The sequence below is a fragment of the Lathyrus oleraceus genome, chromosome 1 (assembly GCF_024323335.1).
Source record: "Lathyrus oleraceus cultivar Zhongwan6 chromosome 1, CAAS_Psat_ZW6_1.0, whole genome shotgun sequence".
Lineage (NCBI taxonomy): Eukaryota > Viridiplantae > Streptophyta > Magnoliopsida > Fabales > Fabaceae > Lathyrus > Lathyrus oleraceus.
The window spans coordinates 175,625,417-175,697,505 of NC_066579.1; the positions used below are offsets into that span (position 1 = coordinate 175,625,417).

A 72,089-nucleotide genomic window follows, 5' to 3' on the forward strand; every position below is an offset into this window, starting at 1 on the left:
TCCGGTAGCATTTCTCTCATAAGGGCCAACAACTCTGTGAAACTTTTATCCGACCATCCATTGCCCGCCTTTAAGTTGTACAACTTTAATACCGCAGAAAGTCTTGAGAATTTAGTGCAACCTTTGTACAACGGTTTCTCTGCATCGCTTACCATCCTCTCAAACATTTCAGGACAATCATGAAGATCTTCTTCTAGTGCTTCTACAATCTCTTCAACTCGATCACAATCGTATGTTTCCGTGTCTTTGTCGTATGAAGCATAGGTCGTATTACCTTTTCCACTCGATTCAACATTCTCGTTAATTTTCTCACCATGAAATATCCAACACTGATAACTTTGATCAATTCCATGCCTCAGCAAATGCGATTTCAATCCATGTGCGTCAACCTTACCAATATAACAACAACGCAAGCAAGGACAATGCATTCGTCTGGGGTTTTCAGCATGTTGAACAGCATACTTAACGAATTCCAAAACCCCACTCTCGTACTCTTTGGTCATTCGATCGGCACAGATCCATGTTTTATCCATGGTTTTCCTACTTATTAAAGTAAACAATTAATCCAGACGAAAATACATAACTAAGGTAGTATCTTTGAATATCCTAACAATTATAAGCTTTAATTCATTTTAAACTTCAAAAACCTATACATAACCAATGTTAATATAAACTTCAATAACGTATCCGATACGCCAATATACCAACTTTAATTACCTCATCACTTTCATTTTTTATATTACAAGAATCAAACGTTTTCTATTACAATACCTATAACTATACCTATAACTATATTAGAGTTCGTTCAATCATTTTATGGGAGAAATCTTGTTCCTTTAGAATGAAAGTGAGATGAACAACACTTTCACAGTTAAAAAGAAAAAAAACTACCTATTCAATCTTCAAGTATAATCACTAAGGAAACATGAAGTTTGAACAATATTGAACATCTAAATCCAAGCCTAGTCATGACAGCCCCAACATGCAATGCATTTCAAAATTCATCATGCATACCAAGCAAGTATAAAGAAAATCAAATTGCATACACATATACATACACAACTCAATATACATACATACACAAACTAACAACTCCCAAATCACCAACTATCATTAAACATTGCATTTGTAACACCAACAACTAACCGATTAGCATAGCATTTTCAACAAACAGTTAACCATAATAAAATTAGAATTAATTCAATTAACATCAACATTCAAAATCAATAAACCAACCATATTCCATAGTAGTTTCAATGAACATTCAAATTGATTTCAAAGCATCATTAACTTTAGCATATCATTGCAACGTCCATCAACACAATAATGATTTCTAACTTCCATACTAACCTCAACTAACATGATCAATGGACTTCTAACTCATGTCACCTCTAATTACTAACAGCTTATTAACTAACATTTTTCATAACACATTTTCCTAACTGTTTTGACTACTAATCTAACTCTCCTAACACAATTAGTCTTCAAAGGGCATATGACTCTCAAGTTTTGAGAGTATCAATGAAGATAGGATGTAGTTCATTGAATATGCCAAACCTAAAGAACTTAAGTCCACAAGTCAAACACACCAGTTCTGTTCATTGAATATGCGCTTTAAAATTTACATGGTACTCATAGAATCACCCTAGCTCAGAAAAAACACACAAACACAAGAAAAACAATAAAAAAGAAAAAGAAGTATCTTGAAACATACCAGTTCTGTTCGCTTGGAATCGATGCCCGGTTTTATATGTGCTTCAACAGTTTCGTCAAACTTTGCCTTGGCGTTGGCCTGAACAATATATAATGATATTAAATGATACAGTAAGCAATGGAACATTACAGTAAGCAATGATACAAAAAATCAAGAAATCAAGAATACAGTACACACCAAAAATTTTGGGAATAGCGGCACGGTTGAGATTGTTGAGATGAGGAGTGCGGTGGCGGAAACGGTGGAGGTTCGGAGGTGAGAGGCGAGTGCGGCGGTCGCTTGTTTGGGTGACGGCGGAGGGACCCTCGAAGGCGGAAAATAGGGTTTTCGAAAGTTGAAGGAAAACGGGTATGTTCGTGTTTTGGGTGTCTGAGAGGTGAGTGAAGAAGAGGGAAAACAAAAAGACTGAGAACGAAAACAGAATCCTGAAATTTTATTTTAATAAGACCTTAGACAGCGCTTTTGTGGAAAGCGCTTTCTAAGGTATGCCTAAGACAGCGCTTTCTAAAAGCGCTTTCTAAACCCCCCCCTTAGACAGCGCTTTTGGTTTTAATTTTTTTTTTTAATTTAAAGACTTTAGACAGCGCTTTACCAAAAGCGCTGTCTAAAGTCTATATTTATAAGCGCTTTCTAAAAGCGCTGTCTAAGGGGGGGTCTTAGACAGCGCTTTTAGAAAGCGCTGTCTAAGACCCCCCCTTAGACAGCGCTTTTATTATTTTCTTGGAACATTTTCCGTGTTTGTTTTTAATTTTAACCTTAGACAGCGCTTTCTTTTAAAAGCGCTGTCTAAGATGCGCTGTTAAAAGCGCTTTTTGGCGTAGTGGTTGGTGTAAGCCCTAGAGGCCAATACTTTTGGTACTTGTATCGAATTATTTATTAATAATAAAAGGCTTTTTCTTTATTATGTTTGTCTAATAAAGTCCCTAGAATAGATAGTCTGTTTAATGTATCAAGTATGACTTAATCATGAGATCACATTAAACATAAGGACATTATTCTTAAAGTATCCATAGTCGAGCTTTATTGTGAAGTGGGATAACATTAAAGCATTAAGACTATTATGTATATAGACTGATGATCACATCTCATGGATCATGGATTAGGAGTTATCGAGTCTTAAACATAGGTATGAATATTAAGAGTAATATTTATACTAGATTCATGTAGAACTTAAGTGATTTTGGCATATTATAAGATATGGGCCACATACACTGAGTGGACTTTTTAGCTTGCAGCCCACACAAGTGGTTCTATAAATAGAACCCTTGTGTAGAAGCATTCATGTAGTTGCAATTTCGTTTCTCTCTCTCTCTCTCTCTCTCTCTCTCTCTCTCTCTCTCTCTCTCACTCAAAGCCTTCATTCGTAGCAGCTAGCACTGAGATTGAAGGAATTCGTTCGTGTGGACTGAGTAGAGGCGTTGTCATCGTTCAACGTTCGTGATCGCTCCGTAGATCTGCATCAAAGGTTACAATCGCCACAAGAGGTAACGATTCTATCACTGATCATGCTCATTCGTAAGGATCTGTAAAGGAGAAATTTTAAATTCCGCTGCGTTATGGATCGCTCTTCTCCGTCAGTGGTATCAGAGCCACTTACGAAACCATGCATCTGATAGCTGTTTATTTTCTGTATTTTCTATATTAATACGATTAAAAGACAGAATGAATCAAAGAATAAACGAGTAATTAAAATTGGCATCATGTGTGTACGATTTGGATGATTGATGTTGACTATGCTTCGGAATTCGACATTAGTATTGTGAAGCAGTGATACATTGATCGTCCATAGGTTATGCAATTGAGATCGATCAAGTTATATATATGATATAAGTAATACTGATGCAAAATACGGTATATATGATATATTGTTTCTGTTTCATTCATTCAAACACTTAATGGTTATTTTTCTTTGAGCGATCAATGGTCGTTTGCTTCTTGATCCGATATTAGTATGGTGAAGCAATGACATGTTGATCAATCATACTGAATTAACAATCAAGGTGTGTTTGACGGTCAGAAATTGGTGCATTAGGGTTAATGACGGCACAAGGGTTGTGTTGTCAAAGAGTTGTGCGATTAGGGTTGTGACTACGCAAGAGTTGTGTTTTAAAGTATCAAGTGTTGATGCGAAAAACGACGTCGATTTCAAATGAATTGTTCATTAAAAATTTCATCCAGGGGCGCTGCTCCCTTAACCCCCGTCCGCTGATCGGTCAGCGGACCCCCGGCTAACTCTGCGTAGTGTGATCGGTCGCCGAAATTTAATTTGATTTTAATTATTAAAAGAATTAAAATTAATAATAATAATAATGTGTTTATTATTATTGTCTTGTGGTGATCGGTTATGGCCTTAGTTTTCCTTTATTTTGTTTTGGGTTTTTAAAATAGGACTTGCGTGTCGTGCCTTTCTTTTAATCTCTTAATGTAATTTATTTTCTCATCCCACTCCCTCGTATGTAAAACGAGTTTCTTTTATGTAATGTAATGTTATGAAAAAAGAGAAGAATTCAATATCAAAGGAGGACAACCTTGAAGATCTTGCTTGGAGAAGCTTAGATCGTTATTAGGTTAGCTTAGGTTCTCTCATTGACTTGGGAGAACAATTGCGCTAGGTGCCATAACTGTTTTGTTATGTATGTTGATGCATGTTAATGTATGTTGATGCATGTGAGAGACGATTTATATGATAAATAAGCCGGTGAGATCAGAATAATTGCAAATTCCCTCAAATTAAATATTAAGTTTATGATTTCCAAGTTTTAGCACTCATCAAGATTAGTATCGGATAATGTAGGTTTCGCCTACGCGAGGTGCATGTTCTATATTAGTAAGGTGCGATGGGATAATTGTAATATCCAATTACTAAAACAATGGGTCAAACTTAACTAAACAAATTATAATAAGATTATATATGTTTAGAAGTAAGAGTTGGAAATGATCCATGTGATGGATTGGAATAAGGAGTTATTCACCCAACTAAAATATTCGAGAGTTGTATTAGATATAATTGGAAGGAGTTCCTACCTAAATAACCTAGTTTTGTGTAATCCACCTACGCGGACTTAAAACAAAGTGAAATGTGGATCTCGACCCACTATAAAATCTTCCAACGTGATTTTCCAAATCAAATGGTGAGGGTCATTTGTTTTGAGTAAAATAGTGGGAGCATATTTAATTAAAGGCGTAATTAAATATGTTATTGATACTTATATTTTCATTATTTTCATATAGATTACCATGACAACAAACACCTCTAACAATATTTTGCGATCAATCCTTAACAAGGAAAAATTGTCTAGGACAAATTTTCTGGATTGACACCGAAATCTGAGGATTGTCCTCAAACATGATAGAAAGTTGTATGTCTTGGAGAAACCTGTTCCTGAAGAGGAACCTCCTAGTTCTGCACCTAAGACAGAAAGAGATGCTTATAAAAAGCATGTTGATGATGCCAATGAAACTGCTTGTCTCATGCTAGCTACCATGAACTCAGAGTTGCAAAAGTAACATGAGAACATGGCAGCGTTCGATATGATCGAACACCTGAAGAGGCTCTATCAAGAGAAAGCAAGGCATGAAAGGTTTGAAAATTCAAAAGCCCTTTTTCAAGGCAAGTTAGCTGAGAGAGCCCTTGTAGGTCCCCATATGCTCAAGATGATTGGGTATGTGGAAAACCTTGAAAGGTTGGGTTTTCCCCTCGGAAAGGAACTTGGGACTGATTTGATCTTGCAATCGTTGCCAGATAGATTCAGTAAATTTGTCCTAAATTTCAATATGAATGATATGGACAAATCTCTTCCTGAACTGCTAGCCATGTTAAGAACTGCTGAGCAGAATCTGAAGTCAAAAGGGAAGTCCATTCTAATGATCGGAAATGGAAAGAGACAAAACAAAAGACCCACCAAACAGGGTGGTAAAGGGAAAGGCAAGGAAGTTTCCAAACCCAAACCCATTATTGTTGCTTTGAAGCCTAGTGGAGGCATAGCAAAGGAAGGCACCTGCTTCCATTGCGGTAAGACCGGACACTGGAAGAGAAACTGCCCAAAGTACCTGGAAGATAAGAAGAATGGAGTAGAGACTTCAACTTCAGGTATTTTTGTTATTGAAATTAATTTATCTACTTCTGCATCATGGGTATTAGATACTGGATGCGGTTCTCACATTTGTACCAATGTGCAGGGGCTAAAAAGGAGTAGAGATTTGGAAAAAGGTGAAGTTGACCTACGAGTTGGCAATGGAGCAAAGGTTGCTGCTTTAGCCGTAGGAACTTATGTATTGACTTTACCTAGTGGTTTAATATTTCAATTAGAGAACTGTTATTATGTACCTAAATTAGCAGGAATATTATTTCCGTTTCTTGTTTGGACAAGTTTGGTTTTTCATTTATAATAAAGAACAATTGTTGCTCAATTTATTTGAATGATATATTCTATGCTACTGCACAGATGAACAATAGACTATATGTCATTGATCTTGAAATGCCTATTTATAACATTAATACTAAAAGGATGAATCCTAATGAGTTAAATTCAACTTACCTTTGGCATTGTCGATTATGCCACATAAATGAGAAACGCATTTCCAAACTCCATAAAGATGGACTCTTGGACTCTTTTGATTATGAATCATATGAGACATGCATATCTTATTTAATTGGAAAGATGACAAAGTCTCCATTCACAGGAAAAGGTGAAAGAGCTAATGATCTTTTGGCCCTCATACATACTGATGTATGTGGACCACTGAACATACCAGCCAGAGGAGGTTTTCAGTACTTCATCACATTTATTGATGATTTCAGTAGATATGGTTATGTGTATTTAATGAAACACAAATCAGAGTCCTTTGAAAAGTTCAAGGAATTCAAGAATGAAGTACAAAACCAACTAGGTAAGAATATTAAAACTCTTTGATCAGATCGAGGTGGTGAGTATTTAAGCCTAGAGTTTGATGACCATCTGAAAGAGTGTGGGATCCTATCCCAACTTACTCCTCCTGGAACACCCCAATGGAATGGTGTATCTGAGAGAAGAAATCAAACCCTGTTAGACATGGTCTGATCCATGATGAGTCACGCCGATCTTCCAAACTCCTTTTGGAGACATGCACTATTGACAGCAGCTTACACACTTAACAGTGTTCCATCCAAAAAGGTTGAGAAGACACCATATGAGATATGGAGTGGTAAGAAACCACATATGTCTTACATGAAGATTTGGGGTTGCTAAGTTTATGTGAAACGGCAAATTTCAACTAAGCTTGAGCCCAAATCTGACAAATGTTTATTTGTGGGGTATCCTAAAGAAACAATAGGGTATTACTTCTACAATCCTTCTGAGGGCAAAGTGTTTGTCGCTCGAACTGGAGTTTTCCTAGAAAAGGATTTTATTTCCAAAGGAATCAGTGGGAGGAAAGTAGAGCTTGAAGAAATTCAAGAATCACAAAGCATTGATACACCTATGGAGGAATTAGAGTAGGAAACACAAGTAGTTGTGGAAGAGCAACCTGCTCAAGTAGAACAAGACCAACGTAGGTCAAGCAGGATACGTCACCTACCTGAGAGATATGGATATCTCATAACTGATCAAGGTGATGTATTACTCATGGATCAAGATGAGCCTGTGACCTACCAAGAGGCCATAACTGGTCCTGAGTCTGAGAAGTGGCTAGAAGCCATGAAATCTGAAATGGATTCCATGGACACAGACCAAGTTTGGACCTTGGTAGAGCCTCCTGTAGGAGTTAACCCTATAGGATGCAAGTGGGTCTTCAAAAAGAAGACTGACATGGATGGTAAGGTACATACCTATAAGGCAAGACTGGTTGCAAAAGGATATAAACAAATTCATGGGGTTGACTATGATGAAACCTTTTCACCAGTTGCAATGCTTAAATCTGTTCGGATTTTACTTGCTATCGCTGCATATCATTATTATGAAATATGGTAGATGGATGTCAAAACTGCTTTCCTTAATGGGAATCTTCTTGAGGATGTGTACATGACACAACCTGAAGGATTTGACATACCAGAAGAAGCCCAAAAGATATGTGAGTTACAAAGATCAATCTATAGATTGAAGCAAGCTTCTAGAAGCTGGAATCTTCGTTTTGATGAAACAGTAAAACAATATGGATTCATCAAGAACGAAGACGAGCCTTGTGTCTACAAGAAGGTTAGTGGGAGCATGATCGTTTTCCTGGTATTATATATAGATGACATATTACTCATTGGAAATGATGTCCCTACCCTGCAACAAGTAAAGTCTTGGTTGGGGAAATGCTTTTCTATGAAGGACCTAGGTGAAACAGCCTATATATTAGGAATCAGAATCTATAGAGATAGATCACAAAAATTGGTTGGCCTAAGTCAGAGTACGTACATAGACAAAGTGTTGAGACGCTTTAATATGCATGATTCCAAGAAAGGATTCATACCTATGCAACATGGCCTGTGTCTATCAAAAACACAATCCCCTTCAACTAAGGAAGAAAGGGATCGCATGAATAAGATTCCATATGCATCTGCAATAGGATCTATCATGTATGCCATGTTATGTACTCGACTAGATGTCTCGTATGCTTTGAGTGCAACGAGTAGGTACCAATCTGATCCTGGTCATGCTCATTGGGTAGCTGTCAAGAATATCCTTAAGTATTTGAGAAGGACTAAGGACTCATTCTTGATATATGGAGGTCAGGAAGAGCTGGATGTAATTGGATACACCGATGCTAGCTTCCAGACAGATAAGGATGACTTTAGATCGCAATCTGGTTATGTGTTTTGCTTAAACGGTGGCGCTGTGAGTTGGAAAAGTTCAAAACAAGATACAGTTGCTGATTCTACAATCGAGGTCGAGCATATTGCTGCCTCAAGTGCAGCAAAGGAAGTTGTTTGGATCAAAAAGTTCATTAGTGAACTTGGCATAGTTCCTAGCATTGTGGATCCCATTGGTCTCTATTGTGATAACAATGGTGCTATCGCACAAGCTAAGGAACCTAGATCTCACCAACGATCCAAACACATATTTAGGCGTTATCACCTCATTCGAGAGATAATAGATAGAGGAGATGTGAAAATATGCAGAGTACCTACACTTGACAATATTGTTGACCCATTGACAAAGCCTCTTGCGCAGCAGAAGCATGATGGCCATACTAGATCTATGGGCATTAAGGGCATGCCTGATTGGCTCTAGTGCTAGTGGGATATTGTTGGTGTAAGCCCTAGAGGCCAATACTTTTGGTACTTGTATCAAATTATTTATTAATAATAAAAGGTTTTTTCTTTACTATGTTTGTCTAATAAAGTCCCTAGAATAGATAGTCCGTTTAATGGATCAAGTATGACTTAATCATGAGATCACATTAAACATAAGGACACTATTCTTAAAGTATCCATAGTCGAGCTTTATTGTGAAATGGGATAACATTAAAGCATTAAGATTATTATGAATATAGACTGATGATCACATCTCATGGATCATGGATAAGGAGTTATCAAGTCTTAAACATAGGTATGAATATTAAGAGTGATATTTATACTGGATTGACCCGCTATGAGAATACTATATAGAATGTTATGCAAAGTGTCATAAGTTATTCTCATGGTGATAATGGTGTATACCACCCTTTGACCGGAAACCACTATGGACCCTAGATGTAGAGTCGAATGCCTTATTGTTGATCAAACATTATCCGTAACTGGATGACCATAAAGACAGTTGATGGGTACTCCACGAAGCATGCTAAGCGACATGAGTGACCTAGATGGAATTTGTCCATCCTGCGTAACAGGATAAATGTCTATGGGCCCAATATTGAACTGGACAAGGATGACACGGTCTATGCCTTGTGTTCAATATAGACATAAGGGAAAAAAGGTAATTGTACACATAAGTATTATCACAAAAGGATTTGTCAGATCACATGACATTTTCGTGTCTTGGATAGCAGTGATATGTTGCTAGATACCGCTCACTGTTTCTTATGTTAAATACGTGATTTAATATAATTGCCAATGCCGCGAAAACGTACAAGGTCACACACAAAAGGACAGATTGATGAGAGATAGAGTAACTAAGGAACACCGTAAGATACGATGCAATTAAGTGAATTGTAGAACATCGTAAGGTACGGTGTACTTAAGTAGAATACGAAATATGGTAACGTACCACACGCTTAAGTGATTTTGGCATATTATAAGATATGGGCCACATACACTTGAGTGAACTTTTTAGCTTGCAGCCCACACAAGTGGTTCTATAAATAGAACCCTTGTGCAGAAGCATTCATGTAGTTGCAGTTTCGTTTCTCTCTCTCTCTCACTCAAAGCCTTCATTCGTAGCAGCTAGCACTGAGATTGAAGGAATCCGTTCGTGTGGACTGAGTAGAGGCGTTGTCATCGTTCAACGTTAGTGATCGCTCCGTAGATCTGCATCAAAGGTTACAATCGCCACAAGAGGTAACGATTTTATCACTGATCATGCTCATTCATAAGGATCACTAAAGGAGAAAATTTAAATTCCTCTACGTTATGGATCGCTCTTCTCCGTCAAACTCATCATTAGAGGCAACTATATTGAGGATTGTGGTAATTAATTGACTAATTTAGATAGTGGTTGATTTTTTCTATCTTAGTTAATCCATTTGGTTTCACGCATATCCGATATTTCCATTAACGGATCGTTTAAACGATTGTGATCTAGGGAGTTTTCGCAACCGTTGAAAACATTTTTAAAAAGCGCTAAATTTTAAATACTTATCTATTCAACCCCCCTTCTAGATCGGTACTATCGTCTAACACTATTATCATGCATCCTCGATTGACAATGAAAGGAAAATATAATTTAACAAGTTTAAGCTGAAGAAAAAATGAAGATTTAACTATTTTATGAAGTACATTTTATTGTTATAAAACAATGATTGATGAAATGTAATGTTAGATTTACGTTAATGATTGTCTATGTGTTACAGATTTTATGCATGTCATAGGAATAATCGATATTAATTTATATTGTTGTTCCCATTTCTACAATTGTTTCTCGTTTGAGAAAATAGAGAATATTTTAGAGATATGCTTTCGTAACAACTACGGAACTAAAGATCCAGATTTGTTCAACTTTGTTTTGGTATGGGTTTGAGTTTTGTCTGAGATATGGACATTTTGGATGTGTTAGGAAGTGCACTTCTGAATTTTAGAGAAATTATTGATTTTTTATTATGGTGTGTGAGCATCTCTATGGGTGAATTAAGCAACCCCTAAAAATCAAAGTCAAAACCTAATATGTAGACTTACTTTTAGGTTTGACCGTTTCAAAAGCTTGATTAATCTATTAGCTTATTTAAAAGCATATTTTATCTAAACATATGTAACTAAACATTTCATTAAGCTAATAAATTCAAAAATCAATGCTACTATATCTTTTACATTGATATATTTGAGATTACCTAACAACATTAATTTTGGGAGACTATTTATATAAAAAAAATATGACATTGTTCATAAGGTATTTTCAACTATTTTTAGTAATTAATTAAGATTTCAAAATAATTAATTTTTTATATTTTAATTCAAAATAATAATAATAATTAAATTATTTATATTTATTTAAATAAGTAGATCTCATAAGTTTAAAAAAAAATTATAGCCTTTGCATATAGTTTTATAAAAAAAATCAGATTTTTTCTATTTAAAAGAAATTTAATCTAGCATGAACTTCAATAAGCTAGCCATAATCCCCTTTGATCTGATTTATTCTCATCCATACTACCAATTTAAACATTTAGAAGATATATAATAAAGAAAATTGAATAAAAATATTTCTTGATTTAATATAACCATCTAAAAAGTTAATTTAAGAAAAAAAACTTACTACCAATCTAAACATCTAGAAGACATATAATAAAGAAATTTGAATAAAATATTTCATGATATAAGTCAAATTAATTGAAATGCCTTTTTGTAGTTTTCTTATTACCTTTCTTAGTCAAATGACAAAGAAGACAATGACAATGTCCCATGTATCACAAACATGGATTGGTTGAAGATGGAGGATAAAGTGGTGTTGTCGGTGACGTGAGAAAAAGGTTGCAATTTACAACAAACACAGTCTACACGACATGATCATATGTATTAAAATATCATAAATTAATGAAAAATGACTTTGTCCAAAATAAGTGCCAAACATGAAAACATTTGAAGTCTTACTATTTGGATGCATCTCAAAATCAATTTTGAACCTCCATGTGGAGACCATTCATGCTACATCACTACTATATTTTCAATAGAGGACAAACACTAACTTCTTTGGTTTTTCTAGTATTGTTTTTAATCAAACCTTAACTTAAGGTTTATGTATATTTTTAAGTTAAGAAATTTATTAAATTCTACATGTTTATTTGTGTGGTGGTTACATAATTATTTTAAAAATTTATGTGAAACTATGGCTTATCTTTTTATTTTTATTTTATTTAAAAAGTATTAGAGGTACAACTAAAATTAAATCAAATTGATTCTTTTTTGTTTCAACATCCAAATTGAAACTTGACTATGTCAAAGTCATGTAGTGCCAACAAACGAGACAGGTATATCGGTCATTTTGAATATGAAAATGTGAAGTTGTCTTCATCATTCATAATTTAAAATATTTAATAAAAACAATGATTAAATATTATAATAAATATTCTTGTAGTTTGTTATATTAATCCCACTTGACACCTTTTTCTTATTCATATATATGATTCACAAATTTATAGCAACAACATGAAAGTTGAGTAAGAAACTTTGCATTATACTCGATGGAGATTCAATTTGAGGAACAAAAGAAGAGTTTGAGACCAAAAAGGAGCAACAAATTGTTCAAAGGTGGAAACAAAAAGAGTGAAACAAAAAACAAGTTTGTTGGGGTGAGACAAAGACCATCAGGGAGATATGTTGCTGAGATTAAGGACACCACACAAAACATAAGAATGTGGCTTGGAACATTTGAGACAGCCGAGGAAGCCGCGAAAGCTTACGACGAAGCCGCGACACTTCTTCGTGGCTCCAACACTCGCACCAACTTCGTCACACATGTTTCCTATGATTCTCCTCTCGCTTCTCGAATTCAAAATCTTCTTAACAATCGAGAAAATCGAGAAAAGGGTTCTAGAAAACAAGTAGAAGAAAATATGGAGGTCAGAAGCAACACCACGGTTAACAATCGAGAAAATCGAGAAATGGATTCTAGAAAACAAGAAGAAGAAAATATGGAGGTCAGAAGCAACACCACGAACACCACGAACCGTGATACCACAACTAATGATAATACCAATAATTTCAATGTTAATAGCACCACTAACGTTACTACTAATATTACTAGTGACACGACTAGCAATAGTAATACTATTAGTAGCATCATTGACACTATTCACATGATTAGTGGTACTACTGATAGTACTAGTGCTAGCAGCGTGACTACTAACACTAGTACTACTTCGAGCAAAAACAACATTGGTGAAAATATTGAAAACTCGATTTCTAGTGTAGCAACAATGCAAAACACAAGATTATTCGATGATGCATATAGGCCGGATATGAGAAATTTCTACGAGTATGAGTCAAGTTACAATAAGTCCAATGTTTCATGGGATTTTGGACCTATTTTTGATAACTTTCCTTTTGGTCAAGGGTTGGACATGGTTGATGAATTAGGGGTTTCAGAATTTGAAAGGATGAAAGTTGAAAGACAAATATCAGCTTCACTTTATGCAATTAATGGTGTGCATGAGTACATGGAAAACTTTCAAGATTGCAATGAAGCTCTATGGAATCTTTCACCCTTTTGCTCATTTTTATGTTCAAACAATATGCATCAAGTCTAAATCTCTCTCTTTGTTATACATCTATTTGTGTGTAAAGACTAATTTTTCAAATTAGACAGAATCATTGTTTTAACATTTTTATATTTTAAGACTCAGTTACTATACATGAATTAAACGCACTTCATTCTCATTTGAATTTTTGTGTGCTACTAATCATCTGATTCCTAACGGAAGTTCGACTCAAAAGTAAGTAAAATCTGACCAATGATCGATCCAGATTCATAGCCAAACATATCATACAACATAGAAATATAGATACATACATTAAATCAAATTCAATAATCTTCTACTCCTTCATCTACACCATCTTCACCAACTTCATCATAATCCTTTTCAAGAGCAGCAAGATCTTCTCTAGCTTCCGAAAATTCTCCTTCTTCCATTCCTTCACTAACATACCAATGAACAAAAGCTCTTTTTGCATACATTAGATCAAATTTGTGATCAATCCTGTTGAATACCTCAGACACAGCTGTATTGTTGCTTATCATACAAACCGCACGTCTCACCTCGGCTAGATCGCCTCCCGGGACAACGGTCGGTGGTTGGAAGTTTATGCCACACTTGAATCCAGTTGGACACCTAAAAAAAGTTAATTTGTCATCAGTATGATGTTTTGTCATTTAATTATAAGCGCTTATCTTATCGCATAAGTTAGTGATATAGTTATAGTTACCAATCAACAAATTGAACTGTTCTCTTTGTCTTGATATTCGAAACTGCGACATTAACATCTTTCGGGACAATATCGCCGCGATACATCAAGCAACATGCCATGTATTTTCCATGTCTTGGATCACACTTAACCATCATACTCGACGGCTCGAAAACAGCCCTAGTGATCTCGGGAACGGACAACGTTTCGTGATAGGCCTTCGCGGATGATATCACGGGCGCGTAAGACGAAAGCATGAAATGGATTCGAGGATAAGGTACGAGGTTAGTTTGGAATTCGGAAATGTCTACGTTGATTGCACCGTCGAATCTCAACGAAGTTGTTAAAGACGAGATACTTTGCGATATTAATCGGTTCAAGTTTCTGTATGTTGGTCTTTCTATGTCTAAAGATCTTCTGCAAATGTCATAGATTGCCTCATTGTCTAAAAGCACAACTACATCACTATGCTCAATGTGAGAATGGTTCGATAGAACAGTGTTGTAAGGTTCGACAACCGCGGTCGACACCTGCATGTTCATAATCACATTATCATTATCGTATAAGTTATAAGTTGTTTTTATAAGTTATTTTGAAAGTAAATGAAAATACGTTGAAAACAACTTATCAGATGTCAAATAGTCTTACAAGTACTTATGTCAATCTAAATAAGTTGTTTTCCGATTTTCCTTAGCCTAACCTGAGGAGAAGGATAAATGATGAAGCCGAGTTTCGACTTTTTTCCATAATCCACAGACAATCTCTCTAGAAGTAATGATCCTAAACCCGAACCAGTTCCACCACCAACCGCATTGAAAACCAAGAAACCTTGCAAGCCAGTGCAATTGTCTGCTAATTTTCGGATTCGATCTAGACACAGTTCTTCAACTTGTTTTCCAACTGCATCATAAGTATTCAATCAAATCAAAATTTAGATAAACAACTTCAATACACTTAAGTTTACGAAGCACGGACACAGATATAGAATCCGATCACAATATTGATTCATCAACACCAATGATAACTAAGAAAAACGAATTATTCAAATATATTACATGTGTCAGGATCAGACTGATCTGTGTCAGACACCAGGAGACTCAGACACCAGAGACACCTTCGATTTGTGACTAACCTGTATAATGTCCCCTTGCGAAATTATTAGCAGCATCTTCCTTACCAGAAATTAACTGTTCTGGATGAAAGAGTTGTCTGTAAGAACCAGTTCTAATTTCATCAATTACAGTTGGTTCTAGATCAACAAATAGAGCCCTTGGAACATATTGGCCAGTTCCAATTTCACTGAAGAATGTGTTAAATGCATCATCATGTTTTGGCTCATTTGATACATCACTGCAAAAATATATGAATTATTAACACAGATACCAAACACGAAACTGAAATTTAAATGCCGACGCTTACAAAAAAAAGAAAAAGTGAAATATTTATAAATAACTTTATATATCGGTGTCACAATACATCTTCTATATGATTTATCTCATGATTTAAGATCAATATTTTGAACAAGATCGATCACTTTTCTTCTGCCAATCATTCAAAGATTTCTTATACACAATTCATCATATGTCTATGAATAATATGTTATAATTTATAGCTTTGGGATATCTATATTTGTAAATTTTTATTAAATCTATGAAAAACTCAGAGCTACATAATAAAAAATAATATATAGAAATAGAATTAAAAAATAATTTATAATAAAAACCTGGGCATTGTTCCATCTGGTTGAATGCCATGTTCAAGGCAATATAACTCCCAACATGAATTGCCGACCTGAATTCCAGCTTGTCCAATATGAATGCTAATTATCTCTCTCATTTTTTTTAATTTTTATTTCTAAATTCTTTTATTATGCATAACAATGGAAAACAATGATCATAAAAATTAATCACAAGGATGAGAGAAAACCAAGAAACAAGAATTTTGTATTCTCTCCTTTCTTCTCTTAATTGGTTATAATTAACAGAAAACTTGAATATGAGAGTGCATGCATGATGTTCAAATGTCAAAAATATTATTGAGTTTTAATCCATTGATTAAATACTTAAATTAAAGAGTGGTTTTGGATTAGTATTAATCTAGTACCTGTCATTTGGAAACAACTGTTTGGTGGATTTGTAAAGAATTCAAGACAAATAGTGTATTTTGCATATATATATATATATATATATATATATATATATATATATATATATATATATATATATATATATATATATATATATATAGAGAGAGAGAGAGAGAGAGAGAGAGAGAGAGAGAGAGAGAGAGAGAGAGAGAGGAGAGAGAGAGAGAGAGAGAGAGAGAGAGAGAGGAGAGAGAGAGAGAGAGAGAGAGAGAGAGAGAGAGAGAGAGAGAGAGAGAGAGAGAGAGAGAGAGGAGAGAGAGAGAGAGAGAGAGAGAGAGAGAGAGAGAGAGAGAGAGAGAGAGAGAGAGAGAGAGAGAGAGAGAGAGAGAGAGAGAGAGAGAGAGAGAGAGAGAGAGAGAGAGAGAGAGAGAGAATTGTTTAATTATGATACAAGATAATTATAGAGACAAAATATTATAGTTACAGTAATTTAATTATGACTAATTATAACAATAATAATCTATTATATCACATATAACAGTCGAATCAAGAGGTTCACAGACGCTTAGACTAGTCTGAAAATCATCAAAGAGAATGCGAGGAATTCCTTTGTTGAAGATGCCTGCAATTTGATGTTGGGATGGAACATGAAGAACACGTGCTGACAACGAGCTACTTTTTCTCGGAAAAAAATGAATGTTCATCTCAATATGTTTGGTATGTTGATGTTGCACATGATTACCAGAGATAAATGACACTAACATTGTCACAATACACCAAAATGGTCCGAGGAATAAGAAAATGGATGAGGAGGATCGTGGAAATCCAATGGATGATGCATGTAAATAGTCTCATAGAGATCACCATGTAAAAATGCATTATGTACATCCAGTTGATGAATGGGTCAGGATTTTGATAGAGCAATGGTGAACACTTTATGAATGGTAGTTGGTTTCACCATGAGGCTAAAAGTCTCATCATAATCCACACCTGCAAGTTGTGACTTGTGATCACCTACAAGCAGGGTCGGCCTTGTGCAAGTGCAGCATGTGCTGCAGCACAGGGTCCCAAATTTTAGAGGGCCCCAAATTTTGAAATTTTCAATTTTTTCCATAAATATTAATAAAAATAAATAAAATGTTATTAGAAAAATTCAATAATTGAAAGAAATATTAGTATAAAAACTCAATAAATACAAAAACCAAAATTGATCAAAACTCAAAATAGTTATAATTAAATTTATTTTTAATTAATATATAATTGTATTTTTAATAAAAAAATTTAATTATTATAATTGTATTTTTTAAAAAATTAGGGCCAATTTTTTAAATTAGAACGGGGCCTCCGATATGATTGGGTCGGTCCTGCCTACAAGACGAGCCTTATAATGCTCAAAGGAGCCGTCATAATTTTTCTTATGCATAAAAATTCAGATAGAGTGAATAAGATTAACATCACAATGACGAGGAACTAAATCTCGCGTCTTATTTCTAATAAGAGCATCAAATTCATATTGCATTGCGGATTTTAAATTCGGGTCGGATAATGCTAGTTTGGGGTTTTTAGGTATGTAAGAGATGTTTAAGTCAGGTTGACAGACTGATAGGGTAAATATCTTCGGGGATTTAACAATGCTTTTCATGCTACGAATGGTGATGGTTTGTGCAGGTGGAGGTAGACGTGGTTGAGTTGGTGGTGGTGATGAAGATGAGGTTGTAGTGGGCGAGTCGATCAGGGAGTTATGAGATAGTGATTGTTGGTTTCTGGGTGAGGGTGGTTGGTCAGTTGTGGTTGCTGGTGTTAGTTACGTATGTGCAACGGGTTGTGATATTTGATTTTTCCACTGATGTACCATGTAAGACGGTATGCCATCATATAGGAAGTTATAAGAGTGAGGCGAAGAAGAATATATCTTGGTGAAGGGAAATTGGGTTTCATCAAAGATAACATGCCTCAAAATTATTAATTTTATGTTTGACAAATCATAACATTTGTAGCATCTATGATTCAGCAGATAACCTAAGAAGACAGACGGAGTAGAGCGGGGTTGTAACTTATGAATGTTAGAGGACGAGAATAAAGGATAGCATAGATAACCAAAAACCCATAAATGTGTGTAGGTGGAATTCCGATGATATAAGAGTTGTATTGGTGACTGATTTTGAAGTGTTTTACAGGAAAGAATGCTTAAAAAATAAGTTGTCACGATGTGAATATAATAATGAGCTATTTCAAAAATATTGCATTGATGATGCCAAATAGATGTGAATATAATAATGATTAAAAAATATAATAAATAAAACATATATATTGATATAAATGTAAATAAAAAATTAATCATTTAAAAATATTACATGATGTATTTCATGTATCTCAACTCTAGAAATTTGTACTAGATCTTTTTCAACTTATCCTTCCGGATATCATTGAAGTTGCAACAAACTTCGCTTTCCAACTGCAACCTAGCTTTATAGTAGATTATGTAGTGAAATCTATAAGGAATTAGGAGATATCATTAGTTAAGGTGATGTGGAAGAATGCAATCCCGGAGAATCTACGTCAGAATTTGCACCTCTTCAGGTAATTCTTTAAATTTCGAGGACATAATTTATTTAAGGGTGAGAATGTAATATCACATTTCATTTTTGTTACATTTCATTATCATATTATGGTATAAGCATTACTATCCACTTAATGTATTCCCTCTAAATTAGAAATGAGGAAGGGAAATTTTGGCATTGTACATAAGGGCAGGTTGGTCATTCTACCTTGTCATATAAAGATCCAAAGTAGAGTCTTCCTTATATTTTACACTTAGGATTTTGAAAAATTAGAGAGAAGAGTGAGTAAGGGGTGGAATACATGAAGAGAGAAAGAGGAGGGTGAAAGAGTGCCCAAGGTTCATCTTTCATCTTGCATGTGAGAAATTTTTTATCACTTCAGAAGAAGAGGAAAGTAAATGAATCAAAGATCATCTAATCAACTTGATCATCTTTTTTCTCCTTCAAAATTTAGTATTTCATCAATTGGAAGGTGGGGCTTTCTAGGTTTGTAATTTGGGTAAGCAAGTAAGGAATTTCATGTGGGAGTTAGGTTTCTAGGTTCAAACCCTTATGTTATTGCATGAATAATTGTGGTTCCATGTGTGTAAATTGTTGTTGATGTGTTTTCCATGTTTCCTTGTTTTTTGAGTAATTATGTTGAGATGTATGTTGGAAGTTCATGGTTGTTGCAGGTGAAAAATGAAGAAATATACCGAAGGAGCATTACAAATTGTAATGCCCATTATGGGTTGGTCGTAATCTCCTTAGGTCCTTGTGTGTGTGTGTGCGTGTGTGTTAGATTAAGAGGCATTACGGGATGTGATACGCATTACGGGTTGGCCATAATCGTCTAAGATTTTTGTATGGGGGAGGCTTAGCCTATTACGGCCTGGCTGTAATCACCCCAAACTTCCTCCTCCCCTCACTCCTTTTGACCAATCATGATTTTAGGTCTATTTTATTTCCTTTTATAATTTATATGCTAAGAAACTTTCAATTAATGAATAGACAAAAAAATGTTTCATCTAGTGAATGTAGTAGGAGTATGATAAATAAATACTTGGTGACTATGTGATGTTGTTTAATAAGTAAGTTAAAACAAAGTGAGAACAAAGAACAGTCCTAAGGAACTATAATAGGAATGTGAGAATGAACCTTGGATTGTTATATGTATCGTTAGGATGTGAATATACGTGGACATTGGTTTCGAAAAGTGTCATACGGTGAACTGACCTTAATGGATTTTTAATCGCAATGTCGCGGTTAGCAAGAGTCGCCACCGACTTTTCTTTTATCCTATAAGGAAAGGTGGAAAAGAACAGGAAAGACCTTAATTTTAAATTCTTAGGTTCGGGAGGTACGTTATACAAAGGGAAGGGGTTAGCACCCTTTGTATCCATGGTTATCCATGGGCTCTTAATTGCTCAATCATTTATGTTTTCTAGTTTGAAAAAGGTGGTTGAAAAATGTATGAAAAATGTTTTGAAAATGAGAATTTAACTTTGTAATGATTCTTGCATGAATGTATACAAAGTGATTATCTCGTTTAATTTTGAAAATAGTTTAGAAAAATATAACTTGGCAATGATCCTAGTACGGATGTATGCTAAGTGGTGATTTTCTAAAAAGGATGTTTGAAATGTGTGAGGTGTGAATAGTATATTTTTTTTGTTATGAATGAGCAATTAAGGGTTGTACCTGTCCGAGGTCTTTCCGGGCATTTCCTATCCTTATGAGGGTAAAACTGTCCTTACTATTGAGAAGTAAGTAGTTTTATCCTGGGGATGTAGAAGGGTCATCGTAGGGTCATCGATAGGTCATTGAAGGCAACAGTTGTGAGGATACCTTAGCATTCGAAGGGACTATCATCATTTAACCGTAGGCTACACCGAAGGGTCATCGAGGGACGAAATCGTATTTTTGAAGGCAACATCCGAGGGACCATGATGATTTAACCGAAGGGTCTTTGCTAAGGGTATCCCCACATTCGCGGGACATGACCGTAATACCGTAATCGTGGGGTAAAAAAGAGAGGTCCGATATCATTTATTTAAAGTCCATATTTTAACATTCATTAGGTAATTATGATGAGTTTCCATCTTAAAATCAACACATTAAAATCAATACATTAAAAATTAATACATTAAAATTAATTAGGCAATCAATATGAATCTTCACATTAAAGTGAAGTAATTTGGAATTCATCTCCACGAAGGTCTCCCACACGTAAAGTGGAGTACCTAGCCGGCCACTTCCTCGAGAATATGCAAGCTTTACACAATTCAAACACACAGGTGAGAATACCAAGATACAGTGCAATAGGAAATTGCACTACTAAATGGACACAACAGTCATAAAGCCAAGTGATGCATGATTATGATAAGACAAACATAAGACAACCACAAAAAACAGCTACTGGTACGTTCGCCCCGGCCTCGCCTAGCGAAGGCTTAGCGAGGACTCGCTACAGGCTCGCTTAGCGAGGTGCTAGCGAGCGGCGACAGATTTTGAGTTTGACAATAACATGGCTTCTGTAACCCTGGACTTCATAGCATTTCATTATATGAACAGCAAGGCAGTATTATTCAAGTACATTTAAATTTGCATGTGAAACCAAATTGCATTCGAAACTTCAATCATGATGCCTTATGTATATAGAGATTATAATTTAAAAGCGTAGAGCAATAGTGATGCGCAAACCTGTGGCAGCTGAACGGTAACACTGGATTGGCAGATGGCTTTTGGTATCGGGCGGAGTTGGGCGGCGGTAGCTTCAGAGCGAATGAGCGGCCTTCAGGGTTTCTATGCCAGGGTTTCCGTCTTTTCAGTCCGTCTTCGTCTGTCTGTGTGTGTCTTTCGTGGCAGAGGAGCTGGTATTTATAGTAGTAGTGGTGGTGACCTAATGGGCTTAAAATGAGGTCCAAAATTTCAGAATTTCGCAAGCTTCGCTAGGCGAAGGAATTGCTCGCCTAGCGAGCAAGCCATTCTGGGCCTTTTTCTGGATCTGATGCTTCGCTGGGCGAGTGTCATGATGAAATGTTCGCTAGGCGAAGGAATGGCTCGCCTAGCGAGCAAGCTATTTTGGGCCGCCTTTGGATTGGGCCCGTTGTGAGCTGGGCTTTTGTCCATTTGATGTCAGTGCCTTGCAGAACAAGTCGGAGGGTCTTGGAAAATGCTTTGTAATATCAACGGGCAAATTTTGGGGTATGACAAAAAGGAAACAGTTAAAATACATATGATGAATGTTGAGACTCCTTGCACATACCAAGGGTGTAGCTTGTAATCATAAGGGTAAATCAGGCAAAGGTAGTAGGTCACACCATAAAACTAGCCTTAGTGGAAAGGATTAGTAGGAAGTCACATATTTCGTAAAACTAGGCTTGATAAGAGACGTGTTATTAGGTAGTTGACGTTCTGTGAGGCTAACCATATGTTGAAGTTTACATGGTACGTTTAAGCGAGTGCATTGACATTCATACATTATATGAGGCTGATTATGCCTTGATTCTCCTTATCTTATTTGTTTGATACGTGAGTGATATAACCTAGTAGAAACTTGAGTAGCTCTAGATGACCTTATTACCGAGAGGACTAGTGATTTTAATAGGACCCTACTGAGATAGTATTAACTCAACTCGTGTTGTTGATTATATTTTCAGATGAGAAGGTTTCTAGAAAAGGAAAAGGCAAGATGACTTGAGGAGTACTTGAAGACTTACTTATGCTTTGTTTCTATTGTGTCTTCTTAGAATTGTTATATTTAGACATGTTGTATATATGTATGCACATTGTTGTAGCCTATGTGTTTTTCATGTAATTATGCAATTTATGTAATATTTGATGTTTCAGTACCAGCAATTCTCTTAACGTGATGATTCTTGACACTATCATATTTTGGGGTATTACATTTATAATAAAAAATTTAAATAATATTCACATCAAATAAAATTTACTTTTAAATTTAATAATATTGAACCCATGAAATGTGAATTATTTAAATGTGATTTTTTAATTGTTGATAAGTTCCAGATTTATGTTAAATATTCTGACACTTATCTTCTTATTTTACAAGTAATCATCATAAAAACCCATGATTTATCTATAAAAAGTATTTAAAAAAATAATTGTTTGGACTTTTCCTATATGCATTTATCAAAAACAGGTGAAAATAACTAAAAAACCACGAATAAGAACGAAGAAAACAATCAAAAGTAAACCATGGCAGATCAAGGCACGCTAAGCCCCATTCACAAACGTGTTGGGTGCCATATAGGGCTAGGAGGCAGCCCCTGGTGCAAATACTTCATGGTGAAGTAAGGGTTAGCACATTAGTCAAGAGGGTGGTACAAAGGCGACTATGGACACGTGGAATACATGCAAGCATTGCTTGCTATAGAAGAAAAGCTGGCTAGTTAGGGTGTTATAGAAGGGGAGGCGCGGTGGGCGAGAGGATGGTGCGACCAACGCGAGGCTCAAAATTTTACCTATAAATAGAAGTTCTCAATTCAGTACAATGGGAGTTTAGGCGGATTGGAGGAGTATAGGATTGGAGTAGGTTCACTCTGATCTACAATAGAAGGATAAGAAAGGAAGTTTTAAGGTGGAAGCGTTGTTCAGGTGATAGGGCAGATCTCGTTTTCGAAGTTAATGTCACTGGAAAGACCAGTTATTACGCTAACCATGTGTATACGTAGCTGCAATTTCTATTGTTGGAGTTATATGTAGTCATTATATTCATGTATTAAATAGGTAATGGTGTTTTATGTGAATCTATTCATGTTGTAATATTAATGACTCTTAAATCTTAATGTTTGTTTTAGCTTTGCAATCTAAAACTTATTTTTATGGTGTGACATGACATCGAAAGGTGTTTGTCATTACTTGATCCAAGATAATCACCTATTGAGTACTAAGCCTAGACAAATGTATAGGCTAAATATGAACACGCGTTGTAGCAGGATCGATGTGGAGTCTCGCTCATTTGCGATTGTTGGAACTTAATGCTCTGTGTTGGTTAATAGTAACATATATCATTCTATTGGGTAACACTAATGTCACATTGTGGAGACTGAAAGGGATACAAATGAGGGTGACAGGTGGTAGTATTATACGTTGCGTAGAGGAGCATATTACTGACCTATGAATGTGCATGATGGATACGTAATGATGAAATCTATCCATAATAAGCATTCTTACTATTAACACTAACATCTCCAACTTTACTTTCTATCATTTATTTTCTGTTATTTACATTTACCGCGTCACAACAATTGATCTGATTGAAGTTGAACCAATTGATCTTTCCTTCTTCCATTTCTTGCTCCCACGAGTTCCCTCTCTCTTTCTAGCATGATTTTATCCCCCATTTAAAATGAAGGACTCTATCGTTTTTTAAATATGTCAAGGGAAAAAGACTTAATTGTTCCTCCATAACAATCACTCTTCAAAGATTGCCCTTCTTCCTGTCATAGTTTATTTTACTCTTAATTACATGAATTTTAATTAATGGGATTTTGTCAAATTGCTAAGACCCACATTACTGAAGTTTAATCGAGAGCATCAAATATCTGGACCACGTTTCAGTGACTTTGTGGTGGCAAAATTACCATAACTTTACCTCTATCTCTCTTGTTTTCCCGTCTCCCTCGTCTAATTTTCATTTCTTTTTTATTTCGTTTTTCAAAAACTATCCTAAATAATACTAAAGTTACCGTGACCTTGCTACCACAAAGTCACTGAATCTTGAATCTTAAATCTGTTTTCCAAATATATGTATGTATTTATCTTTAGGCACTCATCTTAATTCAATTAGATTTTTCAGTTTAAATCTATTATGTATTATCGAAAATTGTATAGAAAATTCTTAGATGAGAATAACTACTATAACACATAGTTATACACATAGGCAATTACAATTTTTTATTAATAAAAAATAAAAATAAAACCTTCTCTCTCCTTCATATCACAACCATTTTTATGAATTTAATTAAATAAATAAATATTAAAAATTTTCTCTCTTTCATTTATAAAAATATGGATTTAAGTGTGTTTCCATACGAGTATTTCTCAAATTGTATTCAATATTTTGAAGAAAAAAAATATCAAAATGGAAATAAGTGTACAAATATGATATCATATTTAATGTTCTTTTTTTAAAAATAAATAATGTGTTTATTGAAAATTATATTCCCTTTAGTAGTTTGATTATTTTTAGGAAGGAGAATAATGGGGGGTTTATGGGTCTTGACACATTTAAAAAATATATATTGATGACAAATTTAAAAATTAATTTAAAAATATTTAAAATTTGTTAAATTAATTAAGATATCTTTTTAGAGACAGTATTGTATGATATGGAAGCAGCAAAGGGAACAGTGAAAGCTGTGGCTCTCCTCGTCGGAGATAACAACGTTAGAGGTTCTATTCAGTTTCTTCAATACCTCAATGGTTCTTTCTCTCTCTCTCTCTCTATTCTTAGCTTCTTATTTATTTTTTATTTATTTTTAAATTGTTAATTCATCTATTGATTCATGAATATATGTTTCGTTTTTTAATCAGAATCGCTGTTTCAACGCCAAAATTTGATAACATAACTTTCCCTGAGTGGTTAATAGGTATATCAAGAATAGATAACTCGTGTATGTAAGATTTGAAATTCTGTAAATTATGGTTATTTTGATTCTTAAATGTGCTAAGAGTTGTCATTATAGTCCTTGAATGTATGGAAATTACAAAAACATTCGTTTTTGTATCTTTTCTTAGTTAATTTGGTCTTCGAATGTGTCTTTCATTAGTTAGTTTGGTCCTTGTTCTGTTCGGGAACCAGAATTGTTGATATAGGTTCTTGATGTGGTGGAGCAAGCTACTCTGGTGCGGTTGCGCGGGGTGAACCCCCCAAGTTAGTCCGTGAATAAAAGGGGAAGAGTGAATTGTGAATAGAATCATACCTTTTTTGATGTTCACGGTTTATATGTTGGGTATGTAGCCGGCCCAAAACAGTCCTTAATTGTGTGTTTTGTTAGTCAGTTTAATCGGTATAAATACAAACCATAAACACATTTAGGGATGTTTTTGCAATTTTAATACATTCTGAGACTATAATTTCGATATGAAACCAACGATTTACTTTTTTAAAGGGTTTGAATCTCGGAGCTCTTACTTACGATAAACTGAGCTGGCTAAACGGGACATTTATGTTTCATTGCGAGTAATTATGGTTGTGATTGTGCAGGGAATTATACGCATGTGACTGGAAAGATAACAGGGTTATCGCCAGGTCTTCATGGCTTTCATATTCATGCCCTTGGTGATACCACCAATGGCTGCATCTCTACCGGTCCTCACTTCAATCCACTGAAGAAGGATCACGGAGCTTCTACGGATGATGAGCGACACGCCGGTGATTTGGGTAACATTGTTGCAGGACCTGATGGAGTTGCTTTGATTTCTATCAAAGATCGACAGATTCCACTAAGCGGAGTTCATTCGATACTCGGGAGGGCCGTCGTTGTTCATGCTGATCCGGATGATCTTGGAAGAGGTAAGAATTTGTTGTGTGCTTCAAATGATTCATCTCTCTCAGTCCTTGATATCTTTTGTTTAGTTCCCGGATGGATAATTCTACGAGTCAATACCCATGTATGTGCGTGTTTTCTTATGTAATCCTATTCAATGAACCACGCTCGTTTGTTTGTCGATGTTTCTGCTTCGACACAATGTTTGTGATAAGTTAATAGGCTACCTAATCTCTAGAATTATGCTTCACTCATAGTTTAATCTTTGAATTTGTTTGTGAGAATGTTAGCTGTGCAGCATTGACACTTTACATTGAATGCGTGTTTGGTGTCGGACATCGACAAATGTGATTACATTACTTATTCAGATTTTTATAATGGAATAGGTGGACATGAACTCAGCAAGACTACTGGAAATGCAGGCGCAAGAGTAGCATGCGGTAACATTTCCCTTATTCAGATTGTTTATGAATCATAATCTACTTACTCTAGGAGTTAGGTCCATTTCATACATGATTAGTTGGTAGATTTAGCAATCTCTATGGTACAACATTTCAAAAATTCAAGAAATAAATAATCAAATGAAGTAGGTTGAGATGGACCCTATGCAGCCTCTCCGGACAAATTTCAGCTGTTAGATTAATCCTCATGCTGAGGTGTGGCTAGAGGCTGCAGAGGATCTATGGAAATTGGTTAAGCTCGGCGTCACGGAAATGGCAGCATGAAATGATCAAGTTGAGTTTAGTTTAACCAAAACAGATCCTCTACAGACGACGGTATGATGCAGATGTAGATGACTGTAGACCGTACAGCCGACTATAGAGGATCGAGATTATAGTCTAACACGGCCTAATGTTTCTTGATTTATATGTTTAAGATTTAACAATTGCTAATTTTTTACCAGGTATCATTGGACTCCAGTCATCTGTTTAGGATATTTGGACTACAAATAATTGATAATCTTCATAAATGGTGTATACAATGTAATGTTGATTTCTCTATAAAACTGCAATTATGTTGTAACTACATTTATAGCAGTTCCAGTAATTACAAGTTCATAAGTTTTCTTTATGCTGAGTTGTAACTGTTGTCAAAGATTTCATCCAATAATATAGATCAAATGGTTGTGATTATGAGTTTTTAATTTGTTTAACCAAGACGAATTGTAGTGTTTATCTTTAGATTAATAATTTGTTGTAGCCCCCTATTTCAAAAAGAAGGTAAAAAAAACTGTATTAAATTTAATAAGGTCTTCGAGGCTTTGTTCACGCGACACATGTTTACAAAGTATGTTATAAACGTCTTATATACAACTATAAGCCCCTATTGTTCTCATGTAAAGATTTGTTTTTGGATAAATTTCTTTGTTTTAACATTTGATCTTATACAATTTTCAGGTCATTTCTAACTAGCTCTTGGTTATAATACTTTGATTACTTGTCTTCATTTCACTCAATTTAAATTTGAATTGATTCAAATTCAATTTTATATTTTTACCATTAAAAAATAATGTTTAATTAATCTCCCTCAAAATTTTATGCTGTTGATGGCAGATGATAGCCGCCTATATATTTACCATGGCGGATGACGGTCCATAGCCACTGACATATTTACCTGCAGAGAGTCTAACAATCTCTATGTACCTCCAAGATGATATTTGATAACACTGCTCAACGCCCTTCTTTACATCTCTTGTTGCAACATTCTATCATGTTATTGACAAGATATTGTTCAGCTTAGCAAACCCAGCCATCAAACACAACACTTCTATAAATCCATGATCTTTTATGAAGCATCTGAATTCAAAATTGTCAGTGGTGCAACTCTCTGACATTCAATCAAACATTAGACCCAAATCAACCAGTCCGAGTTTTTTCAATGCATCTTATTAGGGTTTCAGGACTGGAGCCATGCCTCTTTCCTTCGGCAAGTTGAAAAGCAAACCGGGTAAAGTTATTTACAACAACAAAGCAAGACAAAAACACAATTTAAAGAGTGAATCCTCAAGTAACCAAATGAAACTTTCAATAAAGCATTCAAAATGTTGCTTCGTACATTTAATTCAAAAGTCAGAACCAGTCCTGAAACACCCAACATCATCATTAGACTGTGGCCAATGACCACAAGTATACAAAAGCGTCAGTCAAGGGGACTTGGACAAGCACAGTTGTATCTCTAGCCTCTCAACCAAGTATTCCTGTAAGATGAATTGTCTCGCAGAGAAGCGTCGTGGGGCTTGTACTCCATAACATAGCTGTGAGGAAGCTTTAAGTGACGCTTAATCGAATCTCTCAAAGCCATTACAGCCTGCACGAGAAACCAGGAATATTATTAGGCAGACATAAATGAGTATACATTTTGAGCACATGAGCATGTGCGTGCAAATGCACAAATAGGTTAAAGAATGATGCCAACCTGATTATCAGAAGCATTGCGGTTCCACACACTCACTATATCCTCGTTGAATCGAATGCTTAGTACTGCACCGCATATGTTATCACCATAATCCAACTGGTCACCCACTAAAGCAAGCACCTGCATTTTGCATGTAATACTATTACAATTTTTAAGTCTCCAACAATAAACAGCAGATATAATTTAATCCAGGGCATAGATCATGAGATCAAACAAATTCACCAATCAAGAGAGACTCCAAAGATAATTTTGCTGATCTGTAACTAACATAAATAAATAATTAAACTTAAAACAGGGCAAGAAGGGTGTCTAATCAATAAAATCAAGTGGAAACCAAATAAGAATCATAACCATATCCTTTGTTTGCTACAACATTTTTCCTTTTTTATGTTAACATCCAAAGAACCAGCATTATTCACTGAGGTAAAATTAACACAATTTTGCACATATGATCGTGTAATAGCTGTATGCCAAAAGGCAGTAAGAGTTTTTATCATTGCAAGGTTCATGATAAATGGATAGAGTACCTGCAATATGCAAAATAGTGTTCTAAACAAACGCAAAAGCTATAAGGACAAGAAGCAAGTCGAAGGATTCAAGATGCCAGTCGTGTATAATAATAATAACAAAGGAAATCATAAACTCTTTACCAAGTGCTCAAATGAGAGGGCTCTAAGACATGTTTTAAAATAACTAAGTGCTTATGCAGAAACTCTCTATCAAACAAAAGAAATCATAAACCCTTGCAAATAAAAATCCTAATCCCATTTGCATCGTGCTTTTCATATTCGGAGAATACAGTTTCTATGAAAACGAACTTGTGGAAATTGATGAATACAGTTACTTTCCAAATTCATTTTTGACAATGCTTCCTTCTGAGTTATCAGGAACACCAACTTTATTATTAGATAGAAAATATTCATTAACCAGTTTACATCTTGAAACCTCAATCTTATCAAACTTAAGATTCTTCCTAAAGATCGGGAGAGGGTGAAGAGCCATATGGACTTAGAAATTAAGTAACATATATGAAGCATGCCAGAGACAAAAATTCTATATTTTAAAATTGGAATGGAATTTAACACTAGGTTATTGCCTTCAGTTCAGTTAGGGCAAAATGTAACAACAAAAACATTTCAGACCCGTAGAGGATTTCAAATACTCAACTTGTATGGCAAATTTGGGTATCAAACTACCAATAACAACAGAGACTCATCCTAATAGATGGGATTGGATCAGCTACAGGTATAAATCTACGTGACTGGGATCTATACGAACCAAATTTTCAGTAAAAGTATTTAGAGCAACAAATTTGAAGAATTATTCAATAAAATTAGTGTTAAGATTTTCCATAATCATGACAGGAGTTTATTAACAGATGAAACAGGACAAAGAAACATATGTTCACTAACCAGGTCCTCCCAAAAACGACCTGAGACGGCCTTTTTGAATCGTATAATCCATTTTCCACCATTGCAGTTAGCAGAGTCCTTCAAAAAAGTCACACAGTGAGTCAAAGCAAAATAAACAACATTCAGACAAACTTCTAGCTTTCCCTCCAGAACAGAACAGCTCATAAATTTCAATACCAATAAAATGAAACATAAACCAAGGCTACTACGTATATACCTCCCATAACGGACGAATTCCTTCTTTAAAAAGGTGCAAATCTGTTGGACTAGGCAAAGAAGCAGGACGAGAAATATGGCAATAACAGACCCAAAATCCTTCAACCTATTAACACAAACAATTGCCACATTAATGAAATTTAAAGTCAAGAATGAACCTAAATCCCACACAAGACCCCCCAATATAGCAAACATCTTACCGTACTGAACTCAACAATCTTCTTTATGTTGTCCTCATATGACTGATTCCGAATCCCAGGTACCCGACGAGTGTACCAAAATACAAACTTGCTCTGTTCAAAGAAATCACCAACACGAATCAAATCAACCAAAATGCCAAATCGCACTAAGATCTCATCCCAGCAAAATAAAAAAGAGAGAAATAAACATAAACCACCACGTACAATCAACAAGACCGTCAAAGCATTAAAAGCCTATCAATCTTAACATATCTGCTTCAAAAAAATAACAACCCTATACATTTAACACGTCATCCAATCAACTCTTCAACAATTAGAATAATTTCTAAGGTCAAATTGAAATGTTCTCGAAGGCATAGTGATATATCAAAGCAAGCTAATCTTACTCAAAACCTCAAGAAAAGTTTTAAAAAACAACCCTAAATCTTATTTTCTTCACTATCTTCAAAGAGCACTAAGTTTGTCATAATAACAAATTAACAATACTCACAACCCAAAATGTTTTTATCACAATTATAAATAAAAAACTGAAACTAAATAGATTGCGCTATGCATCAAAATTGACCTAACAAACAACGAATTATAGACATAAGAAACACTAATTAGGTTTTTGAAGTGTTTGCGAAGAACCTTTAGAGGGTGAAGACCAGCTTTGAGTTCACGTGATTGTCGCTCTTCGGTTTCTTTGATATTGTGGGAATCAGAAGCTAATTGAGGAGAAGAATCAGCGATTTGGTGAGAGTTTTCTGAGTTGTTGTTGTTGTTGTTGTTCTCTGATGCGTTCTTCGCTGATGTGAAATCCATTGCGGTTTCTTAAACCCTAATTCCCTTTTGCTTTTCGTTTTCGCGTTCAGTGTTGAGTTTTTCGGACCAAAGAGGGAGACGGAAATGGTGTTAGGCTTTATATGTAGCACATGCTTAGAATTTCTCATTTTATTTTTTATTAATAATTAATTATATTTTTAAATAAAAATAAGTCAATTTAAAATAATAATAATAATAATAATAATAATAATAATAATAGTACTAGAAGGAGATAAATAACATTGTATACGTGATAATATAACTTAAAATTCGTTGTGGGACATAAAAAATTAAAGAGCTAATATAATGCAATTAAACAACTTGATTTTTTTAAGTAAACAACTTGATAAAATTTAGTTTATCTATTAACTTATTTCAAAAAGTACTTTTTTTTATACTAAAATCAACTTTTATTAATCAAACATTAATACACTTGAGGGTTGAAAGTTTATTATCCTTATATGTCCAATTGAAATGACCTGACATCAATGATACCCTAGTTAGGTGGTGCGCTGTTTCGTTGATGTCTTTGTTGAATGAGCGAACTTCATTGTCTATCCTGTCTCTCTAATTCTCTAATCTAAAATTCATCAACACATTATTTTCTCGTCGTTATATGAATTATGTCTTCTTCATTGTTTATCACTTTCACCATCTCCAAACTATCAGTCTCAAAAACTACCCTTTGGTAGTTGCTCTAAATCGCTTTGTCAACGGAGATTTTCATTGCTAGGGTTTCTGCATTTAAAGGGTTGTTATCTCTGATTCTTCTATTGGAGTAAGCTTTCAAATTTTTCCTTTCTTCATCACGAAAAGATAGCCCATAAACCACAATATCCTTCTTGAATCAAAACATGTGTTCGTGTTACATTTGATCCAACCGGGATTAGGGTTCCAATTGTTAATACCTTTATCGATGGCTTCCTTCTACTTTTGATTCAAGTATTTTATCACTTCGTCGTGATTGTTAATTTTAGGGTTTTATTAGAATCGTATATCTTAATACCGATGATGTTCCTTTTGTGCATGTTGAGGCTCAGACTTTGTCTCTCCTTCATCACTTTCTTCTTATCACTTTTATCATTGGGTTGATTCGAGTTAATGTTGTTTCGGAAGGGAGAAGTATTATTAAGATCCATAGTGTTACCTTTTCTATGCTTAGAGGTTGAACTGAGCTCAACAACCAATGTATGTTATGAAGTTAAATGTTTCTTAATTTTGTCTTTTTGATTATGCATGTAATCCTTTATTTGTTTAACATTTAATCTTCTGTTAATTTCAGTATTCTCAGGCTCCTTGTCTTTCTTTCTGCTCTCCCTTTGCCATCTATTATGCAAATAAGTCTTCACATATTCCTTACTTTGAGTGAGCCACTTATTAAAATTGCTAACCAAACCTTATTGAAAAATTCAAAAAGAATTTGTGAAGTCTGAATTTTTAATATATCCGATACAATCACATGTTACCAAATTTTTTAAATATTTGGTATATAGTTTAACATAATGTCTTAAAAATTTGGAAAAATTATCCAAAACAATTGATTTAAACCATTTTTTCTCTAAAAATTTGGTAAATATTTATGAATTTCACAAAAATTCAAAATAAATTATCCAAAATAATTAGTTTAAACCGATTTTTTTTATAAAAAATATTCATGAAATTTTCAAAAATTCATTACATATCTCAAAAATCTAATAAAAACTCATATAAATCATTATAATATAAAGATTTTGTTAAATATCCGATATAAATATCACAAAAGATTTTTAAAATCCAAATTTTTTAATTTTATTAATTTAAAAATATGTTGATAAAAGTGTAATGAAGGTGTCAGATTAAAAAAAAAAAGTTGTCAAAACAAAAACTCGTAATCTTAATAAATTATTAGGATTCATTTTCAGCAATTTCGATCTGACAACCTAATTGATTAATTTCGATCTGACAACCTAATTTATTTGTTGAAATGTTTTATAAACGAAATGGTGGGAAAAAATAGAATATATTTGCCAATTATGTCATCTATGCCTTCCAAATAGAGTGAAAAACCAAGATATTTTTAAAATCATTTACTATCCTTAACTCCAATAATTCAATCTAATCAATAAAATCAAAGAAATATTAATAATATTGTTTATCAGTAAAGAAATAATAATAAAATTATATATGATATTTGACCAAAAAAAATATATATGATATTTAATTTAATGTATTTGCTAAAAAAAAATTAAAAGAATGAAAGAAAATTATTTACCATTTTATAACATATTTGTTAATTCAAAAGTAACAATATTATTGATAATAATCTATCAAATCAACAAATATGTTGGAATAATCTATAATCTAAGAAAACATAATGTTATGGATAAGACATTACTACCCTTTGCTCTTCTATTGCCACATCACAGTTTTGAGGTTACTTTCAGTCCTAAAAATATATTTTTAAAACTAGGTTTGTAACATGATGTACATAATCGAAAACGGCCATGACACGTTACTTCTCTATTCACCAACAATATACTTTTTCTATTTTTAATATTTTTTGCTTACAAACAATTTAAAATCACACTCCACATAGCCATATACTTCTTCCATCACGTTACTTTATTCAACTTTATTTTTTTTTCAATTTTAAAACACCATACTATCTATTTGGTCATATCTTCTTTATTGTTGCCCTACTTTTGAATTTCCCATACACATTTCTACCATTTGCTCTTCTATTGCCACATCACAGTTTTGAGGTTACTTTCAGTCCTAAAAATATATTTTTAAAATTAGGTTTGTAACATGATGTACATAATCGAAAACGGCCATGACATGTTACTTCTCTATTCACCAACAATATACTTTTTCTATTTTTAATATTTTTTGCTTACAAACAATTTAAAATCACACTCCACATAGCTATATACTTCTTCCATCACGTTACTTTATTCAACTTTAATTTTTTTTCAGTTTTAAAACACCATACTATCTATTTGGTCACATCTTCTTTATTGTCGCCCTACTTTTGAATTTCCCATACACATTTCTACCATTTGCTCTTCCATTGCCACATCACAGTTTTGAGGTTACTTTCAATCCTAAAAATATATTCTTTAAACTAGGTTTGTAACATGATGTACATAATCGAAAACGGCTGTGACACGTTACTTCTCTGTTCACCAACAATAGTTTTTTTTTTTTAATATTTTTTACTTATAAACTATTTAAAAGCACACTCCATGTAGCCATATATTTCTTCCATCACGCTACTCTATTCAACTTTAATTTTTTTCAATTTTAAAACACCATCCTATCTATTTGGTCACATCTTCTTTATTGTCTCCCTGTTTTTGAATTTCCCATACACATTTCTATGATTGTTAAGAGATAAAAGAGAGTGGTGAGGAATTATGGAAAAAAGAGAAACAACGCCGCCAGTGAAAATAATTTAGGGTTGTGTTTGGATCGGGTGAGATATGTCATAGAATTTTAGCATAAAACATATTCAGTGAAAGGCATTGCTATTGGCACCCGACTATTCTAGGTTTGAGATTTTTTATTTAGGATTTTATATTTTTCATTATTTATATATTTTTTATATTGTAAGTTATACTCTCTTCCTCTTATTTTTCACATGGATTTATTTTCTGTTGTACATTGTTTTGGTCATGACCACTAAATAATACTAAAATATTTTTTATTTGTTTACTGTGTTTCATTAATTATCTAATTATTCGTACATTTTACTTTAAGATAAATGAAATATAGAAAAAGTAGTTTTTGTTTAAATATAATCTATTGTATAATTTTTATGTCACTTCATTTTAATTTTTTTGTTTCATTTTTGTTTTTTTATCAATAATAACAATAAATTTGAAAAGTAATAAACTTTGAATAATATTGGTTTTAAATTTGTATTTTTTTTATACTTTTGCTAACTTCGAGTAATTTATTTTACCTTTAACATGATATATTTTGCTATCATTTATATGCTTTGTGATATTCATGTATGTATTGTGAAATGTTTTTCTATTTCTTCTAAATGTCACATCAACATATCCTTTGCTCTTCTATTGCCACATCACAGTTTTGAGGTTACTTTTAGTCCTAAAAATATTTTTTTAAACTAGGTTTGTAACATGATGCACATAATCGGAAACGGTCGTGCCACGTTACTTCTCTATTCACCAACAATATACTTTTTCTATTTTTAATATTTTTTGCTTACAAACAATTTAAAATCACACTCCACATAGCCATATACTTCTTCCATCACGTTACTTTATTCAACTTTAATTTTTTTCAATTTTAAAACACCATACTATCTATTTGATCACATCTTCTTTATTGTCGCCCTACTTTTGAATTTCCCATACACATTTCTACGATTATTAAGAGGTAAAAGAGAGTGGTGAGGAATTATGGAAAAAAGAGAAACAACGCTGCCAGTGAAAATAATTTTGGGTTATGTTTGGATCGGGTGAGATATGTCATAGAATTTTAGCACAAAACATATTCAGTGAAAGGCATTGCTATTGACACCCGACTATTCTAGGTTTGAGATTTTTTATTTATAATTTTATCTTTTTCATTATTTATATTTTTTATATTGTAAGTTATACTCTCTTCCTCTTATTTTTCACATGGATTTATTTTCTGTTGTACATTGTTTTGGTCATGACCACTAAATAATACTAAAATATTTTTTTTATTTGTTTACTGTGTTTCATTAATTATCTAATTATCCGTACGTTTTACTTTAAGATAAATGAAATATAGAAAAAGTAGTTTTTGTTTAAATATAATCTATTGTATAATTTTTATGTCACTTCATTTTAATTTTTTTTGTTTTGTTTTTGTTTTTTTATCAATAATAACAACAAATTTGAAAAGTAATAAACTTTGAATAATATTGGTTTTAAATTTGTATTTTTTTTATACTTTTGTTAATTTCGAGTAATTTATTTTACCTTTAACATGATATATTTTGCTATCATTTATATGCTTTATGATATTCATATATGTATTGTGAAATGTTTTTCTATTTCTTCTAAATGTCACATCACCATATCAATTGCTTATGATTAAAATTATACGATGTTGTTGGGTTATAACTTATATGTTGCAAATGGTAATGTCAAATCTTATAATCTTATTTGAATGTATATGGTTTGATGTAAATCCGTATAAATTCTTTCCAATGTCAGTTATAGCTTTCCATTTTTGATTGGTGAATAAACTCTTTTGGTTTGAAAAGAAGATAGAGGTATACCTATGTTTTTGTATGAAATGGGTCAATTTTTTATATTTAAAATAATCATTATTTTAAAAAATAATATCCAAATAACACATTTTTCAAAAAAATTACCAATATAATTATTTTACAAATAAAAAAAGTTATCCGAGTAAAGTAGGCGTCATACCAAATGACACATCCTTTAGGTAATTGAACTAAGGCGTCATGCTTAGTAGCTCGGCGTGCAGCTCAAGCCAATGCAATTGGAGCATGCATTATGTCATTAAGAGCACGCGTCATTGAAAGTGGTGCTCCTTTATTTATTTAATTTTTAATTTTATTTTAAAAATTTTAATTTATAATTGAAAAAATATTGAAATAAAAAAGAAAATGGAAAATAATTAATAATATTATATTATAAAGTTAAAATACACAACAATTGATAAGAAAATCAATGACCTGCCCAATCGAAACGTCCCCATGTTCCACATCCCAGTGTTGAACCCCAACTATATGTGCCTACTTTATTTATGTTTCGTAACAATGACAAATATATAATATGTACCGTATTACCAGTACTTCCAGAAAATAAAAAATGACCAAATAGAACCATAATATAACAACGAACCTTAATTATCTTTGCATACTCAGCCGATTCTTCGTTTAATGTTATACTTGACTAATGTTGTTTAAGATATTTTAAATTAACATATTGGCCCCTAGATTAACCCAAAGTTTGTCTCGTAGTTGTGTTTTCACACAAAGGGGCACCCAACAATTCTTTGCATATATAGTTATCCTGGTTAACTCTACCATTTTTGACCTTACCATCGATAGGTAGACCCAATAACATGTAGACCTCCTCAAGTGTGACAGTACATTCACCGAATGGAACGTGAAATGTGTGGGTCTCGAGTCTTCATCTTTCTACAAAAACAAGAATAAATTTGTAATCAACTGAGTACGAGACTATGTTGAGTAGATTATCAAAACCACATGCTCGTAAATACGATTCTATCAAAGGGTCGTGTGATACATATTCATGTACCCGACATCGAAATCTCTTTGGGTCCTAACAAAAGATAAATAAGAAATAATTAAGAATAAGTAATAAACTACATTATTAGGGAAGTTAAATAAGCTACAATATTAATAAATAATAACTTATAAATGCCGCAATATTGTCGGTAGTTCCTCGATGTTCATCACCCATGGTTAGTAGAGACATTTTGTTGAATGCTTTTGAGTATTTGTTGCTGACAAAGTGGACAGGTTAAGTGTATGTTGCAGACAAGGTAGATAAATTGAGTGTGTTTGATGGAAATGTTGAGAAATGCATCAGTATTTATATATGGGAAATGTGCATTCACGTGATGTTTTTGTGCATGTGATTTTTAAAGCATACGCCATTGAGGAGGGCGCATATGTTGACTTTTTAGGGCATGCACCATTGGGGATGACATATATGTTGTCTTTTTAGGGCATAGAAGCATGCAGGGAATCCTGTAAGGGAATCTTGTAAGGGAATATGTTGTCTTGTTAGGGCACATATGTTGTCTTTTTAGAGCATGCACCATTGGGGATGACACATATGTTGTCTCTTTAGGGCAGAGAATCATGCAGGGAATATTGTCAGAGAATCATGTAGTGAATCATGACAAAGATTCGTTGCAGGTTGCGTAATAGGGTCATGCATGCAAGATTCCTTGTAGTCTTAACCATAGACGCATGCATGCAAAGGTAGAAGCCATTGCAAATGGCACCTAAGTAAAAACAATAGAGCATGTGTCATACCCTATGACGCGTACCTTGATTTTTGGAAATCCATCCTCATCCATATTTAACTGCATGGCGATACAACTAAGACGCAATAAACTTACAACCAGTACACTAAACTTACATTGCATCTTACAAAAATAGCTTCATCACCATAATACATGATCAATGCCCATACCGATGGTGAAATATTTGAATGTGAGTTATCCGATTTTGGTTTTCGTAACACATAAGTTACTCGGTTTACAATGAATAAACAATCAAATTTTTCACATTTGAAATAAAGAATAGAAAAGAAATTGCAAGGTAGTCAGGTGGGATAAATCATCTACAAAATTCCAGTGTTTTTTTACAGACAACCAAGTTAAGTTTTATCAGTTGAAGATTCGAGATGATGACGATGTTCATAATATGTTTCTCACACATGAACATTATAGGTTCAATGATATTGAGTTATATATTTTACAACAACAAAATCAGTTGTCCCAGTTTGTTGATCCGTCACAAGTGTTTAGTGAAACTGACAACGACGAATAAGTTGAAGTCGATGTTGTTGACGAAGAAGAAGAAGAAGGTGATATATTGGTTGATGAAATGGTGAACGATGAATCTGTCAACCACCAGCAAGAGCCATTACTAGCTAGTCATGTAAATTGTCCACCTTAACACATGACAAGCTTGAATTTTGGTGCAGATGAACCTTTGTCAGATATATTTCACAATCCTTATGTGCAAACTCAAGGATCATTAAAAGAAGGAGACACATTTCGCATAAAAGAAGATTGTTTTAGAGCCATTAAAAAGTATCACATGGAATTATCAACTAATAATAGGGTTGATTGAACTAATGTAACGAGTTATAAAATCTATTGTCGTAATGAGCTCTGCCTGTTCTGGTTGTCAGCATCTTACCGAAAGAGGAGTGATTCTTGGAAGATAGGTTCTATGGGTCCAACTCACACTTGCATAATCACCAACCCAAAGCAGGACCATCACAAACTCAACTCTCGGTTAATATGCGATGAAATTTTGTCTATCATTAGTGTCATACCCCAAATTTGTTCGGGTATTTCAAATTTATCTGATACATGTCCATTTGTCAAGTTATATATTTTTTAGTCATATGCATTTTTATCATAAATACAGTCACCATAATCATGCATATATGCATTATAGTAAAAAAATCAACATAAAGTCAACATTTTACATGTTGAAGAAATTGACTAAAATTGCATTTTTTATTATGCATATTGAAAAAAAAAATCATGATCATTTGATTTATCATCAAAATATTCATTTGAATTTTATTAATCATTTTCATGCATCATAAAATAAAAATCACTATTTCTAGAAGATTCAAAATATCTCTCATTTATTACATCATTATTTCATGCATATATTACATTATTATTCCATGCATATATTACATCATTACTCACTATTTAATTAAATAAGTTTCTAGAAGGCACCCACATCTTTTGCATAATTCCTAAACTATCCTTTCTAGAGCCTATAAATAAAACTCATTCCATTCACAAATGACACCACTAATCATTCACAAAAACTAAGCCAAAACTCTATTCATTTTTCTCTTTATTTTCTTTCAAGTCATTTCTTTCTTTTTATTGAATAGGTAGACTCTTATGCTTGTTATTTATTTAATTCTATTGCATTTTTACTCTTGCTTTATTTATTTAGTACCTTAAAAATCACCATTTTGTATGGAAACTCAATTGATTTCAAAATCAAGAGTTGAAAAGTGTTCTTAAACCTCCATAAGCAGAAGTAGTTTGTTGTTGTTTAAATAACTCTTATGCTTGTTCTTTATTAATTCTATTGTATTTTTACTATTCCTTTATTTATTTAGTACCTTAATAATTACCATTTTGTATGGAAACTCAATTTATTTCAAAATCAAGAGTTTAAAGTTTTCTTGAACCTCCATGAACAAAAAGGGTCAAATGAATATTAATGCTTTTTTTACATAAATAATATATTCAATAACTCTCAAACATCACCCCAAGCATGAATCCATAGTTTGTTTGTCATGAGGGTGGATAAATGGTCAAATCAAGGAAATATATGTTGCTGCATTTTTGTTGATTTTCGAAAAAAATTGTTGTTTATTTGTTGATTTTGAATATATCATTGTGTTCATGAAATTGAGTAGATAAGTTTTCATTATTTATTTGCTTAATTCCATGAAAAATTAAGAAAATTATGGTGTTTTTACGTTTTCGTTGGAACTCATTTTCTTCCATTTTTATTGCTACGCAAATAGTAACTGTAAGACCCCAATTTTGTCCCTAAGATCCCTAATGGCATCATAACATTGCATTTGCATTGCCTCAAGGATCATTAGCATCTTGGTTCCCCTTACCTTTGGGTGGGACTTCTTGTGAGTGGTTTGAGATCACCAAGCATGCTTGATTTGTATATCATTTGTTTTTCTTATTTTGTTTACTAACCAAAAGCACAAAAATATGTCACTAACATCTTGTGTTTGTAGCTTGAGCAATCACAAGGTCAAGAGCTTCAAGGAGATCCTTTGTGCAGAGATATGGCCAAGAGAAGATGATAGCAAGCATGCTAATGGTTCCCAAAGCTCTCATCCATAAAATATGCCTCCCTAGCATCTCAAATCATCATTTTGATCAAAACAAGTCAAAGGGTTTGAGGTTTGTTCCCAAAGAAACCCTAATTCATCTGTGTACCACAATGCCTTGCTCTTGAAGCAACCTCAGCCCATGGTCAAATACAATCAAGGGAAGTTCTTTAATTCCTCATTTCATGCATATTTGAACTTATTTGATTGTCCTCAATCATCAATTCATCAAGATATGAGTCATGGACTTGAGAAGTTGATCAGTCAATTCATCTGACTATTTTGAAATGCACTGAAACCTAACTTCTTATGTGTTGGTCAAATGAAGATGGTTACAAAAGCACAAATGTTCTTAAGGACAATATGAACAACTTTCATGTTCATCAAAAATTGATTTGAAGCTTGGAAGGTCATCTCCCATTCCAATACATTATAGGTCATTTTGACTGAAACCCTAATTTTAGGTCAACTTCCCAAGGACATAACTCATTCACTTTTTATGATTTTGAGATGGTATCAAATGAATTGTAAAGCTTAGGATGTCTACTTCAAATTTTATGTTGGACAAAATTTCAAAATCTCAAAGGAAATACATGTGATAATGCAAGACATTATAGGTCACTTTGGAGCAAATGCATTGAAAGTCAAAAAAGTCCAACTTCAAGTGCCCATAACTCTTTCATCAAAAATCCAAATGATGCAAAATTTAAGTCCATTCTGATTGTTTTGAAAATATATACAACATTGATGTTGGAGGTTTTTCCATTTGAGACTTGCATCATCAAAACATAGGGGCTTGAACATTGGCCAAATTTGGAAACCTTGCCTTTACATGATTTGCACCTTACACTTTAAACTCCAAATCCACTAATTTCCACACTTCAAATGGATTTTTTCCCAACATAACAATTGATCCTTACATCAAAACCTTTCCAACCATTACTCACATGCTCGTGGTTGGATTTGGCAAATGGCATTTTCGAAGAGGAGAAGTTTTAGGCATGATTATGCATAACATGTTGAAATTCATCACACAAGCCATTTCACCCCAAGATACACGTCCAAACCATCTCACATTCATTTCAGCTTGCATTTGCACCAAGTTTTGGGCCTCACATACGCCTGTACAGGCCCATGCATGGAGGACCCAATTCACATGCACACGAGTTTGATCATGCATTGCATCAGCTCTTGCTATAAATACACTTGCTTGCTTCACTTGAAATTCAACCTAATGGCGCCTGAGATGCTGCACAACTGAATCCATAACCATTACCAAAGGAGCTATTTCACTTTTCTTCAAATTTTTCAGATCTAAAATTCAACTACATCTGGTTGAATCTTTGGATCTAAAGCTCCTAAACCTCTCTCTCATACTCCATTGAACTTTTGTTTTGCCAAAGGAAGCAAGGAAGCAAACTTAAATCTCCAGAAATCAAGGTTGTTCATCAACTGGTTTTTTCTTCGAATCTCTCCAATTATTGATCTATTTGCTTGGATTTTGTGTTGGCTGAAGTCCTCTTCATAGAGGCATTTGTTTTGTATGCTCAATTATTGAAATCCATGAAGTTCATTTGAACATCACAAAATTTCCATCTCTGATTTCTCTCAATATAGAGATCTAGAGTGGAATTGAGTGATACAGGGATGATGTACATCATCCCAGCTTTCCAACGGTGTATAGATCGTGTATTTTTGTTAAGCTTTTGAAACCTGCAATTCTAGCCGGAATATTCATGCTCACCGGAGAAGAAGGTGGCTCCGGTGGCCGTCCCATTGCCAGATCCAATCTGGATCGTTGGATTCATTTTCCAGATCTAATCTTGGTCATTGCATGATATGACTTTTTTAATTCAGCATGTGACGTGTTTGACTCAAGCCTTTGGTACGCGCGCGCTTCAGGACCATCACATTGGCCACGTCAATTAATGAATGTGATCCAACGCTCCCTGATTTTTGTTATTTTTCATTTTTTGATTTAATTTCTTTTATTTCCTTTATTTTCAAAAATCAATATCTTCTTCATTTTTAATCCAAAAAATATGGGACCAATTGCATTCTTCTCAAAATAATTTCTAGTTTCTAATTCTAATTTTTAATATTTTTTATTTCATCATTTGATATTTTTTGTGAATTTTCTCTTTTCTAGTTATTTTTAATTCATTTTAAATAGTTTTTGATATTAAAAAAATACAAAAATATTTTCCTAACTTATTTGAATGATGATGGATCTATGAAAAATATTCTCATCAATTTTTTAATTGATTTGAGATTTATTTGAGATTTTAGTTCAATTAGGTTATTTTTATTCATTTTTAATTGATTAAAAATTGTTTCTGACTTTTAAAAATGCTGAAATTTTTTGTCAAACTTAGTTTGACCTTGTTGAACTTGGGATAAATCACTTGGACCTCTCAAGGTTGATTTGAAGTGATTTTAAAGTTTGACCTTTCTTTTATTTTTAATTCAAGTTTATTTTAATATTAAAAAATCCCAAAAATATTTTGCTTGTTGTTTGATCTCCAATCTTCATCTCACTTCTGATTTCTCATTGTTTGACTTTGACTTTCAATGCCATTTGGTCAATACATATGGATTGGTACATCTTATTTCATCTTATGCATTTTTTGATCTTTCCATTTTCCTTATCCTTTCTCCATCTCCTTCTTCTTCTTCTTCTTCTTTCTCTTTGATCAATGAGTTGAAGGTTGATAAGTTAGCATTGATTAGGGAGACTTAATCTTCCTTGATTCAAATCTAATTCATCTTGATCAATTGATCAAGTGAATGGCTTTGCATTAAGGATAGGTTGTTTTCTAAATCATGCAAAAGGCTTAAACCAATACAAGATCAATTCTCTTTTTCTTTTTGGCATGGCAAGTTGTTGGAACTTGGTTCACTAATCAAGACTTCTAACTTGTGTTGTTGCCTACATTATTATTGACCGGCCTCAGATAGTTGTGACTTCTACATAAGTCCAATTACGATTGCTTAACATAGCGCTAAATTTGCCTTATGGCACACTAACTACTATCACTAACCATTAACAATTAACATTTACTTATTGCTCTTTACTTTTATGCAATTTACTATTCTTGCACATATTATCCATTTGCTTTTCTCTTTGCTCACTTGAGCACATGTTTATGTTAATGCCATTTGCCTTTTGGTCACTTGAGCACATAATTGTGTATATACTATTGTGCTTGTGTTTTGTTTTGATTGATGTGGACAAAAATGCAAAAATGGACAAAATGGACTTAGACTTTAGGACTTTCCCTATGCAAACTTGGAGTCAAAGAGCAACTAGGCATTGGGCCTTTAGAGTGCTATAAAAAGTCAAAGAGCAACTAGGCATTGAGCCTTTAGAATGCTTAAGTTTGAAGATGAACATTGAAAGGACCATATTCTAAGCTCCCTCTTGTCCATTCTTTGATTGAATTATAGAACCTTTTGATGTGTGTTTTCTTGTGCTAGGAGCTCTAACTTTAGCTTATTTGGGGAACCATTACCATGAGCTTCTAAGAGAGAAGGATCCAAGATGCATTGAGGAGTCTTTCCAAGAATTCACCTTGATTGATGATTGCTTGACCTTATGTTTTGTGTGATTGCTTATTCCAAAGGATGGGAACTACTTGGATCATCCATATGATCTCAAGAGAGGAACTCCATTATGGTTTTGTTTCTTTATCCCTCATCTTTTTTCTTTACTTAGGACTTAGTCATTCTTCTTCTTCCCTCCACTCTAACCCAAGCCAAAACTTTTGTGCAAACATTTAACATTTATTTTCAAACATTAGAAACCTAAGCCTTAGGCTTTTGATTTTCAAACCTTCTTTTCATAACACTTATTTTGAATTGAACCTTTAAGTCAATTTTGACCATTTTTGTACATACTTCTAATTGGTAAATATAACCCATTTAAATGTCTTTTTGTGGTTCCAATGGCCACTTTCTTAATCAAATTTTCCATAACCTTTAGCTATTAGGTTTGAGTTATCTTTGTGGTAGATGTAATACTCACCTACATCCTTAGTGATGGACAATGAGTCTTCCATGCTTATTATAGGGTTAACCCCTCACTAGCATGTTGAAGCTATCCTCACATGGTGGATTTGTGGTTTTAGGTTGAGTTTTCTCCCTTGGATAATAAAAGACCTTAAGGCTTTTGGACCAATTAAATCACCAACTCATTTTGAGATTTTTACCCCGAACTACGAGGTTTTGATCCTAATCTTTTTAAGATGGTACGTAGGCAATGGGTTTATCCATCCAAACACAAAATGTAAATAAACTTGTATATTGTCCTCTCATCTCTTCAATCATGTTTGCACAAACAAATTGTTCACAAAAACAACAACCTTTACAACAAGTGTGAAAAGGGCTCCCTAGGAGTACCTAGGATGTTTTGGGTGCCTAACACCTTCCCATTACATAACCAACCCCCTTACCCAGATCTTTGTTTCTCTTTTACTAGTTTTTGTTAAAACTTTTAGGTTTTTGTTCGCTTTCTAACCATTCCTTTGGATAAATAGAAGTGCCGTGGCGACTCGACTTGTATGATTTACCTTGGATTTAGTCAATATCTCTAATGGTAATGAATACCCCGCTACAGAAAAGTGGCGACTCTGCTGGGGACATTTGCCTAGTGGGTTTTGCCTACTTTTCATATTTTGTTGTGTTGTATTGTCTTGTGACATATTTTTGTGCAATTTGGGATTACTGTATTGTATGTAATGATTGAATTGCTTGATATTAACTCCTTGTATGCTTGGTGATCTTTGTGAGATGAGTTCTATACTCGAACTCGAGTGCACTTAGGATAGGAGAATGGCGTAGTCTTGTTGACTTGTGTGGAGTTATTCCTTAGCAAGTTGACTTGCAAGTCCATTCACTTGGTGGAGGTCATGTTGGGATCAATAATGTCACACAAGTAAGTTGTGGTTAGACATTACTCTTTCCAATATAGACCTTAGAAGCCAAGGACCTTAGTTTACCAATCCCATCTTGGCCTATTCTTAGGATGTAGTGCGAAGGTCGTTCAAATGTAAGATTTGATACGATTGTTACGCGATACTACACTCATAAGAGTCTCTCTTGAGAATATTTTTGGAATACGAGTAGTCGTTTATCCGATAATATCCGAAAGATGGGATGATGACTATGGGAACCTCTTGTAGAACATGTTTGGCAGGTCTAAACCCTAGTACACTCCCTTTGGGTGGTTCTTAACCGAGACTCCATGCTCGTGACTTGCAACAAACCCTTGATTCATGGTTGATCCGTTCATGTATCCTTAATCTCAATGGAACTTGGGTGTTGATAAGGTGTAAACCATAATCCACCAAAATGGATGATTGATATTAAGGATGACATGATCCATCCCATGACCTTTGTTTGGTGTGTTTTGCTTGATCCTTGAGTGTGATTGTTGCATTCATGCACTCATTTGCATCCATATCATCAATAATGAAGAAAATTTTCAAGGAACTTAAGAGGTCTATTTGCAAAATTTTCAGACATGGAAAGACAAAGAAGGAATACCAAGAAGTACAGTTTCAGACAACCAGATTTGAAAGAGTTAAGGAATCTGACATCATATGTACTAGATCCCTTGGGTTTCAAGGCTCGTTTTGGGAAGCTTATTTCTCTTCTGACTACTCAGGTGGACGAAGGATTGATGAGTGTATTGGTGCAGTTTTATGATCCTTTGTACCGTTGCTTCACATTTCCGGATTTTCAGCTCTTGCCCACACTTGAGGAGTATGCCTACCTTGTGGGTATACCTATTATAGACCAGTTGCCGTTCAGTGGCTTGGAGAGTATTCCTACTTCTCAAGAGATAGCTGATATGTTACATATAAACGAATCTCTGGTTGGTGCTCATATGACTACCAAAGGTGGAATTCAAGGTCTCCCTTCTGAGTTCCTCATTGCTCAAGCTACTGTGTATGGGAAGGCCATGAGTGAGGATGCCTTTTAGGCTATATTTGTACTTCTCATCTATGGGTTAGTGTTATTCCCCAACATCGACAAGTTTGTAGATGTGAACGCTATTAGGATTTTCTCTACTCTTAATCCCGTCCCGACTCTGTTGGGTGACACTTATTTCTCTTTACATATGAGGAATGCAAAGGGTGGTGGTGCCGTTGTGTGCTATTTGCCTCTGTTGTATAAGTGGTTTATTTCTCACTTGCCGCAGACAGTCGCCTTCAAGGAGTATAAAGGATGTCTACGGTGGTCCACGAGACTCATGTCTCTCACTAATGATGATATCTCTTGGTATAACCGTGTGTATGATGGTGTGCAGATTATCGACTCTTGTGGTGAATTCTCCAATGTACCTCTTCTTGGTACATGTGGTGGGATTAATTACAACCCAGTTTTGGCACGTCGTCAGCTTGGGTTCCCCCTAAAGGATAAACCTAACAACATTCTATTAGAAGGTGTGTTCTTTCAGGAGGGTAAAGATCCCCAAGGCTTGAAGGGCAGAATAGTCCGCGCTTGGCGCAATATTCATAGGAAAGGAAGGAAAGAGTTGGGTCCTAAGAATTGTGTTGCTATGGAGCCTTACACTGCTTGGGTTAGGAAGAGAGCGTCTGATTATCTCATGCCTTACGAGTACCCAAGACCTACACCTATGGTTATGGCTGGGCCTTCAACCCTCCCTGACCAAGGAGTAGAGGAGTTGAGAGACGAAGACTGATCACGTGCTTGGATCCGTGAAAGAGAGGAGTTGCTTCAGCAAATCAAGGAGAAAGATGCTTTGATAGAGTTCCTCGAACATCAGGTTATTGATGATCCTGATGATACATGGACCTCTCTACTTCCTCAGTCTTCCAGGTTTTGGAAGAGGAAGTACGACCGACTCGCCAAGGAGAAGGCGGATATGGAGGCAGCCTACGAGAGGGAGGTGAAGAGACTTCGTGCATCCTATCTTCCTGTGTCCCGAGCTTTGGGTGATTGTTTCTAGGGATCCATAGGATGATTATTTTCCTTTTCTCTTGTATATGGTTACCAATGTTGTACTTCTTTGATGTAAAATATTTCCTAGATATTATGTTCCCGTATAAAAGTGTTTAACATTTCCAAAATTTGCAAAATAGAACCCTAAAGTTCCTTTGAAATAAAAAACAAATCATATGCACAAGCATTGCATGCATCATGTGCATAAGCAGGTTTTGTTCCCGGCTTCTTGTCCTGTGGTCTAACTCTGTGTTCTTCATTTATTTTGAAGACAAGCTGACTCACCGGTACTATACCAGAGCCAATATTTCAAGACTGATGGATCATCTGGAACAAGAGAACCGCGAGTTGAAAGAGGAAGTGGCTAGATTAAGTGCCTTGATGGAATCATTCATGGCTGCTCAGAGCCAGTCTTCTCCGACACCTTCAACTCCTCCCCAGAGGACAGTCATCTCTGAGATTGTCTCCTCGATTGTGCCTGCAGCCAGTGCACACTTTGCTCCAACGGCTATGCCAACCGGATTCCCGTGGGGGATGCCTCCCAATTTCATGCCCGAGGGTCCTGCTCCCACCTTTGTTTCTATGCCGGCATCTAGCCCGGTCCTTGCTGTTCCTCCTCCTGTCGTGCATACTCTGCCCAGAGTAGACGACACCATCTATCATTCTGAGCCGTCTGAGGGCCCAAATGTCTATGAGAAGATAGACGCTATGAACGATAAATTTCTTGAGCTTCGCAAGGAATTGAAAACTCTCAGAGGAAAGGATCTTTTCGGCAAGTCTGCTGCCGAACTCTGCTTGGTTCCTAATGTGAAGATCCCCGTGAAATTCAAGGTCCTAGACTTTGAAAAATACAAGGGGAATACTTGCCCTCTCAGTCACCTGGTCATGTATGCCAGGAAAATGTCAACTCAGACCGACAATGACCAATTGCTCATCCATTATTTTCAGGACAGTCTGTCTGGTGCCGTTCTGCGTTGGTACATGGGTTTAGACAGTGTGAACATCTGATCCTTCAACGATCTTGGCGAGGCCTTCGTCAAGCAGTACAAGTACAATGTGGATATGGCTCCCGATAGGGATCAATTGAGGGTCATGTCCCAGAAGGACAAGGAAACATTCAAAGAGTACGCCCAAAGGTGGCGAGAGTTAGCAGCCCAAATCGTGCCTCCGCTAGAAGAGAAAGAGATGACTAAGATCTTTTTGAAGACCTTAAGTTCTTTTTATTATGAGCGGATGATTGCTAGCGGTCCTTCTGACTTCACCGAGATGGTGAATATGGGGATGCGTCTAGAAGAAGGGGTTAGAGAAGGACGTCTGACCAGAGAAGAAGGCTCTTCTGCCAAACGTTATGGGTCATTTGCAAAGAAGAAAGATGGAGAATCACATGTTGTGACCTCCCATGTGAAACCAAGAAGACCCTCTGTGAGGAGGAAGACCGTGCGTCCCGCCGGTAACCAGCACCATGTGGCTCATATAGCACCTGTTTTCAGAGATAATCAGCAGTATCAACAACATAACAACAATCAACAACCACATATGCAATATCAACATCAACAGCATCGTCCAGAACAGCAGGCCTACCAGCCTCGAAACAGTAATCAAACCAGCACGAGTTACGAGAGGAAAAGGGTCACCTTCGATCCTATTCCGATGACGTATGCAGAGTTATATCCCTCTTTGATAGAGAGGAAGTTGATTACTCCGCGAGACCCATCGGCTATACCTGCTAACCCCCATTGGTGGTATAAGTCTGAATTATACTGTGTTTACCATTCTGGTGCTCCCGGCCACGACGTGGAGAATTGTTACCCTTTGAAGACCAAGGTTCAAGACCTTGTGAGGTGTGGCATTTTGTCTTTCGAGGACGTAGGTCCTAACGTAAAGAAGAACCCATTGCCCGAGCATGGGAAGTCTGTCAACATGGTCCAGGGCTGCCCTGGCAAGTACAAAGTCAAATATGTCAGTCATATTCGACAATCTCTGGTCGAAATGCATCATTTGCTATGTGAGTATAGTCATTATGAGCATGACCACGATAGATGCCGAGTCTTATCTGTTAATCAAAGAGGTTGTCGCCAGGTGCGCAAAGACGTTCAAGAAATGCTGGATGAAGGAGTTATTGAGATCCTTCAAAACAGAAATGTTGACGAAGATGCCGATGAGGTCAACGTAATTTCTCCAGTATTTCGGATCCCCGAGCCTGTTATCATCAAGTATGATGGTAGCAAGCAAAAGGTTTCTCCCGCATTAACCATTAAGCCAGTCGGACCAGTACCATACTCTTCTGAGAAAGCGGTCCCCTATCGCTACAATGCTGTCGCAGTAGAAAATGGGAAAGAGGTGTCCTTGCCATCTTCAACTGTTGTTAATATTGCGGATGTTAGCGGTCTGACACATAGCGGTCGTGTATTTTCAGCACCGCCAAAGCCCCAAGCTAATGCTGATTCTGTTGAACGCCCGATTGGGAATGCTGTGAGCACTCTGAATCCGGCACTTGGTGTTCAGCCCTCCTCTACATTGAGAACTCCTGCTTCTGTTGGCCCAAGCGGCAATATGAAAGAAGATTGTGATGAGATGCTGAAGCTCATCAAGAGAAGCGAGTACAATGTTGTAGACCAGCTTCTACAAACGCCATCCAAGATATCAGTGTTATCCTTGCTTTTGAATTCAGAACCACACCGAGAGGCTCTGCAGAAGGTTTTAGATGTGGCGTATGTGAATCACGATGTCACGATAGAATAATTCGATAGCATTGTTGCAAACATTACTGCTTATAACAACTTGAGTTTTTGTGACTCTGATCTCCCCGAGGAGGGAAGAGACCACAACTTGGCATTGCATATATCTATGGGTTGCAAAGACGATGCCATGTCCAATGTGCTAGTGGACACTAGGTCATCATTGAACATATTTCCAAAATCCACTCTCTCAAAACTGTCATATCAAGGGCCTTCCATGAGCCAGAGTGGAGTAGTTGTGAAGGCTTTTGATGGGTCTCGCAAAACTGTGATTAGGGAAGTTGATCTCCCAATCAAGATCGGACCAAGTGATTTCCAGATTACCTTCCAGGTTATGGACATTCACCCATCGTATAGCTGTCTCTTAGGCAGACCATGGATTCACGACGCAGGCGCCGTGACATCCACCCTACACCAGAAACTGAAATTTGTGAAGAATAAGAAGCTGGTGGTGGTAGGGGGAGAAAAGGCTCTCTTGGTTAGCCATTTGTCTTCCTTCTCATACATAGATGCTGAAGATGAAGTTGGAACTCCTTTTCAAGCTTTATCCATTGATGAACCTATTGAGAAGAGAACTCCTTCATTTGCTTCCTACAAAGATGCAAAGTTGGCCATTGAGCATGGCGCAACTGCTGGTTTGGGGCAAATGATTGAGTTAAAAGACAACAAGTCCCGGGCTGGCATAGGTTATTCATCTGGGGTTTTCAATATGCAAGGGTTGTTCAAGAGTGGAGGGTTCATCCACACCAATCAAGACGAGGAGGCTGCTGCCATCTTGGAGGAGGATGACAAAGATTCTGGCAACTTCGTCATCCCTTGGGGGGTCTGCAATAATTGGATCGCTGTGGATATTCCAGCAGTTATCCATAAGTAGAAGTAATGTTCATTGTGTTTAAAAACCCTCCTCCCATGCCAAAAGGAGGAGTGATGACATTGTTGACGCATAAATACAATGATATTTTCATTCAATAGATTCATGTTAAATGTTTGTTTTCCAATTATTTTCCCTTTTTGCTTTTTGCATGAAATTGGTGATCACATAAAACCTAAAAATAGAATAAAATCAATCTTTTCATCTGCATAATGGTTTGCCTTGTTTGAATTCTAAAGCTTTTCATATCCAAAATCATTATGCAGGTTGATCAAACCCATTCAACATAATGATCCAACACCATCTCCCAACTTTGAATTCTCTGTATTTGAGGCGGAAGAAGATGATGTTGAAGAGATTCCTAACGAGATTACCCGTCTACTTGAGCATGAAGAGAAAATCATTCAGTCGCATCTTGAGAATCTGGAAACAATCAACTTGGGGTCTGAGGTTTGTGTGCGAGAAGTGAAGATCGGGGCACTCCTGGAAGAGTCTGTTAAGAAGGGGTTGATTGAATTGCTATGAGAATATGTTGACGTCTTCGCCTGGTCATATGAAGACATGTCGGGTCTAGATACAGATATTGTGCAACATTTTCTACCTTTAAAGCCTGAGTGCGTGCTTGTGAAGCAGAAGCTCGGAAGAACTCATCCTGATATGGCAGTAAAGATCAAAGAGGATGTTCAGAAGCAAATTGATGTAGGGTTTCTGGTGACTTCTACACATCCTCAATGGGTGGCCAATATTGTGCCCGTGCCTAAGAAATATGGAAAAGTCCGGATGTGTGTGGACTATAGGGACTTGAATAAAGCTAGCCCAAAAGATGATTTTTCTCTACCACACATTGATATGTTGGTATACAATACAGCTAAATTCAATGTCTTCTCATTTATGGACGGATTTTCCGGATATAATCAGATTAAGATGGCACCCGAGGATATGGAGAAGATAACATTCATCACACCTTGGGGAACATTCTGTTATCAAGTGATGCCCTTCGGTTTGAAGAACACCGGAGCCACGTATCAACGAGCTATGACCACCTTGTTTCATGATATGATGCACAAGGAAATCGAGGTATATGTTGATGATATGATCGCTAAGTCAAGAATGGAAGTTGAACATGTAGAGCACTTGTTAAAGCTTTTTCAGCGTTTGAGGAAGTATAAGCTCCGTCTGAATCCCAACAAGTGTACATTTGGAGTCCGTTCCGGCAAGTTATTGGGCTTTATTGTTAGTGAAAGAGGTATTGAGGTTGATCCTGCAAAGGTCAAAGCAATACAAGAGATGCCTGCGCCCAAAACTGAGAAGCAGGTCCGAGGTTTTCTTGGCCGCTTGAATTATATTTCTAGATTCATATCCCACATGACTGCCATATGTACGCCGATATTCAAGCTCCTCCGGAAAGATAAGTCCCATGATTGGACCGAGGATTGCCAGAAAGCTTTTGATAGCATTAAGGAGTATCTGTCTGAGCCTCCGATCCTGTCTCCGCCCGTAGAAGGAAGACCTTTGATTATGTATCTGACTGTTCTTGAAGATTCAATGGGTTGTGTCCTTGGTCAGCAAGACGAATCAGGAAAGAAAGAATATGTTATTTACTATTTGAGCAAGAAGTTTACTGATTGTGAGTCTCGATACTCAATGCTTGAGAAGACATGCTATGCTTTGGCTTGGGCAGCTAAGCGCTTACGCCAGTATATGTTAAATCATACGACTTGGTTGATATCCAGAATGGATCCAATCAAGTATATCTTCGAGAAGCCTGCTTTAACAGGGAGGATTGCCCGTTGGCAAATGTTGTTCTCTGAGTATGATATTGATTATCGAGCTCAGAAGGCCATTAAAGGCAGTATCTTGGCTGGCCACTTGGCACATCAGCCGATTGAGGATTATCAGTCAGTTCAGTATGACTTCCCAGATGAGGAGATTCTGTATTTGAAAATGAAAGATTGTGATGAGCCTACACTCGATGAAGGGCCAGAGCCTGGTTCCAGATGGAGTATGGTATTTGATGGCGCTGTAAATCAGTACGGAAATGGTATTAGGGCAGTGATTATTACTCCTCAGGGCACACATATTCCTTTTACAGCAAGGCTAACTTTCACATGCACGAATAATATGGCTGAGTATGAGGCTTGTATTATGGGATTGGAGGAATGCATTAATCTAAGGATCAAGCATCTTGATGTATATGGTGATTCGGCCCTCGTTGTTAATCAGATTAAGGGTGAATGGGAAACGAATCAGCCTGGTCTCATTCCATATAGGGATTATGCGAGGAGGATTTCGACGTTCTTCACTGAGGTTGACTTCCATCATATTCCTCGAGATGAGAATCGGATGGCAGATGCTCTTGCTACACTTGCTTCGATGATTATGGTTAAACTTTGGAATGAAATCCCCAATATCATTGTGATGCGCTTGGACAGACCAGCTCATGTATTTGCAGTAGAAGAGGCTAAAGATGATAAGCTGTGGTATCATGATATCAAGTGTTTCCTTCAGGACCAGATTTACCCGCCTGGGGCATCTGTGAAAGATAGGAAGACTTTGAGGAGATTATCGGGAAGTTTCTACCTCGATGGTGATGTGCTTTATAAGAGAAATTTTGACATGGTACTGCTCAGATGCGTGGATAGACACGAAGCAGACCTGTTGATGACTGAGGTCCATGAGGGTTCATTTGGTACTCATTCCAATGGACATGCCATGGCTAGAAAGATGTTGAGAGCAGGCTACTATTGGCTGACAATGGAGTTTGACTACTGCAAATATGTGAAGAAATGCCATAAGTGTCAGATCTATGCGGATAAAATTCATATTCCTCCGACACTTCTGAATGTGATTTCATCACCATGGCCTTTCTCCATGTGGGGAATTGACATGATTGGCATGATAGAGCCGAAAGCGTCTAATGGACACAAATTTATTCTCGTAGTAATTGATTACTTTACCAAGTGGGTTGAAGCGGCATCATATGCAAATGTGACCAGGCAGGTTGTCGTGAAGTTTATTAAGAATCAACTCATATATCGTTATCGCGTGCCAGATAAGATCATTACTGATAATGGATCTAACTTGAACAACAAAATGATGAAAGAACTGTGTAGTGAGTTCAAGATTGCACACCATAATTCTTCTCCTTACAGACCCAAGATGAATGGAGCTGTTGAAGCTGCTAACAAGAACATCAAGAAGATTATCCAGAAGATGGTTATCACGTACAAAGATTGGCATGAGATGTTGTCATTTGCTTTACATGGATATCGTACATCTGTCCGCACTTTAACAGGGGCAAGCCCTTTCTCTCTTGTTTATGGCATGGAGGCTGTACTCCCAGTAGAGGTGGAGATCCCATCAATGAGAGTCTTGATGGAAGCCAAGTTGACTGATGCTGAATGGGTTCAGAGTCGTTATGACCAATTGAACTTGATAGAAGAGAAGAGATTGACTGCCATGTGCCATGGTCAATTGTATCAGCAAAGAATAAAGAAATCTTTTGATAAGAAAGTCAAGCCTCGTCTGTTCCGAGAAGGTGACCTTGTGCTCAAGAAAGTCTTGTCTTTCGCGCCCGATTCCAGGGGCAAGTGGACTCCAAACTATGAAGGTCCATATGTTGTTAAGAGAGCCTTTTCAGGCGGTGCTTTGATACTGACAACTATGGATGGGGAGGATTTCACTCGTCCCGTGAATTCAGATGCAGTCAAGAAATACTTCGCCTAAAAATAAAAACAGAATAGCTCGCTAAGTTGAAAACCCGGAAGGGCGGCTTAGGCAAAAATGAGCGTCTCGGTGGATTGAAAACCCGAAAGGGCGATCCAGGCAAAAGTTAGAGACATGAAAAATGAATATATGTATCCCGCTAGATTGAGTATCTCATCCTGGGGCAATCTAGGCAAAAATTAGGGATTTGGCAAGTAACTGCATCCTGACAAGTCTTTGTTCTACAACTGTCATCCGTCAGAGATTCTTGCTCATTCGTCATCAACCGAAGCTTCAAATACATCAGATTCAGAATTGGTGGAGAAATGGTCATTATGTTCAATGTATCCCTTTTCCAATATATATCACCAATTTCAAATTTGTAAATATCTATGGAGTCTTTCCATTTGCAGACTACCACTCCATCAAATAAATTTGAGCCTTTTATCCAATTGTTTGCACTCTTATTTGTTTCTATTCAACAAACGTTTTGCATGCTTTAATTGAGAAAATATCATTGTTTTGAATAATCGATTTTTTTCATAACTTGTTTTAAACAAAGTGAACATTCACAATGACAAAAGGATATTTAGGAGATCCTCAGTGCTCTCCCAAGGATGGTATGATCCCTAACAGGGTAAGACATTTGTTCATATTCCTGGCATGACTGTATCTTCTTCCTCCGGAGCCTTTTGTGGTTTTCCTACTGGGTGGAGTGTTTGGTGACTCTTCCCTTCAGCAGAGTAGCGACATTTTCTCCTCAACAGATGTGATCTCTTTGGTGAGTACGGTACTTGGTGTTTGATCCCCAGAATCCCTTTATCCCTTGGATAGATGCCCCAGTGGAGTTGCTTATGCGGCAGATTTTTATCTGTGCAATAACTCCTGTCCCCAGCTGGAATGACTGATGTTCATCCCCTGCAGGGATCTTTGCTTCCTGGTTTCTCTCGCCCTCATCATATTGGATACTTTCCGGTGAACCTGGCTTTCTCTCTTGGGATGTAGTACCGGATGTTTGTGTACTTACTCCTTGGAGCTGTTTGTGTTAGAAATGTCTGTTTGTCAGCATTCATCATACATAAACCACGCATGTGTACATATAATTTTCAAACATTCGGACATTCATATTGCATTCTTTGCCATATATCTTTGTTTGTTATTCCCTGCTAGTTGGTAATACATTTCCCAAGCAGATGTCGGTGTCTGATCCCTCAATATAGAGTCAGCCCATTAAGCAAAAAATGTTTATCCTTCCTTCCGCATTCCCCACTGAGTTATATCCTCGTGGACGACGGTTGTTTTTGCCTCCTCCTAACACATATATTGGGATGGGAGTCCTTGTTGAGTTATATCCTCATTAGGACGAGTCTTGATTCAGTTTGTCTCTTTAGTTTGATCCTAAATTGGCTTCTTGTGATCTGTTTCCTATGTTTCCCCGTGGTATAAATGAATAATTGCTTAGTAATTAGTAATCATTCATCTTATCCTCGACGGTGTCTGTGGTTTTCTACCCTTATACCGGTAGTTGTAAACCCTATTTTTTCCCCTTTGCAGAGTTAACCTTTTGTTCATCCTAATCGATGACGGTTACTCTTCCGTGGTTTTCTACCCAGTATCTGGTAGATGTAATCCCCTCCTTGACGGTTATCATTATCCAATATTCGGTGTTGATATTCCCTCATTCTCTTGGATAATTGCGCTGGTTAGGTAATTTATCCCCAACAAATCATCTTTCATATACTGGTTACCGGTAATGTTTATTGCCCCCATTGAATGGTCATCATTATATACCTAGTTTCGGTATCCCGATGCCTTTCTTTGTCGGTCGATTTATCCTTTATTAACCCAGTAACCGGTTGTGGATAATCTTCCATGCGAGTATATTATCTACGTTCTGACGGTAATAGATAATATATCTCATGCACTCTTTGGTCGAAGCCTTTTGTTCTTCCCCAGTTGAGTAAGATTCGCATCCCTTTTTGGAATCGAATGTCCATCCCATAATCGAGTTTGCTTTATGCCCTCTTTTTGGATGATGAGCGTTTTGGGAATATTCCCCAATTCACGCTTTGGTTGGTCACCTATTATATGCCCATTAACCGGCATCCCTGGTGTTTCCTCCCTTTTGCTCCCTATTTTGACCTTTGTCCCATGTGGAGTCAGATTTTCCTGAGTGAAGATATACCTTTTTAGGTTTTCCTCAGACGTTTTGGGTGATTGATATCTCTCACCCTTATACCGGTCTTAGATATTCATTCTCCCAGAGCATGTTTTCCCTCACCCTTATACCGGTGGAATCACATGATCTCTTTTTTAAGCTTATTACCCAGTAACCGGTAATACCTCATCTGTTGTTTCCTCAGCTGAGTCCTTAGTGGACACCTCCACCTGAGTCCGGATTTTTATACGAAGTATCCGTTATGGATAATTTTTTGCTGTGTTGGCATATTCCCAATACATGCATCTTCGAGTCAGCGCGAGTCCTTCCATTGATTTATTTCATGGATTCTCTCCGTGTCTCTCAGCAAGATTCAAGGCGTGACCTGCTCACGCGTTTTCATCCCTTTACTCCCCGATAGAGTCTCTGTCCCATATAATGATTTATTCATAGGGATTATCAAATTCCTTCTGATCTTTTCCTTTGTGGACACATATCCTCGCAGAGTTTTACCATTTTCACGCATACATCTGCATCATGAGGACTCTTAGGGACCAAAATTCGTCTCTTTGTTATTATTTAAGCCCATTCTACCTCGTCGAAACGAAGATTTTAACCTTCACTTCTCCGGCTAGAATGACCTTAAATAGGGGCATCTGTAAGACCCTAAATTTGTCCCTAAGATCCCTCATGGCATCATAACATTGCATTTGCATTGCCTCAAGGATCATTAGCATCTTGGTCCCCCTTACCTTTGGGTGGGACTTCTTGTGAGTGGTTTGAGATCACCAAGCATGCTTGATTTGTATATCATTTGTTTTTCTTATTTTGTTTACTAACCAAAAGCACAAAAATATGTCACTAACATCTTGTGTTTGTAGCTTGAGCAATCACAAGGTCAAGAACTTCAAGGAGGTCCTTTGTGCAGAGATATGGCCAAGAGAAGATGATAGCAAGCATGGTAATGGTTCCCAAAGCTATAATCCATCAAATATGCCTCCCTAGCATCTCAATTCATCATTTTGATCAAAACAAGTCAAAGGGTTTGAGGTTTGTTCCCAAAGAAACCCTAATTCATCTGTGTACCATAATGCCTTGCTCTTGAAGCAACCTCAGCCCATGGTCAAATACAATCAAGGTAAGTTCTTTAATTCCTCATTTCATGCATATTTGAACTTATTTGAGTGTCCTCAATCATCAATTCATCAAGATATGAGTCATGGACTTGAGAAGTTGATCAGTCAATTCATCTGACTATTTTGAAATGCACTTAAACCTAACTTCTTATGTGTATGTCAAATGAAGATGGTTCCAAAATAAAAATTGTTCTTAAGGACAATATGAACAACTTTCATGTTCATCAAAAATTGATTTGAATCTTGGAAGGTCATCTCCCATTCCAATACATTATAGGTCATTTTGACTGAAACCCTAATTTTAGGTCAACTTCCCAAGGACATAACTCATTCACTTTTTATGATTTTAAGATGGGATCAAATTCATTGGAAATCTTAGGATGTATAATTCAAATGTTATAATGGACAAAATTTCAAAATCTCAAAGGAAATACATGTGATAATGCAAGACATTATAGGTCACTTTGGACCAAATGCATTGAAAGTCAAAAAAGTCCAACTTCAAGTGCCCATAACTCTTTCATCAAAAATCCAAATGATGAAAAATTTAAGTCTATTATGATTGTCTTGAAAAGATATACAACGTTGATGTTGGAGGTTTTTTCATTTGAGACTTGCATCATCAAAACAGAGGGGCTTGAACATTGGCCAAATTTCGAAACCTTGCCTTTACATGATTTGCACCCTACACTTTAAACTCAAAATTCACTAATTTCCACACTTCAGATGGATTTTTGCCCAACATAAAAATTGTTCCTTACATCAAAACCTATCCAACCATTACTCACATGCTCATGTTTGGATTTGGCAAATGGCATTTTCGAAGAGGAGAAGTTTTAGGGATGATTATGCATAACATGTTGAAATTCATCACACAAGCTATTTCACCCCAAGATACACGTCCAAACCATCTCACATTCATTTCAGCTTGCATTTGCACCAAGTTTTGGGCCTCACATGCGCCTGTACAGGCCCATGCATGGAGGACCCAATTCACATGCACACGAGTTTGATCATGCATTGCATCAGCTCTTGCTATAAATACACTTGCTTGCTTCACTTGAAATTCAACCTAATGGCGCCTGAGATGCTTCACAACTGAATCCATAACCATTACCAAAGGAGCTATTTCACTTTTCTTCAAATTTTTCAGATCTAAAATTCAACTACATCTGGTTGAATCTTTGGATCTAAAGCTCCTAAACCTCTCTCTCATACTCCATTGAACTTTTGTTTTGCCAAAGGAAGCAAGGAAGCAAACTCAAATCTCCAAAAATCAAGGTTGTTCATCAACTGGGTTTTTCTTCGAATCTCTCCAATTATTGATCTATTTGCTTGGATTTTGTGTTGGCTGAAGTCCTCTTCATAGAGGCATTTGTTTTGTATGCTCAATTATTGAAATCCATGAAGTTCATTTGAACATCACAGAATTTCCATCTCTGATTTCTCTCAATATAGAGATCTAGAGTGGAATTGAGTGATACAGGGATGATGTACATCATCCCAGCTTTCCAACGGTGTATAGATCGTGTATTTTTGTTAAGCTTTTGAAACCTGCAATTCTGGCCGGAATCTTCATGCTCACCGGAGAAGAAGGTGGCTCCGGTGGCCGTCCCATTGCCAGATCCAATCTGGATCGTTGGATTCATTTTCCAGATCTAATCTTGGCCATTGCATGATATGACTTTTTTTAATTCAGCATGTGATGCGTTTGACTCAAGCCTTTGGTACGCGCGCGCTTCAGGACCATCACATTGGCCACGTCAATTAATGAATGTGATCCAACGCTCCCTGATTTTTGTTATTTTTCATTTTTTGATTTAATTTCTTTTATTTCCTTTATTTTCAAAAATCAATATCTTCTTCATTTTTAATCCAAAAAATATGGGACCAATTGCATTCTTCTCCAAATAATTTCTAGTTTCTAATTCTGATTTTTAATATTTTTTATTTCATCATTTGATATTTTTTGTGAATTTTCTCTTTTCTGGCTATTTGAATGATGATGGATCTATGAAAAATATTCTCATCAATTTTTTAATTGATTTGAGATTTATTTGAGATTTTAGTTCAATTAGGTTATTTTTATTCATTTTTAATTGATTAAAAATTGTTTCTGACTTTTAAAAATGCTGAAATTTTTTGTCAAACTTAGTTTCACCTTGTTGAACTTGGGATAAATCACTTGGACCTCTCAAGGTTGATTTGAAGTGATTTTGAAGTTTGACCTTTCTTTTATTTTTAATTCAAGTTTATTTTAATATTGAAAAATGCCAAAAATATTTTGCTTGTTGTTTGATCTCCAATCTTCATCTCACTTCTGATTTCTCATTGTTTGACTTTGACTTTCAATGCCATTTGGTCAATACATATGGATTGGTACATCTTATTTCATCTTATGCATTTTTTGATCTTTCCATTTTCCTTATCCTTTCTCCATCTCTTTCTTCTTCTTCTTCTTTCTCTTTGATCAATGAGCTGAAGGTTGATAAGTTAACATTGATTAGGGAGACTTAATCTTCCTTGATTTAAATCTAATTCATCTTGATCAATTGATCAAGTGAATGACTTTGCATTAAGGATATGTTGTTTTCTAAATCATGCAAAAGGCTTAAACCAATACAAGATCAATTCTTTTTTTCTTTTTGGCATGGAAAGTTGTTGGAACTTGGTTCACTAATCAAGACTTCTAACTTGTGTTGTTGCCTACATTATTATTGACCGGCCTCAGATAGTTGTGACTTCTACATAAGTCCAATTACGATTGCTTAACATAGCGCTAAATTTGCCTTATGGCACACTAACTACTAACACTAACCATTAACAATTAACATTTACTTATTGCTCTTTACTTTTATGCAATTTACTATTCTTGCACATATTATCCATTTGCTTTTCTCTTTGCTCACTTGAGCACATGTTTATGTTAATGCCATTTGCCTTTTGGTCACTTGAGCACATAATTGTGTATATACTATTGTGCTTGTGTTTTGTTTTGATTGATGTGGACAAAAATGCAAAAATGGACAAAATGGACTTAGACTTTAGGACTTTCTGATAACATGAAATAATATCACATTTTTGGACTCGATTTAATTAAATTATATTATTATTTGTTTCGATTTATTTTATATTATTCAATATTACTTGGTATTTTCCTTCTATTTATTCCAGGCAACATTATTTGAAGCATACGTGAAAAAGAAGAAAAGGAGGTGCAAAAAGATGATAAGAAGCAATTTCCACTAAAGCCCAGCCCACAACTATCAACTAGAAGCGCTGAAGCTGTGACGACCGCCACACAAGGTGTGACGAGCGTCACGGCCCCCTGCTTTGTGTTACGAACGTAACACATGGTGTGACGAACGTCACACCCCCATTCCTATATTTTTGGGTTTGACGCGTAACAGAAGCACGTTCATCCTGCTTTTTCGCTTGACCAGTTGACGTGAGGAAACCTACTGAATGGAAGAAACGGTCACTTGATGAATTGATATAAATAGGACCAATTGTGGAACCCTGCAGCTCTCGCTCAATTTTCCAGTTTTCGGCACCGCATTATTTTTATTGTTTTTCTTATTTTCCAGCACTCTACTTTCCTAGCAATTTTTATTTCCTTTTCTTTTCCCGTCAATTTTGAAGCATTCAATTAATTTTCTCACAATAGTTTCTACACCGGAAACTATTGTGTAATTTTTACTGGATCTAACCTTACGTTAGATCATAGTATTTTATTCCTTCGTTTTTATTTTCTTGTCCGATCGAAGATTGTAAGAACAAATCCAACCGATTTGTGGTGGAGAGTTCAAGCATCGAAGCTAGGAATAATCAAGACTTCTATTAATTTTACAGGTTCTTTAATTTTATTGTTTAAATTTATATATGCTCTGCACTGCTATTTATTTATACTGTCTGTCCGATATGGCTGTATGTAAGCATAATTATTGTTTAGGCTTGTTTAGCATGTCTGGCTAAATAAACTTAGATATCGGTATGTAAAGTAAGCGGAATGAAGGAATCAAAACTAAGTTGGTATAATTTTGTTTAAAAACATAATCACTCTTTTTATGGTCTCAATTTACAGAGTTAATACCAAGGTTTTTGTACGAGAGTAAAAGACATAAAGAAGTTAAAATCAATAGAACGACGGTTTGAGCTTTTAACTGGACAGTGTAAATTGGACATTAATTTTAAAAAGCAATTTTTAGAGTTAATTAAATTCTAATCATTTTCAAAAAGTATTTTTAAAGGTTAAATGTGAGGACGAGAGTTAAGCATTTAAGTTTAATTATATAATATAAGTCAACAGAGCGAGAGTTTGAGACAAGGGTGTTTAAATGGTTAGCATTTTCTTAAAAAAAGTTTCTATAGATTCTATTGTTTTCAAAAAGTGATTTTGGACTTAACTAATTAGTGACAGCGCACGTTAATATAAAGTCATAGTCTATTCAACAGAGCGAGAGTTTGAGAAAAGGATTTTAACTCAATAGTGTCTACTGAAAAGATTTACTTTAAAACTACGAAACCAACGGAGATTTGATTCCCTAATTACGACGAACTGCATACCGATATCCGCTTATTTGATATTTAATCTAGATCTTATTTTAGTGTTATTTTTTTCCCTAATCAACAAAGTATCATCCGCCTTAGCTTTACGAAGTAACCTTAGAAAACGGTATATCGATTCATAATTCCCTGTGGGATCGATATCTTTTATTACTACGCGATTAGACTGTGCACTTGCAGTTAAAACCCCAATAGACTTATAAAGTCGCGATCAAGTTTTTGGCGCCGTTGCCGGGGATTTTTATTTAGTCGATATCATAACTCTTCCGTTACATTGTAGAGACTAAGGCAATTTTTATTTCTTTCTTTCGTTGATTTGTATGCCACACACTCGCTCACAAGGCGAACCGTATTACTTACGAATCAACGACGTTGAACGATATCTCCGAGTCTTACGACGAATTCGGGAGTATCGTGCTGCAAACAATCTTCCGCCAATCCAAATTCTTGATCTCAAAAATCTTCTTCCTTCGCCGATACCCGAGATGGCAGAACCAGCTCGTGCTCTTCGAGATTACGCCACTCCATCGCAAGACGATCCGCATTCGAGTATTGCTCCACCCGCAATCGAAGCAAACAACTTCGAACTTAAACCTTCGCTGTTACAGGCAGTGCAACAGAATCAATTCTCTGGAAATCCTACCGAGGATCCAAACCTTCATTTATCCGTATTTGTTCAATACGCTGATACTGTTAAAGCTAATGGTGTCACTTCAGAGGCAATTCGACTTCGTCTTTTTCCTTTCTCGTTAAGAGATAAAGCTAGAAGATGGCTTCAACTCTTCCTTCCAACTCAGTCACCACATGGAATGAGTTAAAGAAAGTCTTTCTTGCCCGATATTTTCCTCCAAGCAAAACAGCTATGTTAAGAGCCCAGATAAATGGATTTAAACAGAAAGATAACGAGTCTCTTTTCGAAGCCTGGGAAAGATACAAAGACATGATGAGACTTTGTCCACGCCATGGTTTAGAGGACTGGTTAGTAATACATACCTTCTATAATGGTCTCTTATACAACACAAGGTTAACAATAGACGCCGCCGCAGGTGGTGCGCTTATGGATAAACCTTACGCTGACGCTTATCAACTTATCGAAAGCATGGCCCAAAACCATTATCAGTGGGGAAGCGACCGAACAATGGTAGAAAAACCTCAAACGAAAAGTGGCATGTACGAGATAAGTATCCTTGATCATGTTAATGCAAAAGTGGATGCTCTTGCCCAGAAAATTGAAAGTTTAAATGTATCACCTCCAGCCGCCGTGGTTGCCGTGACTCAAAATTGCGAAGTCTGTGGAATCCAAGGTCACACTCCTACAGATTATCAACTCCTAACAGGAATCCAAGCAGAGCAGGTGAACTACGCACAAGGAAATCCTTACTCGCATACCTATAACTCAAACTGGAAGAACCATCCTAATTTTTCATATAAGAGCAACAATGCCTTATACGCACCAGGACAAGCTCCCAATCAAGCCCCAGCTATACCACCTGGATATCAAAAGCCAACCCCATCTACACCTAACAATAACGTTCCTAGGAAATCCAACTTGGAAATCATGATGGAGAACTTCATAGCTTCTCAACAACAAACCAATAAAGATTTCTTAAACCAGAATGTACACACTAACGAACAGATTAAACAACTAGCAAGTAAAGTAGATACCTTGGCTACCCATAACAAAATGCTGGAAACACAAATCTCACAAGTAGCTCAACAACAAGCGCCTACTTCTTCCCCAACTGGTACATTTCCTGGACAACCCCAACCTAACCCGAAAAGCCACGCTCATGCAATTATATTAAGAAGTGGAACAGAGGTAGAAGGACCATCTGATCCAAGAATTGAAAACCAAAACTCTAAAAAGTCAACTGAGGAAGAAAATAAACCTAAGGAAAAGGAAGAGAGTAATAAGGAAACCGTAGAAAAGAAAGAACCTTATGTACCTCCACCACCTTACAAACCACCTATCCCTTATCCTCAGAGGCTAATTAAAACCAAAGACGCGGGCCAATTTAAAAAATTTGTTGACCTACTGAAACAATTAAACGTCGCCATTCCTTTCACAGAAGCTATTACACAGATGCCCTCGTATGCTAAGTTCTTAAAAGACATTCTTTCTAATAAAAGGAAACTTGAAGATAGCGAAACCGTTACACTCACTGCTGAATGTAGCGCTATAATCCAGAATATGCCTCCAAAACTTAAAGATCCTGGTAGTTTCTCTATACCCTGTCACATAGGAAAATTTGTCATAGACAAAGCTTTATGCGATTTAGGAGCCGGTATCAGTGTTATGCCCTTGTCCATATGCAAGAAACTTGAAGTGGGAGAATTAAGACCAACTAAAATGTCTGTGCAATTAGCAGATCGTTCCGTTAGATATCCTGTAGGAATTCTTGAAAATGTTCTCGTGCGCATAGGTCAATTCTACATCCCAACCGATTTTATAATTATGGACATAAGAGAAGATGAAGTTACCCCCATTATATTGGGAAGACCTTTCTTAGCAACAGCCGGTGCCATCATAGACGTAAAACGAGGACGACTCACTTTCGAAGTAGGAGAAGAGAAAATTGAGTTCATTCTTTCCAAATTTTTGAAAGCACCTGCAATAGATGACACATGTTACTTCATGGATATCATCGACGAATGCATAAAAGAAACAGAGTTAGAAAATGACAAATCGTCTGACTATCGTGTAGAAGACAGACTGAACCATTGTTTAGCAATAACACCGGATCCTACGCAATGCCTTAAGAAACTAACCCTCGACTTGAAAACACTTCCCAAAAATTTGAGATATGAATTCCTAGACTCGCACTTGAACGACCAGTGATAGTTAATGCAGACCTAGGAAAACTCGAAACCGAAAAACTCCTACATATCTTAAGAAAATATCCAACCGCACTAGGATACAACATCACCGATCTTAAAGGGATAAGTCCTTCTATTTGTATGCATCGCATCATGCTAGAAGAAGACTGTAAAACTTCTAGGGAACATCAGAGGAGACTAAACCCGATCCTGAGTGAGGTAGTGAAGAAGGAAGTAACGAAGTTATTAGAGGCAGGTATCATATATCCTATATCTGATAACAAATGGGTTAGTCCTGTACACGTAGTGCCAAAGAAAGGAGGTATAACAATTATCGAAAATGAAAAAGGAGAAACTATAACCAAACGAATCGAATCGGGATGGAGAATGTGCATTGATTATAGAAAGCTAAACAAAGCAACCCGAAAAGATCATTTTCCTTTACCATTCATAGACCAGATGTTAGAACGATTAGCCAAACATTCTCATTTCTGCTATCTAGACGGTTACTCAGGCTTCTTTCAAATACCAATTCATCCTGATGACCAAGAAAAGATAACATTCACATGTCCTTTTGGTACCTTCGCTTATCGACGAATTCCGTTTGGCTTGTGCAATGCTCCTGCAACCTTCCAAAGGTGCATGATGGCAATATTCGCCGATTTTCTCGAAAACATCATGGAAGTCTTTATGGAAGTCTTTATGGATGACTTTTCCGTATGCGGGAAAAGTTTCGAAGAATGTCTTGAAAACCTAGAAAGAGTTCTAGAACGATGTGTAAAAGTAAACCTAGTACTCAATTGGGAAAAATGTCACTTTATGGTACAAGAAGGAATTGTTTTAGGACACATTATATCAAATAGAGGAATTGAAGTAGACAAAGCCAAAATAGAAGTAATCGAAAACCTTCAACCTCCGAAAACTGTGAGAGAAGTACGAAGCTTCTTAGGACATGCCGGTTTTTATCGACGATTTATTAAGGATTTCTCTAAAATAACTAAACCTTTAACCGGATTATTAATGAAAGATGCTGAATTCATCTTCGACAATAAATGTTTAGAAGCATTTCAAATGCTTAAACAAGCATTAATCTCCGCGCCCATAATGCAGACTCCGGATTGGAATGAACCATTCGAAATAATGTGTGACGCAAGTGACTACGCCGTAGGCGCTGTTTTAGGACAACAAAAGGATAAAAAACTTCATGTCATATATTATGCAAGTAGAACTCTAGATGAAGCACAAATGAATTACGCCACGACCGAGAAAGAACTTCTAGTAGTAGTATTTGCACTAGATAAATTTCGTTCTTACTTGGTCGGAGCAAAAATAATCGTTTACACTGACCACGCTGCCATTAAGTACCTCCTAACAAAAAAGGACGCTAAACCTAGACTCCTAAGGTGGATCTTGTTGTTACAAGAATTTGATTTGGAAATCAAAGATAAAAAAGGAACTGAAAACGTAGTAGCAGATCACCTCTCTAGACTAGAAAATCTGGAACCGGAAAGAACATCGATCAACGATGACTTCTCGTACGATAAACTTATAGCTAATTTGGAAGAAAATAGAGCTGATGAACAAGTAGAGACCACCTTGGCTGTATGCGTTACACCATGGTACGCCGATTTTGCCAATTATTTAGCTGCCGGAATAGTTCCACTTAATTTATCCTACCAGCAAAAGAAACGATTCTTCCATGACTTGAAACATTATTATTGGGACGACCCTTTACTTTTTAAAAGAGGCCCCGATGGTATTTTCCGTCGGTGTATACCTGAAGAAGAGATAGAAAGTATAATCCAACATTGTCATTCCGCTCCTTATGGTGGACACGCAAGTACATCCAAGACCTGCTCTAAAATCCTACAAGCCGACCTTTATTGGCCAAACATATGGAAGGATGTGCATGCTGCTGTCAAGAAATGCGATAGATGCCAACGCACAGGAAACATATCTAGACGTGACGAGATGCCACAAAAGGGCATTTTGGAAGTAGAGATTTTCGACGTGTGGGGAATAGATTTCATGGGACCTTTTCCACCTTCTTTCGGTAACAAGTACATACTCGTAGCGGTTGACTACGTATCAAAATGGATTGAAGCTATAGCTTCTCCAACAAACGACACACGAGTAGTAACTAGACTCTTTAAGAATATAATCTTTCCAAGATTTGGTGTCCCAAGGATAGTAGTCAGTGATGGTGGATCGCATTTCATATCTAAGATACTCGAAAAACTATTGTTTAAGTATGGTGTAAAACATCGAGTAGCGACACCTTACCATCCTCAAACCAGTGGACAAGTGGAAGTGTCTAACAGAGAAATTAAGCAGATATTGGAAAAAACAGTCGCCACGTCAAGAAAAGACTGGTCATCAAAATTACCTGAAGCTTTATGGGCTTATCGAACGGCTTACAAAACTCCCATAGGAACAACCCCATTTAGGCTTATTTACGGAAAATCTTGCCACCTCCCGGTAGAATTAGAACATAAGGCCTATTGGGCTATTAAAAACTTAAATTTAAACTATAAGGCCGCCAGTGAAAAGAGAATCCTTGATATAAACGAATTAGAAGAACTTAGACAAGACGCATACGAAAATGCTAGAATCTACAAGGAAAGAACGAAAAAATGGCATGATAAGCGCATATCAAGGAAAACTTTCAAACAAGGCGATGTAGTCCTATTTTTTAACTCTAGACTTAAGTTATTCCCAGGAAAACTACGCTCTAGATGGTCAGGCCCTTTCCAAGTCACTAATGTTTTCCCTAGTGGAGCTGTGGAAATTAAGGGAAAATCTATGGAAACATTTATCGTAAACGGGCAGCGTCTGAAACATTATCACTATGATGAAAACAATGAAGACTCGCAAGTCCTGCACTTAGACATATTGTCTCCTAAATCTATAGATTAACATTTACTAATTTTATGTCGAGCTTGCAACATTAAACAAAGCGCTTCGTGGGAGACAACCCACAACTTTCTATTTTATTTTCTATTTTTATTTTATATTTTTTTTCCTCTTCTTTGATTATCCCTTTTGATTTTATTTAGTATTCATTCTTCATTTATTTTATTTTATAAAACTTTTCTTCTTTTCTCCTTTCGGCATCTGGCCAAATCCTGACTAAATTCTTGTTTTTTTTCTTTAGTTAACACTAACCTGATGGGACAAATTGATCGTATGGGTATCAAATTCAGAGGGAAAGCTCAGAAACAAAAGTTTGAAGAACTAGCAGAGAGAGAGATGCTACCTAGTCTCTATGCTGATGATTGGGCAATGACTGCCCTTGGACTAAGAGAAAGTGTCATGTATCTGCTGAGTCAAATAGGGTGGGAAACCACTCCTATTCGAAGACAATTTGTCACTTACCGGAGGCTAACTCTAGAATTCCTTAGCTCCCTGATCTATCTATCCAGCCATGGAAAAGGAATAAGCAAAGGTTTCATTCAGTTCAGGATGTTCAATATGGAGTATCAATTTAACATTCAAGACTTTACTAACCTTTTAGGGTTTCCTACCTCTTTTGATACATTCACCATGAGCCAAGAAGACCTTTTTGAATATAGAGAACTTGAACATTTTTGGGGAAGTTTAACGGGAAATGACGACCCTGAGGAGCATGAGTTTCTTTCTGGAAACATACATAACCCATCTTTTTGTTATTTCCATAAAATCCTAGCACACACTCTTTTTGGGAAGAAATCAAACATTACCACAGTTTCACGTGATGAACTCTTCATCATATTTTGTGCTTCCCAGAATCGTCCAGTGAATGGTGCCACTTATATGTTGGCGAATTTTGACCGCCTTATTCAAGATAACCGAGCACCAATTCAAATAGGCGGATTGATAACCATGATTGGTAATGCTATCGGATTACGCCAACCCATGCTTGACTTGAGCCCTTTTTGTAGCATTGCGCCTATGAGTATACCCTTCCTCTTCAACACTATGTTTATAGGAAACCTAGGACCTGAAGAGTTTGAGCTAATAATTAACAACCAAGTTCTTTGCCTATTCACCTTGCCTAGCCCGAGGACTAGTGTTCATAACCGAAACAATTGGCTCTACAATCTGAATGGAATACCTTCTCCTGTTAGATCTACTGAATCCATCCAAGACTATGAGATTTGTGACGACCAGATTCCTTATGCTGAGTCTGACCCTCGGACACCATCTGGTTATTATGATATTGACTCTCCACCTCATCCTATCCCGACCGAAGAGTCGGCAATACCTGATCTTAGACATCATATGCCCGGAACTGATTATAACACCGCCATTCAAGCCTTGATGTCAGAACAAGAAGGCATCAGAAAAGAGCTAACTAATATGGGACATGAATTTCTTGGATACATGAGCAGTATGACAAATCAATTCCACGAGTTGCTAAACCGTGTAAATTCCTTTGCTCCTCCGGCCAAAGATCCTACAAGTGGCTAGAAGTTTTTAGTTAATTAGTTTTAGTTTTAGGGAATCTATAGTTTCATTTAACATTATTTTAATCTTAGTATTTGTTTTCCATGTTTTCTTTTACCTTCCAATGTTACATTATGGTTATGTTTATGAAGCTATTGCATTATTGGTTTATTTTATTTTATTTTGTTCTATGCAACATCTATAATTATCAATAATGATATTTACTGTATGCTGCTTACATAGCCTATTAGAGAAAAAAATATATTTACACTATGGTGTAATAGAGTAGCATGCATGGTATTTCTAAAAAATATATCAATAGCAAAATAAAATAAACATAAGCAAAACAAAACAAAAACAATAAAATAATAAAAACATATTATGAAGCACCCACGTAAGTAACCGTTGCAAGCTGATTGGTGTGACGAGCGTAACACAAGCCATCACGGTCGTCACGCAAATGCATGTGACGCCCATAACACCTTCCGTCACGAGCGTGACAGCTTCAGGATAGGTGAACGTTAGTGACCGTTGGGGACACGACCGTTACCCACCCACCTTTTTAATTTCCCCATTCATTCACCTCTTTACTCCATCTCACTCACATTCCTCCACATTTATTTTTCTCTCACCCACTCCTCTTCTAACTTCCAAAAACTTTTCGTATAAATACCTACACTCCATTTCTCCCTAAACCACACCATTCCAACAAACCACTCTTTACAAATACATTTTCATCCTCTTTCCTTCTTTCAACCCACCTATCAATATGGCGGAAAACCAACAATTCAGAAATATCATCTTCCGATCCGAAGATGATAATTATCAACGAGAGCAATTCGATCGGTTTCAACAACGAGGTGTCGTCTCTACCAGGTATCCCGATTTAAATTGTTTACAAGAATTGGGTCGACCGAAAATGGTGTTTTGCAGGATGCGGATAAAATACCGGATGGTTGGGTTGTGTATGTGGGAAGCAAGTAGTGCATCCCAATTATCAGTTTCCACACCGGATATTTTTCTAAAGAGGTCGAAGGCGTTTATGGGCCACTGTGAGTTCGGAGGGATTCTTAGGTGGACTTGGTCTCCTACAGGGAACTGTAGCATGGCACTCAACTGATCTTGGGATAGTGAGTACTCGGTGTTGAACATGCGGAAAGTTGCGGTACCGGTTAAGTACTCGTCTTCACCGGTTGGAGTGGTGTATGAATAAGAACTTAAAAATTCTAAGGTGAGTGATGGGTAGGTAGGTTGATTGTGTGTGCAAAGAAAGGTTAAATCAGCAAGCCTAAGCATCCATTGTATACCTTGAAGTAGTCAATTCCAAGGAATTATTCTTCCTTCACTGCGTCTTTGCAATGGATACACAGGTAAACGCCGCTTCTTTCTTATTTCACCATATCCGCACCCTATGTGCTAGAGGTCGCCAACCTTTCGTGATTGGAGGATTAATAACCTCCATAGCACTTGGCTTAAATCTAGGGGACCAACTTCAAAATTTACAAGCTCTCCCACCCCTATTTATGGATATAAGCTATTGTCGCTCCAGCCGCTTAATCAAAAATAGGGTAGGCGGAAGGTATTATCTTATGGTGAATAACCAAGAAGTCCCAAGCATTGTTTTACCCAACATTGCCCTCACAGATGTCACCAACCTCGACCGATTCATCTACGACCTTAATGC

The 72,089-nt window shown here is 36.0% G+C and overlaps 4 protein-coding genes and 1 non-coding gene across 6 annotated transcripts; 2 read left to right on the forward strand and 3 right to left on the reverse strand.

Annotated features, from left to right (window-relative positions):
• Nucleotides 1-12,457: 12,457 nt before the first annotated feature.
• Nucleotides 12,458-13,656, forward strand: LOC127125861 (ethylene-responsive transcription factor ERN2). The gene has a single exon (XM_051054715.1). The coding sequence runs from the start codon at nucleotides 12,512-12,514 to the stop codon at nucleotides 13,574-13,576; it is 1,065 nt and encodes a 354-aa protein (XP_050910672.1). The 5' UTR covers nucleotides 12,458-12,511; the 3' UTR covers nucleotides 13,577-13,656.
• An 80-nt stretch (nucleotides 13,657-13,736) lies between these two features.
• On the reverse strand, nucleotides 13,737-16,079 carry LOC127125850 (tubulin alpha-3 chain). Of its 2 annotated transcripts, XM_051054703.1 has the most exons (6): nucleotides 15,955-16,079; nucleotides 15,364-15,581; nucleotides 14,932-15,131; nucleotides 14,253-14,761; nucleotides 14,038-14,158; nucleotides 13,789-13,952 (listed from the first exon to the last, which is right to left on the reverse strand). In XM_051054703.1, the coding sequence occupies exons 1-6, from the start codon at nucleotides 16,065-16,067 to the stop codon at nucleotides 13,875-13,877; spliced, it is 1,239 nt and encodes a 412-aa protein (XP_050910660.1). In that variant the 5' UTR covers nucleotides 16,068-16,079; the 3' UTR covers nucleotides 13,789-13,874. The 2 variants fall into 2 exon arrangements, with proteins under 2 accessions (XP_050910651.1, XP_050910660.1); XM_051054694.1 differs by having other exon boundaries at nucleotides 13,737-14,158.
• Nucleotides 16,080-25,154: 9,075 nt separating this feature from the next.
• On the forward strand, nucleotides 25,155-27,507 carry LOC127125873 (superoxide dismutase [Cu-Zn] 2). The gene is made up of 4 exons (XM_051054724.1): nucleotides 25,155-25,307; nucleotides 26,092-26,400; nucleotides 26,761-26,814; nucleotides 27,279-27,507. The coding sequence occupies exons 1-4, from the start codon at nucleotides 25,214-25,216 to the stop codon at nucleotides 27,305-27,307; spliced, it is 486 nt and encodes a 161-aa protein (XP_050910681.1). The 5' UTR covers nucleotides 25,155-25,213; the 3' UTR covers nucleotides 27,308-27,507.
• Nucleotides 27,508-28,382: 875 nt separating this feature from the next.
• Nucleotides 28,383-31,537, reverse strand: LOC127125882 (eukaryotic translation initiation factor NCBP). Its single transcript, XM_051054736.1, has 6 exons — nucleotides 31,248-31,537; nucleotides 30,618-30,710; nucleotides 30,419-30,523; nucleotides 30,202-30,279; nucleotides 28,790-28,909; nucleotides 28,383-28,681 (listed from the first exon to the last, which is right to left on the reverse strand). The coding sequence occupies exons 1-6, from the start codon at nucleotides 31,419-31,421 to the stop codon at nucleotides 28,550-28,552; spliced, it is 702 nt and encodes a 233-aa protein (XP_050910693.1). The 5' UTR covers nucleotides 31,422-31,537; the 3' UTR covers nucleotides 28,383-28,549.
• A 32,488-nt stretch (nucleotides 31,538-64,025) lies between these two features.
• Nucleotides 64,026-64,132, reverse strand: LOC127116626 (small nucleolar RNA R71). Its single transcript, XR_007801438.1, has one exon. It is a non-coding gene; the product is annotated as a small nucleolar RNA R71 (small nucleolar RNA).
• Between the last annotated feature and the right edge of the window lie 7,957 nt (nucleotides 64,133-72,089).

Bases quoted from the DNA above. Each gene is read 5' to 3' on its own strand.
- LOC127125861 (XM_051054715.1), top strand. From the start codon at position 12,512: ATGGAGATTCAATTTGAGGAACAAAAGAAGAGTTTGAGACCAAAAAGG.
- LOC127125873 (XM_051054724.1), top strand. From the start codon at position 25,214: ATGGAAGCAGCAAAGGGAACAGTGAAAGCTGTGGCTCTCCTCGTCGGA. The intron at 25,308-26,091 runs GTTCTTTCTCTC...GTGATTGTGCAG, and splicing joins GTTTCTTCAATACCTCAATG to GGAATTATACGCATGTGACT. The intron at 26,401-26,760 runs GTAAGAATTTGT...ATAATGGAATAG, and splicing joins TCCGGATGATCTTGGAAGAG to GTGGACATGAACTCAGCAAG.
- LOC127125882 (XM_051054736.1), bottom strand. From the start codon at position 31,421: ATGGATTTCACATCAGCGAAGAACGCATCAGAGAACAACAACAACAAC. The intron at 30,524-30,617 runs GTAAGATGTTTG...TTGTGTTAATAG, and splicing joins AGATTGTTGAGTTCAGTACG to GTTGAAGGATTTTGGGTCTG. The intron at 28,682-28,789 runs GTTGGCATCATT...TTTCTCGTGCAG, and splicing joins GCAATGCTTCTGATAATCAG to GCTGTAATGGCTTTGAGAGA.
- LOC127125850 (XM_051054694.1), bottom strand. From the start codon at position 16,067: ATGAGAGAGATAATTAGCATTCATATTGGACAAGCTGGAATTCAGGTC. The intron at 15,582-15,954 runs GTTTTTATTATA...ATATTTTTGCAG, and splicing joins CCAGATGGAACAATGCCCAG to TGATGTATCAAATGAGCCAA. The intron at 15,132-15,363 runs GTTAGTCACAAA...CTTATGATGCAG, and splicing joins CGCAAGGGGACATTATACAG to TTGGAAAACAAGTTGAAGAA.